At 41.4% G+C, this 72089-nt stretch overlaps 3 protein-coding genes across 5 annotated transcripts; 1 reads left to right on the top strand and 2 right to left on the bottom strand.

The window, feature by feature from the left end:
* Positions 1-1199: 1199 nt before the first annotated feature.
* LOC122670014 (serine/threonine-protein phosphatase PP1-like) lies at positions 1200-4990 on the bottom strand. 3 transcript variants are annotated; one of them, XM_043866948.1, is made up of 5 exons: positions 4793-4990; positions 4379-4610; positions 2138-2697; positions 1589-1837; positions 1200-1475 (listed from the first exon to the last, which is right to left on the bottom strand). In XM_043866948.1, exons 2-5 carry the CDS (start codon positions 4569-4571, stop codon positions 1440-1442), a joined length of 1038 nt encoding a protein of 345 aa, XP_043722883.1. In that variant the 5' UTR covers positions 4572-4610; positions 4793-4990; the 3' UTR covers positions 1200-1439. The 3 variants fall into 3 exon arrangements, with proteins under 3 accessions (XP_043722883.1, XP_043722882.1, XP_043722884.1); XM_043866947.1 differs by having other exon boundaries at positions 4379-4613; XM_043866949.1 differs by lacking the exon at positions 4793-4990 and having other exon boundaries at positions 4379-4642.
* Positions 4991-17017: 12027 nt separating this feature from the next.
* On the top strand, positions 17018-17986 carry LOC122670015 (late embryogenesis abundant protein Lea5-D-like). The gene is made up of 2 exons (XM_043866950.1): positions 17018-17120; positions 17746-17986. Exons 1-2 carry the CDS (start codon positions 17050-17052, stop codon positions 17972-17974), a joined length of 300 nt encoding a protein of 99 aa, XP_043722885.1. The 5' UTR covers positions 17018-17049; the 3' UTR covers positions 17975-17986.
* Positions 17987-53549: 35563 nt separating this feature from the next.
* On the bottom strand, positions 53550-54290 carry LOC122666922. The gene has a single exon (XM_043863036.1). The coding sequence runs from the start codon at positions 54162-54164 to the stop codon at positions 53643-53645; it is 522 nt and encodes a 173-aa protein (XP_043718971.1). The 5' UTR covers positions 54165-54290; the 3' UTR covers positions 53550-53642.
* Between the last annotated feature and the right edge of the window lie 17799 nt (positions 54291-72089).

A 72089-nucleotide genomic window follows, 5' to 3' on the forward strand; every position in this document is an offset into this window, starting at 1 on the left:
ACAAAAGGTTTATTATTTTTTCAAATATAACAAAACATCTATTATATTACTTGGACAGATGTTGTGTCCATTTCAACCGTTGGAAAGAGACGCTATGATCTAGATTAACCAAGTGTCAAATTTTAAAATCTAATTTGATCAAATACCTTCTTTTGTATCCACAAACATCCTATGTATGTCCATGCATGTATACAGATACTATAAACATTACTGTGCACTCTCCCAACTCAAGTGAGAATAGAGGGTTAAGTTAAAAATAAAAATAAAAATGAATGATTCAGACTTGTCTTGTGATTTTTGAAAAAATAAAAATAATTAAAGAAGAGAAGAGAAAAAGACTCAAACACATCTCAATATTTTCATCTTTACTTTTGTTTAATTGTATTTTTTTGGGGTAAATTACATGTCACCCCTGGTTTTCAAACGAAACTCAAATCACCCCCTGATTTTTGAAAATTCTCAAATCACCCCCTGTATTAGACCCCAATATGACAAATTAGTCCTTACCATTAGTTTAATGTTGTTAAGTGATGATGTCAGTCAGTTAAATAAATTTAAATCCCTAAACTACCTTGACATCCAAACATAGATTTTGAAGGGTAATATTGTAAATTTTATTCTAATGTTTTAGTACAAGGGTAAAATAATCATTTCACACCAATAACTAACAGCAAACTAACACCGTTACTGTGGAGGGGGACGGATGAGTATTTTCAAAAACTAGGGGGTGATTTGAGTTTTGATTGGAAACTAGGGGGTGACATGTAATTTACCCATTTTTTAAATTTTTTTTTCTTTCTTCCAAACATAGCATTTTCATAAAATTATTTACACCAATAGTTAAAAACAAAAATTTCATATACCTTGGTTTAAAATTTGCCATAGACTGAGGGACCCATCCGCTATAATATGCAGACCATCTATACCTTAAAATATCAAAGATCAGATCCAAGTCAATTGTCACATACATTTAGGATGAAAATGTGATTTCAATTATCACTTAAATTTTCTGAACCTTGCACGCAAAACGCTTCATGGACTTATGATTTTATGAACAAATTTTAATCATCCTTCTCTCCACACTAGTACAAGCTGCATTCAACTTTTACAATGACAAATCAATTATTCAAGAAAGACCTTGTGAAACAAACTACGACGCCCCTCTCACTTCCTGTACAGAGGATATTTTGCCTTGTTAATTTACATATCGTATACTAATCTCATGTAAGCTTGAATTTGCAACAAGCTTTGATTTCATAGAGCTTTTGATTGATGCTGATTGGATAGCAAGTTTTGTCTAAAGCAATACCATCAAAGAACCAAAAAAAAAATTCCAACTATAGCAAAACCAAGCTCCCGAGAAACTCCTTGGATTGAACCAATCTGTGAAGACCACTAGATGCGTCACATGTCAAAACCTTCCACTTTTGGGGAGCTGCTCAGCGAAAGCCAGGAGAGCCCGTCGATAGGAGAGCCTGTCCAAACATGCAAATCAATATAAGAGAAAACAAATCCCTTTTAGCTTCAGATTTTACAGCATAGGAAATAGTTAATCAATCATATAGGAAAGATGTATCCAAATGTATACCTTCTTAAGAGTCAACCCCGATGTATTAGAACTGCATTCAGCTGATTTGTGTTCAGCTGGTTTGTGTTCAGCTGGTTTGAGTTCGACTGGTTTGTTATCCATTGGTTTCAAGATTTGAAAAGAACACACTAGATCTTCATCAACACTCAATAAAGCACCTACATTATCGAATTCCCCACCATAATTTGGAGCTGAAAATATTGTGACTAATCTTCGTTTCGCAAAGAACTCATACCCATCCTCTACAACCTGCAAATTAATTTTTAAAATGTTAATATAAACCTGAAGAATGGGGAGATGTCCCCATGTTAACAATGATGCCCATAGCCCCATACACATGTCAATGCTCTATATATGCCCATCAAAGGATGATTGTTTCATCGGGAGATTGCCCAACTGGTGTCAATTAAAAGAACAAAAAAGGGTGGGTTAGGAGGGGGGGGGGGGGGGAGAGGGAAGATTATGACACTGATGGACTTTAACCTACTCATTGGGACTAAAGGCTTCTGCTAACAATCCAATTTAAAAGATGAGTTGAAGTGTGCTAACCTGATGGCCTCGACATATTAGATCAAGATCATTTCTCTCCAAAAATGTAGCAACCCTATCAGCTCCAAACATACATGAAACACCTCGATCACTCTCAGCCCACCCCTCAATATGGGGATCAGGATCAGACCATAGCAAATCACAAATTAGACCATTATCTGGAATCTCAATAGGCCTTGAAAGGTCATTTATTTGATTCACATTATCCAATTCTGGAGAGAGACCCCCATGCATGCAAAGTATCTTTTCGTCAATGAGTGCGGCCAAAGGCAAACAATTAAAGCAGTCGGTGAAAATCTTCCATAGTCGGACATTAAACCTTCTTTTACACTCGTCATAGAAACCATATATTCTATTAATTTTTGCATCTTCATGGTTCCCCCTTAAAAGGAAGATATTGTTAGGATACCTCACTTTGTAGGCTAGAAGCAAACATATAGTCTCTAAGCTTTGCTTGCCACGATCAACATAATCCCCAAGAAAAAGGTAGTTTGCAGTGGGAGGAAAGCCACCACTATCAAAGTGTCTCAAAAGGTCTTGGTACTGCCCATGTACATCACCTATTAAAAAGTCTAAAATATTAGAGAGATCAAGAACACCAAAAGAGCAAAAGTGTCATCTTTGTGCATATCTAGCATTCTACAAGCATTAACTATTGTCGCTATTGTTAAGCATATCCTCTACATCTCCATGTTTGCATTTGCCACAAAGCACAATTTAACTATTCCTTTTTTTGGTTGTGGGGTTTGGGGGGGGGGGGGGGGTGGGGGTACACAATTGAGTAGTTCTTGTATATTCCTAGTTGCTATTAATCAGGCATGCCATTCAATTTAGATTTATCATGAGCATTTCAATACAATATTAAAATAAAAAGTATCAAACTATCAAAGGAATAAAACAAGATGGCACGCTTGACAGTTTTGTGTAGTATTTTAGGTCGAAGCGGAACTTTTCAGTTAAGATATTTGGCTTAAGCTTCCGGAGATTATTTTCTATACAATGAATTACACTAATTTTGAACCTTGAAGGAGAAAACGACATTTCTGTTTAAGAGGGGGGGGGGGGATTGAAACAGCATGCCCCATTCCTCTATGCTTTCTTTTCAAGTATGCAATACTTTTCATCCTTGTAATATCCTCTCACATTATGTAAGGCATGATGCACATATTCAGTCTTTATCAATAAACAAGAAAAGTACAAGAAAATGATAGAACCCACCACAATCATTAGTTTGGTCTTCACAAACATCAACAACATGACAAACACAGGCATAGATCTTCAAACAATTAGCTAGCTAGCTAATTAGACAAGGCATAATAAAATAGTGCTATATCAAATGAATAGAATATTGCAAAAGATACCATAATGAAAACTTAATTAGCAGAAAATAATGCTATATCAAATGAAGAGTATCTACTCCAGGCTTCTCCCCACGAAACAATGAAAACAAATTTCTATGAAGAGTTGGCATGGTGAAGCACCCTCTAAGGCATTTGATCAAGTTAAAAGTTAAAACACATCCCATTTGGCCAACATCATTAGTTGGATTGTCACAAAAATACACTAACTCCAGTTCATAATCACTGCCCTGATCATCAAAGTACGTAGATGCAACCCAACCAACCATCATATGTTAAGAGTGACTCATTCTTCTTTGTTTGACAAAAACCATCTTAATTAAGATCTAAATTCAATGCTAGTCATCCAACTGGTATAGTCCTTACATATACAAATGCCAAGTTAGGAGAATGAAACATGTGTTGATAGCGATTCAAGAACAACTAAATGAAGTCAAAGTTCTCTAAAGAACAAAACGACAACAGTGTACTTCAATAATTTGTCAATAGTATCCCCCTCCCCTACCAGGTCATAGTAGCTTCGTCTACAATACATATCCTACCAACAAAAAGGACAGCCGACGGTAAGAATCCAGTTTATTTCTTCATTTAAAGAGAACATACACTGTCAATATATATTCAAGAACACCCAAATTTCAAAAAAAAATCTGAAGGTACAATCTGGAATTTTCTCAAACAGCCCCTAAGCATACTCATGGCTGCCTAAGACAATTTTCAGTATCATAAACTAAGGTAAAATAAAAAAGAGGGGGGAGGGGGTTACTTATCTTCAGTAGATGTTCTTCTACAGAAAACTATCCATGAATCCAAAAAACCAAATAGCAGAATTCAATTACAAGAGATAATAATAATAATAATAAGGGGAAGAAGAAGAGAGACGAACCGCAGATTTTGATGGGAGTGTTGAGATGAAGCAGAGTGGGCTGGGAAAGGAAGACATGTCTGGCGTTGACGCAGATCTGCCGGATCTCACTCTCAGATAATTGAACCTGTTTTCCCCCTTTTCCTTCCAAAAGCCTTCGAATGATATCGTCCAAAATCGTCGCATCCATCGTACCCTCAATCGTCATCATCATTACAAATCAAGAGTGACAACCAAACCACTAAATTTCTTCTTCTTCTTCTTGCTCTTCCTCTGCTTCTTCTATTTGATTTTGCTAAAATTATTGTCAATAGAGAGAAGATTGATCAGGAAGGAAGTACAGAGATGGCTTCAAAAAGGTCAATTAGAAAAAAAAAAATGGAATTACTTCCAGGAAAAAGGATGTTTATTCGGGGTTTACTTCAAGAAAAGGACGTTGTTCAATCAATTGTTACGTACGATTGCAGGTTTCCTGTAGAGGAGAAGAGCTAATCCATCCTTCTCTCTGTCCTTTTCCATGACGCGCTTTGTTTGAATAATATTAGAAAATTATTCTTCCTATCTTCACGTCTCTCCTGCTCTCTCTTCTGGCGGCGGTAGTGGTCAACGGCGGTGGCGGTGGCGGTGGCGGTGGCAGAATCTGTTTAATATTTCCTTACCCCCTCAATATATCAGAGGAGGAACACCTGGCCATGGGCATGCCTCTGCCTTCGCCTGCAAAAAAAAGACTTCAGCCGCTGTTGAAACCTTCAATTCTCACTCTTCTTCCTCTATGGCCTTATAGTAAAGATTTTATGCATGATTCATGCCTACAGACAATTCTAGTTCTTCGGTTCTTCTTGGGGAGGGAGATTGGTGTGGGGAAGAGGAGGAGCACAGGGTCAAGAGTCTGATGACCACCAGGTGTGCAATCTGCAAAACCGCGTTTTTTGAAAAGATTTTACAGATTTTCTCCCCTTTCTTATCCCTTTCTTTAAGCATAAAAGTTTCCCACTTACTCGTTTACGCGAATTACGCCTCTCTCTCTCTCTCTCTCTCACGTGATATTTTATTATTTTAATCTTTCTGTCCTAATCATTGGTGTGAGTCGTGTCTTTATCAAAAAAAAGTCGTGTGACATGGGAGATTCTTCTTCCACTGGTAGCGTGAGGCATGGATTTAAGTATAGAGGATGGCTCTTTATCGTCCCGGGCGTCCGCATTGGACCGCTCCCAGTATTGGGGCCGATAATTTTTCATAGAGGATACAAAACATCTCTATCGCTGCTACCTAATATCAGTACCGATATTGATATCGATAATGACTAGTTTTTACAATCGTATCAACTATTGTATAGGCCGATACTGACATACAATCAATACATATTGAATATTTTTATAAATTTCTGGATTTTTTGTAAATTTTTATTTTTTTATTTTTCAGTTGATTCAATAGTTGATAAAATGGTCGATTCCAAAAAGTAGCCTTTGATAGTCCGTATTGGACTTATACAGTCAATCCGTATTGATATCACTATTGGCGCCTAATATCGATGGTGATTACCATAACTTTGGCGTGAGGATCCCTCTCTCTTTTGTTTATGGGCAAGAGATTGATGTCGTATAAGCACCACTGCGGGAACTAATGAGGGCACACACAAGGACATTAATATAGATGAGATTTTTTATTTTAAAGGGATGACACATTAATTTCGGGCACTTTTCTATCTAAGTGTAGGATCCACACGATCAGGCAGTGTTATATTTTCTTAGTACTATTTATTTATTTTTTTGGTAAAACCCTAGTATTTATTCTAGTGAAAGGAAATGAATGCCTCGACTCTCCAAGAGGATTTTTTCATTAAAAAAAAAAAAAAAAAAAACCTCTCAAAGGATTTGATTGCAAAGTAAACTTTTATAATTAAACTTGGAATGTTTTATAGTTAATTACACAATTATGTAACTCAATGCAAGCCTATTAAATCAAAAACTACATCTTCGTTGATGCCCATATTTGTGCTCTCATTGTCCCAGCCATTGCTGCAGGTGCTACATGACCAGAGAGTGATCTTTTTGCCTTTTATTGTTATGGCACTTCAGTATTGATTAAATTTCACTTTCTATTTTTTTTTTTTTTTGGACAAATTAAATTTCACTTGCAACAAGTTGGTCCTACATGTATTAAAATATAAACAATTAAAAGGGAAATGATTCCCACGAAAGAAAATATGAGCTCACTAGTGAACGAAGCCATTTCCCAACTTCTCATTGGTGTAGTTTTTCACTACTCTGACATTGTGGGAAACCTTTGCCCTAATTATCTATTGGGAGAATGTTCTCAGTGCCGTAGCGCAGCCTACGCCCAGGCACATGGGCATCCTGTGCAGGGGGGGTAGGGTGGTCATAGCACCCACCCCCATGTGCCTGGGCTCAGGCTGCGCTGCGGCACAGAGAACAGCGCCCCTTATATATATTATATCTATGGACCTGACAATGTATATGAATTGAGCTGAGCCAGACTAGAGTGCCTTCTTTTAGGATTGGCTACATGGCTTGGGCTTGTCTCGCACACCATGCTAACCAACGTCTCAAAACACAGAATCGGGATCGGTTATAGCTGATTCCGATTTTAATATTCACTGATTCGATTCCCGATTTTTAAAACAATGATGCTACCTCAGAGATTGATGTTCGGCTCAAGAACACTACTGACTGGTCTTCGCATTTGGGCTTCTTCTTCTTCTTCTTTGGACTTCGTCAACAAAAGATGGTAATGCTTGGAGTATTATGACTGTTTAGACTTCAGGAATTTGGACATAACTGATGACCATTGATGGGGGGCTAGAAACTTTAGAGTTTTGGATAGAGTAAATTTGTAATAGGCCCATAAATTTTCAAGTTGGATTTGAGTTATACATGGTATACTTTTGGTGGGTTTGAACTTTGAATTGAATTAGTAGGATTCCGATTTAGAGTATTCATGGTTATAATAAGACAAATGACAATCAAAAGAAGGTTAAAATATAAATATGAGAAAAAGAACTCTACTTGATGGTGTTTCCTATGTCCTCTCACAGGGCATTGTGAGATGACGCCTCTGTCCCCCTAGGTAGATACCCAGGTGTGCTCACCCATTGGTCTAAATGCTTGTGTAGAGACCATGCAACCAAGTGGAAATCTCTTGCCCAATATAATATATAAAAAAAGAATTGTGTTATATTAAGAGGGTGACAAAAAAAATTAAAGTTATGACTCTTATTTAACACCTTAAGGGGTGTCAATAAGAAAACCCATAAGTAAATAGGGCAAGCAGGTAAGCATTAGCTTAAGATCTATTGGAATTGAGTTCTTGTATTTTGAAGGGTTCGTATAATTATTATTGAGCTTGTATATGTTTAACTTGGTCGCTTTTTTTGATCCATTGCTTGTACAATGTTAAACTGTAATTGTGTGGGAGTCAAGGTTTCTAGGGTGCTTTCATTCATTGTCTCTTTGGAGATAACCCAAGGTAGATCACATAGCGAGATGGAGAGTGGTGTACAAACAGTTTTTGACTAATAAAAAATTATCTTTTTCTCTTGGGTGGATGTAGGCATTGATAACAACTCACGAAAAAAATTTTCATGTTTGTGCGTGATTGCTTGCATGTTTTCTTTCTCGTGTTTCCGCACTCGACCCAAAATAGCTAATCCTGGGCCAGGGACAATATGGGCTTGGACCTATCATTGAGGTGTTTGAATGAGCTACTTATAGCTCACCTTGGCCCATCTCAAGCCCAACACATACACAACACCATGAGATGGTTTTTACACTTTTACTATGTCCAATTGATATTACTGAGTGAGAAACAATAAGAAAGAAGGAAATAAAAGAATATGGCCTTTGGCATAAAAGGTGAGGGGGAATATAGAAGCGTGGTGGACAAGTGGGAAGAGCCATTTGGGGGTTTTGGAAGGCCAAAAGAAACGCAAAAGAAAAAGAGAAAAAGGAGAAAACAACTAATACTAAGAAGATGATATTTATAAGTTAAATTAAGATCATTAAGAACCTGCTTAATGGTACTTTCAAGATAATCCAACTTGGTAGGTTATAAGAAGATTCTTTCGTTTGATAATGGAGGAATCATCTAAGATTAATCTATCATTTGCTAAATACCAAAGTCAAAAATTCAATCTTCAAACAACTCTGCCTGGGCGGATCCTCTGGGGAGTGGGACCATCACACTTCTGTAAGTTCATGCATGGATTAGGATGAGGATTAATCTAATAAGGGTTGGGAAGGCAAGAATTTTGCTTTCCATAAGATGCTTCTTCATATCTCTTGAGAATCTTAATGGGGTCTTAAAGAATCAAAGATTCCAATGTTAATGAGAATCAACACTTATAAAAAGGGTCAAGATATTGATAGAAATTGGAAGCATGTTTATATTATAGTGCTTTAATCTTTTCATTAGTTCATTATAATAATAAATAAAGAAAAAGAATGTCGCAACGTTAGTGTGTAGATTCTTGCACACTCCCATATCCCATCCCATCTATAGATACATCATATTCTCTCTCATCATTAGAACCCCTTATTTGACGATTTGGTTTCTTCACCTCCTTATTGGTGGAAAAGGGTACTCTGACATCGTAGCAATCCCTTCCCCAAATGATTTTTTGGGCAAGAGATCGTTGCTTGGCTTTGTAGTACGTTCTTGCACTAGTGTGGGCCAATAAGAGCACACGTAAGAGCATCAACATGGATAGATTTTTTTTATTTTAACAGGAGTTGGACAGTAATTTAGTACGCTCATGTGTCTGGACGCAAGAACCACACAACAAAGCAATGTTATTTTCCCATTTTTTTCTCCTTTTTCCAATGGAGTTGTATTTTTGACATGTTTTGTTATTCACTCATTATTCCTCACCCAAAAGTATCTACTCTTACCTGGGTTTGATTTTTTAATGATTTTAGGCTTTCAAAACCTTAAACACTTAAATGTAAGTGTTTTTTTGTGATTATGACATAATCTAGCTCCGATTGCTTACGATTATGGGCCCTCAGTCTCAAATACTCAAATGGAAGTGTTCCTTTGAAGTGAAATAAAAAAATCGCACCCAAACCAATGTCTGCAAGGGCTACATGACCGATTAGCATTCTCTTGCTTAGTACTTAGATATAAGTCATAACTGTAAGTATTAATTAACCAAAGTAAGTTAGGGAAAAAAGACGCTGCTTGTTCGCGTGGCCCTATACCCAGACACAGGAGTGTACAATATTAACACCTACCCTAGGAAATAAAAAATTTCATCTATGTTGATGACCTTGCATGCCATCTCATTGCCTCCACGCTGGTGCAAGAGCCATGTGACTAGACAACGTTCTTTTTAACCAATAAGATAATATGCAACTTAAATGGATCTTAGTGGTTTCAGTTTTAGTTAGCGCCTTATTGATCCAAAATCAGCATCCATAACCACTGGATTTAATAGTAAGATGGGGTGTTTCTGGGTTTTAGTTGTTTGATTTGAACGGTTCCTAATTCGGTCCTAAATTGACAACCTTTGTTGACTCGCATTGCAAAAGGTATATGGATAGGGGTGCAAGTATGGCCCTGTTGGCCCGAACCCGCCCTGGCCTGCCTTGAGCCCGAACAGGGTATGGGCTGAGATATTTGGCCCTGAGGGCGGGTCAAGCTTGGAAATTTCTAGCCCTGAGTTAGGATCGGGTCGGGCCAGGGTTGAGGCCTCGCGGGCTAAGCCTGGCCCGGCCTGACCCTGTTTTAAATCGTATTATAAATTATATATTGATATAATATATATTATAAACTTTAAATGCCTCCCACATTTTGTCATATAATATATCATATATGAATATAATAAGTGATATAATACATTTTATTATAGTGTTATTTTATATAAAATTGATAATTTTCTCCCCAATCCATGTATTTCCTTCCCCCTCCCCATGTTCAGGGCCAATCAAGGTCAGTCCGGTCCGACCCTGAAGACGAGTCAGGGTTGGATTTTTCAGGTCTTGAGTCCGGGTCTGGTTGGGCCTAGGCTCAGCTAAGGAGACTTAGGATTGGACTAGGGTTCTATAAACCCGGCCTGACCCGACCCAATTGCAACCCTATATATGGATCAGGTTCGTATGTAGTCAGGTCGGATAGTTCATTGTGGTGTTCCTCCCAACACAGAGTACAGACGCAGGAGCGAGCATGTGAGCCCCCATTGCGCTGCAATTGGATACCTTCGAGGCTTGTGGGCTGTGCACCGCAGTACCTGTTCGAACGAATCCCCACGTGTAAAATATATACATGAAATATTTCTGGGGTATCGAGGTCTGAACCGTCAGATTCAGATCAAACTCAATTGGCTTGACCATCTGTTCCGATCTAACCGATGTAAATGATCTCGAGATCTAGTGAACAACTTGCCAGCTTTTCTTTGTTTTTTCTTTTTCATGGAAGGAAACAGCTGTCATGGTCGTCATGTGACAGACTGCGCCGGTTTTAGGAAAAAACAAAAACTGTGACGTTGCTGGGGGGAAGAAAGAGAAGAGACAGAGCCAGGCAGGACCCAGTTTTACATGAAACGCCGCCCAACCTGACCAGAGAGGTTTCATTCATGTGAACACCATTACCAGCTTCACATTAATGAAAACGACTCATCGTGATTCGTGAGTCCAATTGGACCCGAGTTGTCAGGGTTCAATGAAACTACGCTGCCTCAATCCCCACTATGGATTGGGGATAGATATTTCCCTGTCCATTTGTCCCTTTTATCACCTGTCTTTTTTTTTCCCCCCTAAAAATAGAAATCTTTTTATGAGTTTATTACCAATCATATAATGAAAAAAAAAACACTACCTAGTGGCATACGAGATGAAATGACCACCACGTCTCGCGCCCTCTATGGAAAGGCAAAAGTTCTTGAACACACGTCTATTATTTTGTGTGGCCTTGTATCTAGGCCTAGGGATCCCGTGCAGGTAGCGTGTTATGTGCGAATCCTATGTCCAAACATAAGTTGTATAAAATGACCATTGCATCCATGGAAAGGTGGAAATCGTTGAGGGGCAAAACGATGATTTCATGTGGACTTGTGTTTGGGTGTAGGGGCCACGCACTGCATGCGACCAGATAGCATTCTCTCTCCCTTTTAATTTTCATGGGAAAATGTTCTCTGCATGAGATGCAGGGGTTACATCGTACACGACAACCAATGAGATATTCAGAGAAAGATATCATTCATGTGAGTCCATATCTTTAGAATAAATGAGAGAAATAATTAAAAAATTCATATAGAAGGGAAACTACATAAGGGCGGCGTGGCAATCTTTTTCCTTTTTTTTTATTATCTAAATATGGGGCGCTGTTCTCTGTACCGCAACGCAGCCTGCGCCCAGGCACTTGGGGGTGGGTGCAATGACCACCCTGCCCCCCAGCATAGGCTGTCCACGTGCCTAGCGCCTAGGCTCAGGTTGCGCTACGGCACAAAGAATATTCTCCCTCTAAATATATACAAAATGGTAGATGAATGTGGGACCAAATATTTGACGATTAGATCATAAGGTCAAATAAAATTTTGAAAATTGAAAATCTTATGATGCATTAAAATGATGGGAGAGGATTTCTTACAAGGGCAATTTAAGAAGAAATCTATACATACATCAATGAGGGACTGGAGAATGGTATTATTCATATAGATTCACATGGAACCGTATATTTTATTTTTCGTAGAACATGGAGCCATATGATTCGAAGAGAAAGTGTATTGTGGCCTTAATACCCTATTTATTATGTGAAAAGAGTATAAAGGACTCTACACAAGGGTGAGCCGTTATTTTGAAGTTTAAAAAATAATAAAATTATTAGAAATGACATCTAAGGAGTGGCTCTAGTCATTGATATCATCCATTTGCTTCAGGTACGAGGATCTTTGAGTCAAGTGATCATGGGTGGACAGGCGACTACCTCAGAAGCTAGAGCATTCATCAGTATATTAAATAATTATTATCATTTCTCTGGTCAATATCTAAACATAGCCAAAACTAGAGTCAATTATAGCCCAAGTGTATAGAGATGTAAATGGATATTTGAAAATTCGTATTCGATCTACGTTTGTACCCATTTAGGAGAATTCGAATCCGTCCAAAATTAATCGGATACGAATATGATAATCCCCCTATTCGACAAATTATTATTTGATTCGTTTAGCAATCCGATAGTAATACAATATTTGAAATATATCTCTGTGTCCGTTTATCCTTTTAAGTTATCTTTTAGATTTTGTTATCTTATTTTTATAATTTTCTAAGTTAAGATAATGTGATTTTTTTTCTATATTTTCTATTGGTTAATATATAGTATTTATGCAACTTGATACATGGAATCACATATCTATGTGAGAAATCAAAGACTAAGAAGAGTAGAAGAAATGGTAGTTGTTGAACTCTCAAGTCTCAACCTTAACCCTCATCATAAAAACGGTAAAGATGTCAACGGATAGTCAAAAATTCGTATTCGATCCGCATTCATATCCTTTTAGGAGAATCCCGTTTTTAAAAAATACTATTCGGAAACTATATGAATCCGTCTGAAAACCAATAGGATAATATCCAAATCTGTTCGAAAACCGATAGGATATTATCTGAATCTGTCCGAATATAAACGGTTACGAATATGTTGATGCCACTATCCGACCGAATTTGATCTGTTTACATCTCTACAATGTAACGGTAGCAGTGAAAAGAGCTCTATCCACAAGCTTCCACATTACTCTGACTACTCGGGTAGATATTTACCTTGATATTCCTCAATTTTTAGGAGAGCTAAAGAAAGCACATTGTGCAACATTGATAGAGAGGGTAAACAAGAAGCTACAATCATGGAAAGCTAAACATATGAGTGCGACAGAGAAACATACTCTCAGTCAATCGACCCTATCTACAATCCCTTTCCATTGCATGTCTTGTTTTTGCTTGCTTATTCCAATACTTAGTGAATTGAATTCATTATGTAGGAAGTTCTTTTGGTGCAAAGGAGAATCCTCTCTAATTCCCATGGTCAGTTGGAAAACCATATGTCAACCCAAGCGAAGTGGCAGACTCAATCTGAAGTTGTCCAGCCCAATGAATCAAGTCGTCTTAGCCAAGAAAGCATGGGAACTATTATCTCTCAATGAGTCCTTATGGGGACAAATTATGAAGCAGACTTATTTCGTAAGGTTTGACAATCTCCATGCCTCAACTCCTACAACATAATTTTGGGCTTGGAAATCAATCATGAGCTCTCTCCCTCTTTTCAAGCGTGGTCTGTTCATCCAAGTCGGTGATGACTATTTGATCAATCTATAGCAAGATTACTGGATTCCTAACTGGCCACCTTCGATAGCTCCATTTCCTTTAATATTGGAAGCACCAACAAGAGTGGCTCAGCTCATTGATATAACATCAAGGAAGTAGGACGATGCCATTCTCCAATGGTGGTCACCCTAGGTAGCAATCCAAATAATGGCGATTCGTATTCCTATGTACTCCATAGCTAACTGCTTCATATGGCTTCCAACAACAAATGGAAAGCTTTCGATTTTTTCAGTGAATTTTTCTCCTCTCAGGTTCCCTGCCCGGTCAAGTTCGTAGGTTCCTCTCATAGGGAGGGCAGAAATGATGACCTCACCTTACCCGAACAGTGTGTTCGGGCAGGGGGTGAGGTCGTCATTTTTGGCCCCCTATGAGAGGAACCTACGAACCTGACCTGACAGGGAACCTGAGAGGAGTTAGATTCGTCTTCAGCGTATAGACTTGCACTCGAAGGGGAAACTAATCAACCCAGCTCCGTTTTGGCTAAAATTGTGGCACATACCAACTGCTCCTAAGATTAAAATATTTATATGGAAACTTCTTCTGGGTCAATTACCCACAGCATATCTACTTCAAACTTGGGGGGGGGGGGGGGTACATGTAATGTCAACATGCAAGGTTTGTTCGACAGGGTCTTTAGATCCCAATCACCTATTTATTTGATGCCATCGGGCCCATGCCCTATGGACTAGAATAAATCTTCAAGAAATGACATTGTCAGAAGATATTCGAAGTTGTGTGCCTCGCCATTCAGGACTCATCAATGGAAGAAAATAAGGAGAAAACCTCCAAGATCTCAAGTATGCTGTGGCATATTTGGAACTCATATATGAGGCATATCCATGGGGAAGAACTTCAACCAATCAACCCAACAGCTTACAAATCCAGGCTCTTGCTAAGGAATTCGCCACAACAAGAGACGGAGGGCAAAACAACCAAACACCTAAGCAGATATGCTGGAAGACATCCCTTATGGACTTTGTTAAAATCAATGTTGATGGTGCAAGTCATGGGAATCCTGAACCATCGGACATAGGAAGAGTAGGGAGAGATTACATTGGTCAGTTTCTATTTGGATCCACAATTGGTGCCGGTCATACACTCATACTTACTCTATTGTTGCATAGGCTCTGACAATTCGGCAGACATTGCTAGTGCCAATCCAACTAGGATACAAAAAAATCGATCATCATAGAGAGCGATAACCTGATGGTAATAAACTGCATCAATGGGATCAATGCTTCAACCCCCATGGGGCATCACTCACATTATTGTAGACTGTCTTAAATTGGCAACCCTTCTAGATCAAGTGGTTCTCATCCACTCATTGTGTGAAGGCAATTTTGTAGCGGATGCCAATGGCCTCTTATGGTCTTCTAACTCCAGTTTTCAGCTTTTGGAACCATGCCCCCTCCCTCTCTTTGTTGTTACTTCCCTTTGATATTTCATGTACTTGTCTCCCTAGAAGTTTTCATCAATAAATTTTTCTTTAATGAAAAAAAAGAGTTTTGGCTCCCAAGTCCGAAGAAGCTGCACCAAATCCAATGTTGGAAATTTGAAAAAGGAAAATAAATAAATTAATAAATAAATAAGAAGAACGCCTAGTTGGAATGTAGATTCATTCAATTACGTCAACAAATCATATGGAAGATATCATTTTCCACATTGCCATTGGGTGCGTAAATTTTTTTCTACACTATCGGCTTAAAAAAATTGTATTTTTTATAAAAAAAAAGGCTTCAATTATACTTCATTAAGAGAGAGAGAGAGAGAGAGAGAGAGAGAGAGAGAGAGAGAGAGTAACAAGTAAGATAATATTTGATTATTTTCTTATGGGAAAGGATCCTTTGAGCTAGTAGCAAAGGGAGCACACCAATAAGTACATAGGAGGGCACTTTAATGTGAGGAGGAGATAAATAGACACAAGGTACTAATGTACCCTACCTCAATGGCTCAAGAATCTTTTCCTTTTTTAGGACCTAAAATGAAAGAAGTATGGCGTGCGAATCAATAGATCGATCTTCTTCCATCTCTAATTACTAATCCTTGGTCATGGCATCTCCATCAAGATCTTCTATATATCAGTTCTACAGTCTAGGACTTGGACTTAAAGTTAGTAGGATAGGGGACCCTTTCTGTTATGACATTGCTTCTAATATGGCCATAAAGGCCCTGAACTCTAACTCTCTTGTGTTTTCCTCTTTTTAGGTTATATATTTATTTTTCTCATCAAAACAAAAAAAGAACCTTTTCCTTTTTTCATATTTGGAATAATATATTGCTTGGGGGCTGTATTGATATTAATCTACAAAGTGTTAGGTGTAATTCTTTAAAGAGGAAGAGTTCTCCATGGGGGGGAGGGTGTGGTCTCTGTGGATGCGAGGAGAGAGGGCAATCAGCAATGTGGATGCACACGAAAACATAATCAGAGTAGGCATTTCCGCCTTTTCATGGGGGCACCTTAATTGCCATCGCTTCTCCAATCAAATTTGGGAGCCCATATGATCATGAAAGATGATTCTAATTCCTTCAATGGATTTTCCTTAGGCCCGCACTGCACAGAGGATTTTAATCCACTACCACCCCCTTCCCCCAAAAAAATAAGCGTTTTTAACTTGGCCCACACAAATTTAGCATGTGATTAATTCAAATGATTCTTGTTTTTTTTCAACTTCCAAAATGGCCACAATAATCACTAGGTATGTCAATTGTCAAATCCAATTGCCACCCCAGTGGAAAAAGGAAAAAAGGCATTGACCATAGCACCTTCTAAGAAGAAAAAACAAGGAAGATAGATTGTATTTGATACTGAAATGACCCTTTCAATTATAGTTGGGCTGGAATAAGTGGTTGGTCTACTTTTATTCCAATTCCAAATTGTTCTTCAGAGTTCAGACTCAAATGGAACAAGTCTCCCTTGTGTCGACGACCACGTGGCCGACTCAAGCAAGACTCCCTTAACCACGTGGCGGAGTCAAGCTAGACTCTCAAAAAGAAAGAGCCTAGAACGGACCACTCTCTGACCCATTCATTTCATCTAAAGGCTGTAACCCTCTCTCTCTCTCTCTCTGTTTCGCGGTCCTGGTGCGTCGTTAACACCTTTTTAGGGGAACTTCACGCGAAGGTCACGAGTCACGACTCACGAAGCCTCCTCTCCCTCTATATAAACAGAGCTTGCCCTTGCTCTCAAAGCATAACAGCGTTTCCAGAGAGAAGAAAGAGTGCGGCGAAATTAGTTTTCTCCGCTACTGCAGAAGGGTTTCTAGTTTTCTTTTCTTACTATCAGAAAATAAGTGTTTTTAAGATCTTTCTGCAGTCGGTCGGAGTAAAACAATCGCTTCCATCATTCTCATTCGATCATCGGAAATGGCTCGCTTTCTTTGTAACGCAAATCTTGTTTCTTCTCTCGTCGATTCTATCTCAGTATCAATCAACAGGTAAAAGACTAAATCAAAGAAATAACTCTGGATCTAACTTTCGTTTTCCTTTTAGGTTCATTTCCTTGTTTGTTTTGCCATTTCTGCCGCTTGGTGGAACTTCTCTTGTGTTTTTAATCCTTCCTTCATTTACCCTATTCTAAAACCCTTTTGGCGATCTTAGTTGTCCAAGAAATTGTAAGGGAGATGAGGCATAGAGCGAGCTACTGCTGGAACTCGCGTTCTACAGGTTTCAAGCTCGAATGATAAACGAAAGAATTAGACGGAAAATCGTATCCCTAGAAATTAGAATCTATCTCTGTTTTAATATATATTTTTCACCATTTTCGGGGCGGCTGTGCGGTGCTCACCGCATTTGGTTCCGTAAAATCCGGGGTTTGATTGTTTCTTTTCGACTCCTTTCCTCAATCCTCGCTCTCTTTGAACCACCCACCTAGTTGTTATTTCAATTTCATGTAGGTTAATTGATATGCATTTAGTTAAGTAATTAATTAATTAAAATTTGTGTGTTTTGATTTATGGACGAGCAGGCCAGTTATTTCAATTTCATGTAGGTTAATTGATATGCATTTAGTTAAGTAATTAATTAATTAAAATTTGTATGTTCTGATTTATGGATGAGCAGACGAGGTTATGCTGTAGCATCACAGGCTATTTCGTCGAGCGTGGTGAGAGGAAGGAGCGGTCTGCTGAAAAGTGGAGAAGAGAGAGTAGCCATGAAAGAAGCATCTGAAACTAATTCTTGGGCACCAGATCCAGTGACCGGTTACTACCGACCGCAGAATTGTGGGGCTGAGATGGACGTGGCTGAGCTTCGGGAGATGCTTTTGAACAACAAGACTAAGCAACACTAGATGAGACTAAGAATGAATCTATGAAGAATGTCTCCTCTCTTGAGGGGGAAATGAAAGAAAATCTAGATGCCTTTACTCTTTTTTATCATTTTTGTAATTTGTTCGTTCCCTCTAATTTATGAAATTAAAAGAAGATTTATGGAATTTATTGTTAACAGCTCAGATTTGTTTATAGGTTTCGTGATAAAAGAGGAAAAAGTGCTTGAAATAATTTAATTTGAATTAAGGATACGTTAGGGGATGAAAGAATTATGATACCTAACGTGTGGGGTCTAGAGAGAGATTCCTTTATACAACTCTAATAAGAAAGGGTAAAGCCAACCCAGGTTTGAGTTGGCTTGTTGAGTAGCTTCCAATGTGCCGGACCGGTTTGATCATAATCAACCCTAAAGTGTCATAAGTTTTGATCGTAGATAGGTTTCTAATTTGATCATGTCATCTACATAAAATCTCCATACACTTCAATAATCTCTAAACGATATAGTTTCGATTAAAACATAAGATTCGATTTGATTTACAGTATTAGATAAAGATCAAAGTTGAAATGGCTTTGTGTAAACAAAATCCTTCTTCAATCACCCCACATCAAAAAATATTGAATATTTAAAAGAATATTATTTATTTAATATATAAATCAAAATTTTTAATTGATCAGATTTTTCAATTGAATAATCTTTTTTTTTTTTTAAAAGCTAAAATCAAATAATTTATTATAAATAATTTTCACAAAATAATGTAATCCGTCAAAGTTTCAATAAATAAATTCGATTTGATTTGAACAACCTCCTTATAATTGGACTCTAACGACTAGTCAAGCGGTCGACCATCAAAGATTCAATAGTAAAGAGAATATAATCATAAGATTGTTGCCACCTGCTATGTTCTTAGAAATGTCAATTCTGAATAAAAATGTGGTAGTCCCATATTCCCATATAACCATTGCTAAATTAAAAAATGTTTTGATGTAATAACGTAATCACACGGCAATGAAGGATCACGTTTTTAACTTTCTGAGTCACTTGGCTTTATTTGATTTTGGATTTTTATTAATTACTTAACAATTTTTTCTTATTCAGAATTTTTTTTTTGGGGGGGGGGGGGGGTTTGTTAGGTAACCACCATTATAAAAATCATATTTTTTTTGGATTAAAAAAAAAATCATATTAAATTGGTGTTAGGGTCCATTTCTCCCTTCTACAATGGAGACCCCTTCATATCTTGATTTAGATTGAAACCTCAGGCTACCAAAGTTATAGGAGGTGACAATATCGGTCACCGTTGATATTGATACAGAATCAAAACAATTGTCCAAAGGGTGTGCTACAGATCTTGTGGCGCGGCATCAAAGTTTGTCACATGGACTAGCTCCAGTTTGAACGACGCGGATCAAGCTAAAAATCGAGATTCAAAATTAACAAATCCTCATGTCCATCACATGTGCACCATGTTCAAGATTTTCAGCTTGATCTACGTACATTGTCCAAATAGGAACTCGTCCATATGGTAAGCTCTGGTGCCGTGCCACAAGATCTGCTGTAGAAGATAAACCTAATTCCAGAAATCACATCACCTTTTAGTCGATATTCTTGATCCATAACAGTGATATTGACACATATCACCCAATACAGCCAATATGATATCGGTATCTTGATCCATGCAATCCACAACTATGCAACGTGAAAGTAAATTATTCCATTTACTTGGCTGCTAGCCTTGTAGCAGAAACATTCTTGCTACAACATATGTAATTGCAAACAAAAAAGAATCATTTTGTTTGGTTTTTACACTTTTCCTAATTTGGGAATAGAGAACTTTTTCTGGCTTATGGATTAGTGGTGAAGTTCGGTAATGGAAGAAATGAGTAAGCCACCATCATATTCCTACAAACAAGACACTTGTATTAATTAAAATATCAGTGCTAGACATGTAAACAATGATGGTATAAGATAGGAAAGGATAGCTTAAAATAGTATGGACAAAGGTTATCTTCTACTTTCATGGGGGTTTCTAATGTAGCTTTTGGCTCCAAAAGGCATACGATGACGGAATTCAGGAGAGATACTTTATACTCAAAGTGGGCCCAAACTCTTTATAGACAAAAACCTAACCAGTAACCAATAATGGATGGAAGTTCAAGTCGGTTTTTCATTATCCCTAGCTATCTATAATGTATTATTCTTAGTTGGGTAGATGTCCAACTATCCTTACACATTGGATACCATTCAACAAAGCCATGTCATATTTACCTTTTCCCATTTGGCTGCAGTACTGTTGAATCCAAAAATTGGGTCAACATTGTGGCCACACACATAACCTTGTAATGGAGTTGATAGTTCCAACTAAAAATGATATGACTTGCATTTTTAGAAAAAAAAAAAAAAAACTGCAAATGATGGAATTTGGATCCTCTGCTATTGAGCTGCCCGACAGGATCGTGCTGCCTAGACATGGCGAGGCGTGCAATGATCGCCTTACCTCTGCCCGAGTGCCTTGCCCGAGTGAGGGTAAGGCGATCATTGCACATCTCACTGTGTCTGGGCAGCATGGTCCTGCCGAACAGCTCGATAGTAGAGGATCTGGATCCTAAAATAACTGTCTGTCATCTGGCTTATATTCTTCATTTAGCATTTAGACTGAATGACTCAATGAAATTATTTCGATACTTTCACATATTTGTTGGAGTTTGTGTTTTTTTTTATTTTTATTTATTTATTTATTTTGATAATTTGTGTTTTTTTATTCAGACCATTGAATGTGAGCATAAGGTTTTCAACTAGTCTTCAAAGTGACTATGGTAATAGATAAATAAGGAAGAGATTGTTGGATTTGTGTTTTATTTAGACCGGTTGGATGGATTTAGGTCAATGGACTAATGGAGTTGCCCATTAGAGTTTTGTAATTGGAATTGAAACAAGTTCCAATGGAGTGGAAAATGATTTGGAGTCTTTCAACATGATGGAGTATTGTATTCCAAGAGATAGTCTCGAGCGGAATCTTTCAAGAGAGAGGAGTCTTCCAAGAGGAGAGAGATGTTTATCATAGGCAGTAGTGAGAGTTGAAGGGGTACAATGCGTGTAGAGATGGGTACAACAAGGACTAGTAAGAAGCCAAGGTAGAAAGAATGATAGAGGAGAAAAGGATGCAAGGGTGGTTGTGTTTAGGAATCACATCGCAAAGATTGTATTGAATCACTTCTCTCGTTTTTAATCCAGGATTGGATATCACTCCGTGTACAAAAATAATATTGCCGAACCACGTAGATCTCTCGTCTCTTGTGTATATGTTTGTTTTGTTTCATGTATTTCTAGTTTCTATACATATGTTTCATTCACAATTGTGTGTGTTGCTGTTGTTTATGACCACCTGTTTGCGGCCCAAACCACCTGGTTCTGGCCAAGCTGGGCTTGATAAGGGCCAGGGCTGAGAACCTGTCGATTGGGCCAAAACGCAGGAGGGGTACCATGGACCCCAACGGTTACAGGGGGTGGCCCACGTGTCAGAGGCTCAGGCGGCGTAATGAGCAGGACCGCGTTTCGCGAGGGGCATGAGTAGAGAGGAGCGAAGGTGGGTCCCACCACAGCTGTAGCAGTTGGAGGAAGAGCAGGGCTGGTGGCTTGCGTGGCAACACTTGATTGGAGCCTGGGAGATATGGACCGAAGAGGATGGCCCTAGAGGGGGCAATTGCACGGACTGATAACTGCCCAGGCCTATCTTATATAAGGAAGGGGGCTTATCCGTTGAGGGGACACACAAAAACACACTTGACAACCAGCATTTGTTTTATTCCCTTTACGTTTTGTCTTTACTTGTTTTGTTCTGCTTTCTTTATTACTTTTCTTGTTGTCATTTGAGGCTGAAGGGGATGTACGGTCACATACTAAGGGCAACAGGGGTGTACGCACGAAGCTCACACTTGTATCTGGTATGATTGATTAATGCATTTACTATTTCAGTTTATTGTTGTTTGTGTCTTAAAGTTCTTTCCTTTCAATTTGAACAATAGCAATTCGGGCTGTAGTCCGTAGTTGTTGGCTTGACCCGAAAGACCTTAGAGCTACTCAGGCAGGAGGGAAACCTACTAGCCTGGTAATGAGTCAGATTAGGCTGTTCTCGGCCTCGTTCGAACCTGCGCAAAGGTTCTAGCACGCCCGCACTATTCGTACCACGTGCGTATCCCCGCGTGTGAGTGTTTGGGATTTCTATCACCAACACATTTTGGCACTGCGCCCCCACAGCGCCGTGGGCTCCTTCCCACGGCACCGTGGGGATGTGTACTTGATTTCTACGGCGCCATGAAGGGGTGTGACATCAGCTTGCTGATGTCACCCACGGTGCCGTGGAAAAGTCCCCCACGACGCCGTGGAGGGCTTATCCGGCTAAGGGTGAGGGTCCCCCTCCCTCATTTATGAAGCTTTTCTCGGGTAAGGAGACCCTCCAGGGGTTGTTTTGCCCCCTTTTCACCCTCTTTTCCCCCCGTCTTTCCCTCATGAGTATGTGAGTGAGTGGAGTTCTTCAACGTGGGTAGATCCTTCGGTTACCCATCCAAACATAGAGCGATTTTGCTCTTAGGTATTGTTATCCCGTCAGTGTACGGATAACGAAAAACCCCCTTCACAATCGTTATTCTATCTGTATACAGATAACAAGAATCTCTTATATAGCGGTTACTCTGTCCGAAGTCTGAGTGACAAAACTCATCTCATATAGCCTCATTCTGTTCGACAAGAGAGAGACAAGCCGATCGTCCGTCTCCACCTGAGCAGTGGGACATCACATATTTCACCCTCGGTGCGTTTTCATTCATTTCTTATATTTCTAGACAGGGATCTGTCTCTTTCCCTCTCAGTATTTTTGGCATAATGTAGACAATTAAAGCAACTCGTTTAGTGTACATAATAAATGATTTTTTCTTTCTTTGTCAAGAATAGTGTATCATAACTTAGCCTTACATGTTAGTATAGGATATATTATCAAGGGAGAATATTCGAAAACCAGCATCTAGTAGAAAGACCGGTTTATCCGGGGGAGGTGGGTGCTTAACACTTTCCCACCCTCGTAACCTGACTACTTACCCTGAATCTCTGACCAGACTATATGAAATCACGTAGCCCTTTCCGCTAACCCCGGATGGGGCTACACTTAATGGGCCCTAGGCCCTAACCCTCGGTGGCGACTCCATTTCTTTATAAAGCATGATCCCAATCCCCATGATGATATATCAGAACGATATGCCGTTATTCATCGAAGCCAATCTTTGTCGCCAAGAGGCTGAGAAACCCTCGTCCCGAGGACCACGGTACTTACAGCGCCCAATTTCTAGGGGGAGGGTTAGAAAGTGGACTCTCGCCCTCACTGAGTTTGCCCTCCAGTACGTCCCTCAGAAAGCAGTCAAGGGACAGGCGTTGGCAGACTTCCTTGCAGATCATCCTCCCATGGAGACCGCTAGGGAGGTGATGGAGCTAGCTTGTTGGACTAACGACATGAAAACTTTTCTTCGATCGGTCCAAGACCGAGCAGGTCGTTGGGGCAGGGGTTGTCTTACGGTCACCAGAAGGAACAGAGACGCAAGTAGCTTTTTGGCTCGACTTCCCTTGTTCAAACAACCAGGCCGAATACGAGTCTCTCATACTAGGGCTGGGTTTGCTTCTGGGCCTTAGGACCGTCACTGTGGAGATCATCGAAGACTTATGGCTGGTGATTAAGCAGCTGGTCGGAGAATATCGGTGTGAGAGTGAGCACTTGGTGGACTATCTTGCGCAGGCCAAGAAGCTGGTCGAAGGATTCCAGAACGTAGTGGTTCGTCTTGTCCCACGATCAAGGAATCAGGCCGCAAACGGGTTAGCACAGGCGGCATCTGGAATCGGTCTGTCAGAAGGAAATACAGAAAAAACCATCATCATCAAAAGGCAGGCAAGGTCCACGGTCTGTGGAGGCAGCTGCCTAGAGGTCAACCACGTCGAAGACACTCAGCTTGATTGGAGAACACCGATCGTCTAATACTTGAGTAACCCTGGGCCAGGGTTTGACCGAAGGATCAGAGACAGGGCCACGGAGTACGTATTGATTGGGGAAGACCTTTACAAAAAGGGGAAGGACGATCTGTTGCTCAAATGCATCAGCTTGAATGAAGCAACGCTGGTCATGGCCGAAGTCCACGAAGGCATCTGTGGAGCGCACCAGGCTGGTCCTAAGATGAGATGGTTAATTCGGCGCCATGGGTATTACTGGCCAACTATGACGACAGACTGTGTCAAGTACGCCAAGGGGTGTTGGGCATGTCAGACCCATGGACCAATACAACGGTTACCAACAACGGAGTTTAATCCAGTGGTCAAGCCATGGCCATTCGGGGCATGGGCTATGGACCTCATAGGGAAGATTACCCCACCAGCTACGCGCGGGCATTGCTTCATTATCATGGCCACGGATTATTTTACCAAGTGGGTTGAGGCCGTGCCAATGAAGGGAGTCAGTTAGGCCGAGGTCATCCAGTTCCTCAAGAGTCACATCATTCATAGGTTTGGGCTTCTAGAGACTGTCACGTGCGACAACGGAAGCATTTTCGTTGGGGATGATGTGGTGACATTTGCAGGTGAGTTAGGAATAACATTCACCCATTCCACCCCGTACTATGCACAAGGCAACGGTTAGGCCGAGGCGAGTAACAAGATTCTTAAGGGTTGTTTAGCGAAGGTTGTGGATGACAACCCACGAAGATGGGCAAACATGCTTTCTGAGGTATTGTGGGCATTCAGGATGTCATAGCGGACCAGCACGGCCACTACGCCCTTTGCGTTGACATACAACCACGACACAGTGTTACCCGTGGAAGTTAGCGTGAGATCAGCACGAGTGGCTTTCCGTAGAGACTTACGCCAACAGCCTACAGCGAGGCCATGATGGCTGAACTTGATGACCTGGAAGAGGAGCGCTTGGCCACGCTGGACAAAATGCAGGTTTAGAAGAGGAAAGTTGCAGCCGTCTACAACAAAAGGATATGCCCGAAGCACTTCCAGGAAGGGGACATCGTCCTGAAGGCCATACTCCCGGTTGGAGCGAAGGACTCCAGACTGGGCAAGTGGTCCCCAACGTGGGAGGGACCCTTTACGGTCTGTCAGGTGCTCCGGGGTGGAGCCTATAGGCTGCGTGACTTGGAAGGATGCATCTAGATCATGCCTATCAACGGCAAGTTCCTTAAGGCTTTTTATCCCACGATCTGGGATTTGGGGTGAACGAGACAAGGGAGTCACACCGTGGGAGTGAGGCTGTGAATTAAAGGAAAGCAGGCTTTACTCCTAAAGAAAGTCCAAATACAGCCTAAGAAGGCCGAATACGACAAAGGCAGGAAAATAAACCAAGGATCACTGTTCTTCCAACAAAAGGGGGGGGGGAGGCACGCAGGCCCACTTAAAGAAAGTCTTGGGGGATGGTTTCGCGGAGCTCATTCCATTTCTTTTCCATCACTGTTAGGCGCTCGTTAGCTACGGTCAAGTTGGCCTCACGGCTTGGCCTTAGTGCTTTGAGCTGCTTGACTTGGGCTTTGGCAGAGGTGGCCTTCGCGGACACGGCCTGGGAGCTAAGAAGCTTCTGTTTAACCTCCTGGTCCAAGGTAGCCCTATCAGACTGTAGAGTCGCAATCTGGGCTTCCAAGCCTGCTATGTCTTGGTCCATTTGGGCCAGCCGGTCCAGTCCTCCTTTCACCTCGTCCACAGTCGCCTGGAGGTCGTCCTGTAGTTTCTGTAAGCTCTCGTCCATGGCGTCACTCTCCTTGAGAAGGGCCTCGTATTTCTAGGCGTTTTGGAGAGCAAGGGGGGCTGAGGTGGTCATATCAAACATGAAAGCAACGGCCCCGTCTAACCACTCTTTGACTGGGACGGTGAGATTTGGCAGTAACAACAACGTACGGAGCAGCCTCGGCAATAAATGTCAGGTTGCCGGCGCCCACGGCCTCACGAAAGGGTGACTGCAGGAAAGAGTGCATGAGTGCTTTCGCCTCGGTCACCTGGGTAGAAACGAGTCCAAGACTTGGGGCATCGCCGGTCTCTTTTTCGTCATCGGAGGAACTCAGGTTAGCTTGAAGAGTTTCTAGGCTCATGACCTGAAAAGGAAGATGAGTCAGTACTAGCGAGACGAGGAGACAAGCGTTGAGGCTAGGACACACGTACCATAGGGGTCACTACAGGAACGACATGACTTGGAGGAGATGGAGGAGTTGGATTATGGACTGGGGTCTTGGACCCGCTGGGCTTGACCACATCATAGGTACCAGGCGCCTCAATGCCGATCTCTTCTTCTTCTTCCTCTTCAGAACCACTCTCGGAGACGCCGTTTGAATGAGAAGAGGATCCAGATTCCGAAGAGCTAGTAACAACCTGAGGAGACTTCACGGTGACAACCTGCTTCAGGCGGGCACTGGACCGGGTGTGGTCTTCTACTGAGTGGGAGGTGACCGAGGGAGATGCTGCGGTGGAGGCATGAGGCCTGATGCTTGCGGGCTGACTTCATTGAAACACACTTGGCAGGGAGGCTTGGCGTTGGGTAGACTTTATTGGGCTGATACTTTTTGGCCTCTTACTCACCGGAGAGGGTTCGTCTTCAGACTCTTCATCGTCTTCTGGTGTAGACCCGTAATCACTTCGGGTTGACTGGGCAGAGGACGTGGGCCGAACTGAAGATTTGCCTGAGGTCACAGAAGGAACGGTTAGCAAAGGATAGATAAGGTAGCAGAACGAGAAGGGAAGGTTAATGCTTACCAGCAGCTTGCTTGGAGACTGATGCTTTCTTCCGCTTCAGGGCAGCGATCTGATGACTGGTGGTGCCTGAAGATGAAGGAGGGCGCTTGCTGCTTTTGTGGCAAGACCGAAGTGGGAGAAGGGACTTGAAGTATGTATCCCACTAGGCCGTGAAATCCTCGGTCGTTGTGCGCTCCTTGAAGAAGAATTGCAACTCGAACTATGAGAGGACTAAAGCATTCATGGCCGATGCATGGAGAATGTCGGGCACATTCGAGTAGATCATCCTGTCCAGCCCGCAGTCCGTGATAGAGTAGTAGTTGGGATAGGGAATTGCCGGACGGAGGTCGAATTGGTGCGCGCAGAAATGGGGATTGTACATTTCGAAGCCACAGGTGTTGTTACTTGACGGCTCTAAAGTAACTCCGACATGGAGGTCCTGGTAGACTAGGAACTTACCCCACAGGGCTGGTTTAGAGGTAGGACAATCAATTGCTAACGAGAGCCACTCAAGGATGGCCTCTCCAGTCCGGTAGGGAAGGAAGAAAGTGCCACTTGGGTCGGGCTCAAAAGAAGAGAAGAAGTCGTAGTATTCTCATAGGGTCTTCAGGTCATGATGAGGGGACGATGCAAACAGATAACCAGCCACAGAGCAGACTGGAAGTGGCGAGGGCACGACGTACAATTCAGTAAAATGAGCGCGGAGCCACATCTGGAGGAGCCAGAACGGGCCGCCGCTGTAGTCAAAATCAAACTCGGTGATGTCGTTGCAACCCCGAAAGATGGCAGCCAGGGCAAAAGAGGCCAGATCAACCACGCGGCCTTGCCCCAGGGCATTGGCCAAACGAAGATAGGTCTTTGAAATCATGTTGGACCGAATGCAGGCAACATAACATCAAATCTAGAACAGGAAGAAAGCTGTGAGCTCTTTAGGGGAAACAAAGCTACGGGTTGATCTCCCGATAGGCCCGTAGGTAGAAGCTGTAACTGGCAGACTTGGTAAACTCGAGGTCGTGCTATATCTCAACCTCATTGTCATCGATCAAGCCAGGGGAGGAGCCATTGAACTCTTCACCTTCGGCCTTCAGGCCGATGAGGGCTCCGACATCCAAAAGGGTTGGGGTTGCCAGTCCAAAGCGAAAATGGAAAGTGTTTGTGGACCATGACCAGAATTGGAGCACAGCCTAGAGCAGGGGACGGTCGAGAGGAGCAGAGGTGGTTGAGAGCTGGATGGCGTGAAGGGCGTCGAGTTTGATCAGCAGCTCAGAGTGGTCACAGACCACTCTATCGACCCAGGTTTTCCAGTTCGGAAGGTAGTGGGACCATAGGCATGCAAAGGCCCTATCCTTGAGTTGCATGGGGTCCGGTGTTTGGGCGAGCAGCTGTTCCCGCTCAAATTTTGGGAAGTTGGACAAGCCATGGGGTTATGAAGCAAAGGCCGGGCCTAATCTAAACATAGAGGGTTCAGAGTAAGGGATTTGTACCTCGATTAGGACTGAGAAGGGCAAGAGCGAGCGCTTCCGCTCCAGGAGGTCCCCTGCTTCTTCTACCGCCGCTGGTTCTTTTTTCTTGGCCATGGCATCAGGGAATGGAGCTGAGCAGAGATGAGAGGAAGAGAATGGGGAAGAAGATGGATGAAGGGCCGTGGAAGTAAGAAGGGCCAGGCGAAAGGGATTCCGTTGAGGAACCCTCGGTAATCAGTAGGGGTTCTTAATGAAAGGCTGGAACTTGTGCCATCATTATGGCGGGGGTTTGAAATTCAAAACCCTAACGGCCCGAGAAGATGAAGCGGTGAAAGGGTTTTGCGCGCGATGGATCAGCTAGGAGATGACTGCCGCTTCGGCCACAACCTCCTCTGAGCTTGGGCCACGTGGCATCGCTCAGGAAGGTTTGGAGGGGCATTGTTTGTGGCCCAAACCACCTGGTTCTCGCCAGGCTGGGCTTGATAAGGGCCAGGGTTGAGAACCCGTCGATTGGGCCAAAACGCAGGAGGGGTACCGTGGACCCCAACGGTTACAAGGGGTGGCCCACGTGTCAGAGGCGCAGGCGGCGTAATGAGCAGGACCACGTTTCGTGAGGGGCATGAGTAGAGAGGAGCGAAGGTGGGTCCCACCTCTGCTACAGCAGTTGGAGGAAGAGCAGGGCTGGTGGCTTGTGTGGCAACACTTGATTGGAGCCTGGGAGATATGGACCGAAGAGGATGGCCTTAGAGGGAGCAATTGCACGGACTGATAACTGCCAAGGCCTATCTTATATAAGGAAGAGGGCTTATCCGTTGAGGGGACACACAAAAACACACTTGACAACCAGCATTTGTTTTATTCCCTTTACGTTTTGTCTTTACTTGTTTTGTTCAGCTTTCTTTATTACTTTTCTTGTTGTCATTTGAGGCTGAAGGGGATGTACGGTCACATACTAAGGACAACAGGGGTGTACGCACGAAGCTCACACTTGTATCTGGTATAATTGATTAATGCATTTACTATTTCAATTTATTGTTGTTTGTGTCTCAAAGTTCTTTCCTTTCAATTTGAACAATAGCAGTTCGGGTTGTAGTCCGTAGTTGTTGGCTTAACCCGAAAGACCTTAGAGCTACTCAGGCAGAAGGGAAACCTACTAGCTTGGTAAGGAGTCAGATTAGGCTATTCTCGACCTCGTTCGAACCTGCGCAAAGGTTCTGGCATGCCCGCACTATTCGCACCACGTGCGTATCCCTGCGTGTGAGTGTTTGGGATTTCTATCACCAACACCACCATGCCTAAAATTAGTATTACTTAAACTTTTAATTCAACTCTGACCATCAAATGACATTTGAATAACCTGTCATCTCTTTGAAACTAGGGGCACTTCTAGTTATGTTGTTGCTCTTAGGGGTGTTATTGAAACTATTAAATTCAAAATATGGTAAAGTAGCTCCAGAGTGGTGAAAGACCCTTTCGATGGATATCGCACCAACTCTAATTGCAATATTCCTACGTATTATTTTGGAGATTTATTATAATGCCGTTTTATTGGCTTGAATTTCAATGAGTTATAGTTTTATGGGTCGTTCTAGTTTGCCCATTAATTTCTACCAGAAAAAAAAAAAAAAAACAGTTTACCCATTAATAACTAAAGTTGGAAGTTGGAACTCTCCACTATCTCTTTTCTCTCTCCATCATTTATGGAACTTTCTTCCTTCCTCCACTTCGAAAATTTACAATGTCAACTAAGACTGATAGCGCATTCTATTTTTCCTTTCTCTTCCATTGAAATTCAAGACTAGTTTAAGTGCCACATTTGAAACTTAGGTGAATGAATAGAGAATGTGATGCCTATAATTACAATTAGGCAGGCCAACTCACTTATAATATTATTGGTTTCGATCTGGGCCGGTTTGGTCTTGGGTTCTAGGGTCAATAAGCTTTTATTGGTCTGGTTTTGATCTTGGACCAAATGAGGACCCCATTTGACATTCCTAATTAATAATATTGATTCTGTTTAAGTTTTGTGGGTAACATGTAAGTAATTTTTTTATTCCATTGATTGTGGAGTACTTTGTCTCTTGTTGCTCAAGGAACTTATTTCAAAAGCTATCTTCTAAGGTAGTGATTAACGGAAAATTCCATCAATTAAGCAAGAAGCAATTTCTATATTATTCGTTGTGGAGATACGAATCTCCTACTTTATCTCTGGTTGCTTATGGAATTTGTTTCAGTGGCCATCTTCTAAGGTAGTGATTAACTGAAAGTTCCATCAATTAAGCAAGAAGCACTTTCTATATTATTGGTTGTGGACATACGGATCTCCTACTTTATTTATATATGGTTGGTTGCTCTGGAAATTTCAAAAGCGATATTTTAAGGAAGTGATTAAAGGAAAGCTCCATCAATCTTAGTTTCCTCACCTAAGGATGCCAATCGGTTCGGTTCAAGATATAACATGTAAAAAAGAATAAGAACATATTTTAAAAACTAGAATCGAATTGATTCGGTTTGATTTTGGTTCGATTTAATTCCGGTTTTTATTCAGTTTGGGTCCTATTTTAGGTGTCTCTATTAATTTTTTACAACTTAAAAAAAAAAAAAAAAAAAAAAAAAAAAAAAAACCTTGTTAAGGCCATAATCCACAAAACTTTTTTTTTATTTAAAAAGAATAGAATTTAGCATCCACATTGATTAAAACACAAAAAAAGAATATGATTTATTTGGTTTGAAAATGGGTAATTTGGTTTGGTTCGGTTCGACAACTTCAATCATGAAAATGAAATGAACCAAACCGATAAAAGATTCTAAAATTTGAGACCCATAACCAATTTATTTTGGTTCAGTTCGATTTGTTTTTAAACGTTCGGTTTCAGCTTTGGTTCTAAATTGACACCCTTACGGCTCACCTGACACTTTAGCTAAAATTAAGCACATTCTTTATGGCTATTTACTTGCTGTTTCCAAACATCAATGTTAAATAGGTCATCTATTTACGTCAAGGCAGCAAGGGTCAGGTCAGGTTAAAGGGTGTCAATCGGGATGGTTCCTAGTTGGTTCTAGTGCCATGGGGCCAATCCCAGAATTCTCTCATTTATTAAACGTTTCCAAACTAGGATCCACTCCCATTTAATAATGGAGTGATCCCGACTCCAATTTCTTAAATGTTCTAGCATTCAAACACTCAATCAAATTTCTATGCATACAAATAAGTAAACATCAACCCTTATTTTTTTGGGTAATTTACACATACCACCCCTGAGGTTTGACGAAAGTATGATTTTACCCCCCAATTTTGGAAAATTCTGCGTACCCTCCTGAGGTTCGCAAACGGTAACAAATAACCCCATTCCGTCAGTTCATGACTAATTGCGTTAAAATTTAGATTTGAACTGACGGAATTGTCATTGTACAAAAAGAAAAAAAAAACCTGCAACTCATCTTCCCCAAATCGATTTGGGGAAGATGAGTTGCAGGTTTTATGCTGAAACCAATTCCAATCTCTCCACTTCTCCTCGAAATCGAATTTGCAGAAGAAGAAGACGGATTATTACAGATTGTAGCCATCTGATCAGGCTGATCGGCTTTCCGACAACAAGCAATAAACAGAGACATCAACGAAATTCCATCCCCCAAAGCGTGATGGATTCTCAATACACAACATTTTCGTTCCTTACCACATGAAACTCCCAAAGCGGAAGAAACCATCAACGATGAACATCTAACAAGGTGCATTCCTGCGGATAGATTACTGCATTTGACTTGCAGCTCTAGTGACTTGGACTTTAAGAGTCTATTCTGTGATGAGCTAGGGCTTCTACCAATTCAACGAAGAGGCACAATTGGTTAATCTAATCTCATCTTTAAACTCTTGTTATCTACCCAATGGGTTATGTTGGAGGGAGGGAAGCATCTTTGATGTAGCAGAAGCCAAACCAAGAACAAAGGATAAGAAGAAGCTCAGGAAGGGATTAGAAGAGTTCGCATGGCCAATAAGGACATAGATCCTCCGACTTCCAAACCCATCATCTTCATCCTCATATGGGTTCTTGCGGCGGTTGACCACTCCAAAAAACCCAGATTTGGAATTCTAGCTATCGATCTTCACTGCCCCATAGGCCTGTATCCCTTCTGTCTTCTTGTTGCTTCCGTCGGTTCCTCCAATAAACTATTCAGCTCTATGCAGCCTCTCCGTACTCAACTATGTCAGGGCTTCCAGATCGATTGGATTCTTCATCCCAACCACACAACTGATCACTTGATTCATTTCTGGTTGAAGGAAGAATCTTCCCGCAGGTGTTAGGGGTTCGTCGTCTTCTCTGCGAGCTCCAACCTCTCTCCTCATTGCAAATTTCTCTGCTTCCATGTCAAAATCGTTAGATTTGTCGCCATTAAATTAGAATTGACTGCTTCCATGGACTTCAAATTCATGAAAGTCTCCTCCATCTCCATCCAATTGTACTAATCCACAAGCTTCCTTGTCCCCACTTAATTAATTAGAACCCTTTTACTATAAATTTTTGGGTATCCAATGTGTGATGTTAGATTCTTATTTAAAACTTGTTTGATCGTAAAACCCTAGAAGCATGTGAAGTGGATGTTTAATCTCAATAAAAAAAAAAAGGTTTCTACCTGCAACTCATCTTCCCCAATCGATTTGGGGAAGATGAGTTGCAGGTTTTTTTTTTCTTTTTTTGCAAGGGCAATTCAGTCAGTTCAAATCAAAATTTTAACGCAATTAGTCATGAACTGGCGGAATGGGCTTATTTGTTACCGATTGCAAACCTCAGGGGGGTACGTAGAATTTTTCAAAACTAGGGGGTAAAATTATCCTTTCATCAAACCTTAGGGGTGGTATGTGTAAATTACCCTATTTTTTTTTTGTAAATATGATATAACCCTTATGTTATAACTATTAAATATTACAACAACAACAAACTCAGCCTTATCCCAACTTAATGGGGTCAGCTACATGGATCCAAACAAAACAAAGTAAGACAAAAAATGGTAAAAAAGAGATGGGGAAAAGAGATGAGAAATGGAAAAAAGAAAAAGAAAAAAAAAAAAGGGGAAAACGACAAATGAAATAGAAACTAAAGAGAAAAAAGAAAGACAGTTGAAAGTAAGAGAAAGAGGCATAACCCAACAAATCAAGAGAAACTCAGCTAAATGGGATTTGCTACATGGATCTCGCCCCTAAAAAGCTCTATCCGAGATCATACTTGGTACAAGACGTAGATTATGCATGTTCTTTTAACTATGATTAAATATGTATCTTAAACCTTTTTTTTGGGTGAAAATATGTATCTTAAATGGGTCATGACGGTAATGGATCCAGCTGGTTAAGAGTGTCAAACAGGACGGTTCCTTACAGGTTCCAATCCCAAGAGCGGGCCAATCCTAGAGTTCCATTTCTAAGATTCGGCCCCAATTAATAATAGGACGGTCAGGTCTGGTTCCTTAATTGGATACTTAAAGTCTCTAATATAGAAGTCCAAAGTTCCTAAGTATACAAATAACTTCCCAAACATACAATTAATTTAGTATATATTCCTAAGCAAACAAATAATCAACATCAATTCTTGAGCACAAAAACACTTTATTTAAGTCCAGAATTTCACACTTCCAAATCACCAACACCAAATCAAATTCAAACCCAAAGTTATTCAAATAAACAATATGAAACTAACCTTAACTCTTGAGTTGTGAACCTGAATTCCAATCCTCAATCCTCATAAGTAACAACATAACCTTTAGTTTTTATTTGTAATTATGACATAACACTTATATAAGTCATAACTATTAAGTATTAATTAACCCTAAATAAGTAAATGTGTCTTAAATGGTTACTAGTGGTACCGGTTCCAGTCGGTTCCTTATTAGTTTTTCAATCTTGGACCCATTGGGAAACCCATCTCAGAACTGTACCATCCCATTTAATAATCGGTCCCAAAATCAGCTCCCAGAACTGTCCTATTCAATAACCAGATGGATCGGTTCCAAGATGGTTCCCAGTTCTGCACTTAAATTGACACCCTTACAGCTAGTTCCAAGTTGATATTTTAGTTCTGAAACCGTTGGGAAACCATCTCAGAATCATCCAGTCCTGTCCTGTCCTGAGTCGGTTCCAAAATTAGATCTGAGAACTTTCCTGCTAATTACTGGAACAGTCTCGTTTTGGATTTCAGGACGACTCCCGGTTCCATTGCGGTTCCAGTTCCGATCCATATTGATACCCTTACTCATTTATGTTCTAAAGGATAAGAAGATGTGGGAGGTAGACTTGGACGTCCTGATCTCAATGAACGGAGACAGCTGGCTGTGTTACTTGAAAACACTTTCAGATTCTCGTAGGATGATCTTGATGAGGATAATGGATTTCAGGATCAGTGTACATCCAACATGTTTCTAGTGAGATCATTTTTGTTTGAATATAGTTTGCTCTGGTCTCTCTGCATCAAATGTGAAGAACAATCTGGGGAAAAGAACAACTTTGAGAAGAAGCCTTTGCATCAACATCTCATTTTATATCTTGGGACCCAAGTCACCCAACCTATTTTTAGTCCAACCAGAGGGTCAGATGGGGTGGATGAGGAGATTGAACAATAGGGGGTGAGAGTTATTGATGAACCTTGAGTCCAATCATTGTATCACATCACACCATTGGTGAAGAGATTCTCTCTTCACACTGGTTGAAAAGAAAACTTAATCTTATATCTTGGGTCAAAATCCAAGAGGAATCTTGATGTCTTTATTGATGCTTTCGGAGATCTTCATCACTTGATTTTCTTCCACTTCGGCTCTTTGAGAAGGCCAATTTATGTTTTATCATTGTTGAGATGTTGGGAGTTATAGAAGTATAGTTCCAAACTTCCACATAGGTTATCAAAGACCATGATATGTGTCTTCATATAAACTCACCCCCCTATAGGATGAAGTGTACGACACATCCTCACAGAGATTTCCTGACCGTCCTATAGGTTTGAAGGGATTGAAGTGTGGGCTTCTGTTGGTCTAAATTCTAGAGAGAATTATGTTGTGTTATATATATAAATGAGTTTCAAAATATCTTTTTAAAAATTTTGGTTTTCTCTCCCACAAACTTGCTCTTTTGTCTTCATGTGTTTTGTTTTTGGGCAATGTATTTTTTGTGTGGAATGTTTAATCCCACACTAGAAGTGGGTGAAAAAGAAGAGATGTACATACATAGTTATGAGAATTATAAGGGATACCAGGTTTTGATGGAAAGTATCCAATTCTCCATGTGCCAGGGTGGGTTCGGGGTGCTTTTTTACACGTGCCAGGCCGGGGAGTTGCATGGCAAGGTGATTTGGTTCACTATTGGGCCGGTTTTTGGGCTTGGTCACATTAATTTTTTGGACCTCTGTGGGCTTGGACTCGAGCCCATGTGGCAAGGAGCAAACAAGCCCATATGTACATGGACATGTCTCTTTATAGAGACATATCCATTTGTTAGGGTGCAATCCTGATGCTTGGATTGGAATCAAAAGTTACACCCACACCATGGGGTACCTTCAAGGAACATTGACATCCTAGCACTTAAATTAGAATCTTTTAATCCAATTCGTCCGAATCAATAGACACATCCATTCCGTTGGATCCCTTGAAGAGACGCATCCACCTCTATAAATAGAGCAAGAAAGGGTCTTCAAAACGTATTGAACACTTACTATTCTCTTTCTCTCTCTCTCTCTCTCTCTCTCTCTCTCTCTCTCTCTCTCTCTCTCTTATGGTATACTGTTAAGCTGCCCATATTTTTACACAAATCAGAACTGTGCTTTACTGATTGCATTACATCTAGTGTGGTCTGAGCACAACCCCGACGTACTCGAAGGGACACATCAAAGGAGCGTACGTTTGCTATTGGAAACCAGAAGCTGTTTTATCTTGGAGCCAATTTTGCATTCAAACCCGGTTACACCAAAGGGGGCAAATGCTAACTTTAGGAGAGTGTCAAGTGGCACGTCTCAGCTTTCATCAACATACATCTTGGAACAGCTCAAGGTCTACCACACCCTCCTGCCGCAACATCTCTACAGATAAGTCATCTCACAAAAAGTCTTACTACATTTTACAACAATTGTTGAGAGGGCGCCATCTAAAACAAAAGATGAAGTTTTCTTCCTTTGTATCCTAGTGTTTGGGTTATTGGTCTTGGGGTTTCCCTCATGGAATTACTTTCTTGTAACACTTCCCTTTGGTTAGTGAAGCTCCTCTACAGATTGCCTTCAGCCAAGGATGAAGCCCTTGGTTAGTTGGTATGTGAACCTAATAAATCTGTGTCGATCACTTGTCCTCACAATTGGTTATTTCTTTGTCTACTTCTATTGCAATCAACTAGTGATAATGCTTGCACACATGTATCATTTGCATGGACCTAGGAAAAGGGCTATACCTGGGCGAGCTATTACACATTCTGAACAGACGTAATGTTGCTGCAAAAATAAATATAAAAAAGAACTCTTAGTTTTTTCCTTACTAAAAATAGATGCACGCTGCTAAACAAATCCAAATTAAACCTTGATGAATGATTTAGCCAATTTAGCAACATTAGACAAGCTAGCTCTTGTAAGGTTATGGTGGCTCAAATATTTCCATCCCTCTATAACCAAAATAAAATATATTCATCCCTCTAATGACTAATTCTAGCAAAATTTCTTATGCATCTGCTGTTCACCCTCATGCCATCAACCTTGAGATCCCTTTCTCAGGCTCAACCAATATAGATAAGCATGTCCAAGCGCCAACCTCCCACACCTGGGTTAAGGAATCATTGATTCAGGCAACAACAAACAATCTACTTCATTGTTACTTCTTGAATCTATATTCCTTCTGCCAAGAGCTCAGGTTTTGGTAGAGGCTTCAACTTATAGCAGTAACCATTCTTACAATCTAGATTAATATTGCTTTTAGATTTATTAATTCGGAGCAAAGATGCTCCACGTTTGAGGAGGCAGAGATTCTATCACACTTTACATCTTACAATAGGCTTTGACTACCGCATGACAGCTTCCCTTACAACCAAAGCAAGTTGCAGTCACCAGACTATCATGTTTCACATCTTACATGAGGCTTCACTGACTATCACATGACAGGCTCGCCTTACAATCACAGCAAGTTGCAGACACCAGATAGATCCCTACTTTCACGTCTTCAGCCTCCTCTACTAGCAGTCTCCACTCTGTGTGACCATGCCCTGTTATAGTCAACCCAGATCCTCTTAGACCTTATTACAATTAAAACCTACTTCTGAGATTGTTTCCCTCTTATGCTAGCTGCTGCTTATTCTCCTCTTTACTGGGTTAGGTATTCTTGATTATTCACTCACTCATCCAAATTTCATTGACAATTGCTTATATCACACTTCCTCCTTGTGTCAATGTGTACCTAGACATATAATATAGAGCATGTCATCCCAGAAGATATCTATCCATTCAGAACAACTAACATTAAAGAGAATATATGGGTTGAATCAATATCGCCAATGCCCTAGAAGAACCCAGAGAGTGGTATTTAGCTAGCTCTAAAAAAACAGGAGTAGCTTATGTTGGTTTATATGTTGATTAATTCAGGATAATATGGCGATTCTAGTTTGAACCAATGATGACAAAGTTGCAAAATTCCATCTCATTGTTGTGACAAAGTAGGCCTAAACTGCAAGCAGCAAACCTAGAGCCTTATGCTGCTAACTCATGTATGAAACACCATCAATTTTCTGAAGCAAACTTGTAGAAATATAAGAGTAAGACTTCATATGAGAATCACTTATCTGTTGTAGTAATTCAGTAGGAGAGAGTGTCGTACTTGAGTCATTGTTCAAGACGAAGATGGAAAGATTGAGGCGTTCCACTTGACACTCTTCTAAGTCAGTATTTCCCCCTTGAGTTGCAACTGGGTTTGTTTGCAAAGCTGGCTCTAAGATATAACTGCCTCTGGATTCCAACTAAACATGCACTCGTGGTTTCCAACTAAACGTGCACTCATCTGATGTGCCCTTTCGAGTACGTCGGAGTAGTGCTTAGGCCACAAGATGCAATGCAACGAAAATACCAATCAACAAAACAGTATCTAGTTTTGTAAAAAACGGTGGGTACACTATCGGTATGTAATGAGAGAGAGAAGAAAACAAATTCTGTTTTCATTGAATTTTGAAGGCTCCCTCTAATTCTATTTATAGAGGTGGATGCATCCCTTCAAGGCACCCCATGGAATGGTTGTGTCCATTGTTCCATCTCATTGTTGTGACAAAGTAGGCCTAAACTGCAAGCAGCAAACCTAGAGCCTTATGCTGCTAACTCATGTATGAAACACCATCAATTTTCTGAAGCAAACTTGTAGAAATATAAGAGTAAGACTTCATATGAGAATCACTTATCTGTTGTAGTAATTCAGTAGGAGAGAGTGTCGTACTTGAGTCATTGTTCAAGACGAAGATGGAAAGATTGAGGCGTTCCACTTGACACTCTTCTAAAGTCAGTATTTCTCCCTTGAGTTGCAACTAGGTTTGTTTGCAAAGCTGGCTCTAAGATATAACTGCCTCTGGCTTCCAACTAAACATGCACTCGTGGTTTCCAACTAAACGTGCACTCATCTGATGTGCCCTTTCGAGTACGTCGGAGTAGTGCTTAAGCCACAAGATGCAATGCAACGATAATACCAATCAACAAAACAGTATCTAGTTTTGTAAAAAACGGTGGGCACACTATCGGTATGTAATGAGAGAGAGAAGAAAACAAATTCTGTTTTCAGTGAATTTTGAAGGCTCCCTCTAATTCTATTTATAGAGGTGGATGCATCCCTTCAAGGCACCCCATGGAATGGTTGTGTCCATTGTTCCATCTCATTGTTGTGACAAAGTAGGCCTAAACTGCAAGCAGCAAACCTAGAGCCTTATGCTGCTAACTCATGTATGAAACACCATCAATTTTCTGAAGCAAACTTGTAGAAATATAAGAATAAGACTTCATATGAGAATCACTTATCTGTTGTAGTAATTCAGTAGGAGAGAGTGTCGTACTTGAGTTATTGTTCAAGGTGAAGATGGAAAGATTGAAGCGTTCCACTTGACACTCTCCTAAAGTCAGTATTTCCCCCTTGTGTTGCAACTGGGTTTGTTTGCAAAACTGGCTCCAAGATATGACTGCCTCTGGCTTCCAACTAAACGTGCACTCGTCTGATGTGCCCCTTCGAGTACGTCGGAGTACTGCTCAGGCCACAAGATGCAATGCAACGATAATACCAATCAACAAAACAGTTTCTAGTTTTGTAAAAAACGGTGGGTACACTATCCATATGTAATGAGAGAGAGAAGAAAATGAATTCTGTTTTCAGTGAATTTTGAAGGCTCCCTCTACTTCTATTTATAAAGGTGGATGCATCCCTTCAAGGCACCCCATGGAATGGGTGTGTCCATTGTTCCAATGGATTGGATTAAAAGATTCCAATTCAAGTGCTAGGAATGCACTTATACAAATGGATGACTTTATAGAAGCATGTCCATTATGTAAGGACACCTTGCCTATACGAATGGATGTTCTATACACATATGGATATGTCCCTTTGGAGAGACATGTCTATATAAGTAATGACTCCTTGCCACATTGGCCTTAGTCCAAGCCCAAACGTAGTCACTTAAGTCCAACAGAATTTAACATGTGACCAAGCCCAAAAACTGGCTCAACAGAGAACCAAAAAGAATATATATAGGCTGGGTCATGTTCACCACATACCACACCACGCCACTAACCGGCCCAGCCTGGCGCACAAGTGCGAAAAGAACCCCGAACCCACCCCAACACATGCAAGGAGGGATACTTGTTTTTAAGAGCCTTTATCCCTTATAGTTCCCATATCTATGTATATACCTCTCTATTTTCTCATCCACTTCCAATGTGGGACTAAAACTCCCACACAAAAGGTGCAATGCCCAAAAGCAAATCCCATGAAATCAAACATACAAAGTCTTGTGGGAGGGAAAACCAAATTTTCAAAAGGAAGGTAAAGTATTTTGAAACTTATTTATTAAAAACCATTTAATACAACAATTCCCTGACAAGTTTCAAAATATCGATAAAACACATGATAGTCTGAGCAATTACAATGACATAACACATCATCACAAATGTCTTTCGGACTTGAATCCGGACTAGGTCTGATATGCCATGCTACAGAGTACGGGTGGAGTCAAGACTTCTTGAACCCTTTTTCATTGGTGTAGCTGACTGACCTACCAACCATCTACCAGTCATATCCGAATCCGGATCATCTCCTTGTTCTAGGAGAATAGTTACTCTCCTGCAACATTAAAGAAGCGGCACATGGAAGAAGTAAGACCGGCAACCTGTTCTCCCCAAATCCTCCTTTTTTTTAACTTTCCTTTTACACCCACAACTTAAATGGGACCCACTAACCTTTTCCTTTTTGATTTTTTCAATTTTTTATTATGTTCTTCATCTTCTTCTGTGAACTCCCAACAAACCATATAACTTTGAAAAACTTACCCACCGAACCTCAAACCCTCTTCCCAAACTATGTATTTCAACCTTAAACCATTAACTCTTCCCAAACTTATTTCCCCTTTTTTTTTTTTAAATGATGAATTCCCTCTTCTTGAACCTTTTTTTTTGTTTTAAATTCCCTGCAACTCACACTTTAACGTTTCTTCTTTGTCTTTCACAGAGGTATTGTACGGAGGGAGGGGGTAAGGAAAGGTAGAGTAAGAGCAGGACAAGGAGATTGTGAGTGGTCTAGGGCGGGGTATGGCCGGAAAGGGTGGGACTTGAAAAGAAAACACAAAAACTAATCTCTCTCACGGCTGCAACCCCCTTCTTTTTAAATAAAATTAAAAAGGAAGAAGAAGAGGGGAGGATGGGTGCAGTTGTATTCAAAGAAGAAGAAGAAGGCGGGGTTACAGGGCTGAGGGAGTTGGATTTTAGGGAAGGGAAGAGGTGGGTACAGGGGAGGAAGGAAAGGGCGGTGGGGCGAGGATGCTATAGAGTGTAGACTGTAGTGTTTGAAGAAGGAGAAGAAGAAGAGGGGAAAAAATTGAAAACAAAAAACAAAAATAAATGTAAAATATTCATCAGTGGGTCCCACTTAGGTTGTGGGTTAAAAAAAAATAGAAAAACATGAGGGTTTAGTGGAAGAGGTTTCCAGTCTCATCTCTACCACGTGTTGACTCTTTAATGTTGCAGGAGAATAAGTAGTCACCTGGAACAAGGAGATGATCTGGACTCGTCATATCTTGCCATTGGACCCTTCAGTATACAATTTTTATTGAGTGGGTGCTTTGGCCTTGTCTCCATCTTGGACTCATGAATGTTTAGAAAATTTTCCCATAAAATTCTCATAAGAGGCGGCCTCACCCCATACAATCCTACATCCATTTAGGTCAACCCATAGTATGCATCACAATTAACATACTCCCACATTCATGGGCTTTGTTGATTAAGAGTTCTAAACTCATCCTCCAGTCATCGTAGTGAGTACTATCTTCCCATCTAATCGGAAGAGCTACCAAATGATAGTATTGATCAAGTCCTCCAGTGGCTTCGTTTTTACCCTTTGAACCTAATTCCAAAGATCTCTTATCACATAGGTTGGGTGTCCATCACCTTGACTCGTGAATCACGAGCCTTAAGCCTATTCCTTTAGATGTTTCATAAATAATCTTGGTAGATTGCGGCTTTGTTAGTATACCAGGTACATTCTCCTCCGATTTAACGAAGTCAATTGCAATGGTACCATTATCCACATTTTGCCTCACCAGGTTATGTCTCAGGCGTATATGCCTTCTCTTACCATTATATACTATGTTCTTGGTCTTTGCAATTGCCTCCTAACTATCACATTGTAGATAGATAGGAGGCGCTGGCTTCATCCATAATGGTATGTCCGCCACTAGATTTCTAAGCAATTTGGCTTCTGATCCGGCTTTTTTAACAGCCACAAATTCATCCTCAATGTGGAGCCAGCCCCGTAGGACTGTTTGACTGATTTCCATGAAATTGCACCACCACCCAAGGTGAATACAAAGCCGCTAGTGGCAAGAGTTTCCTTTGAATCAGAAATCCAATTAGCGTCACAAAAACCTTCAAGCACTCCTAGGGTTACCACTATAGTGCAAACCATATCTCATGGTACCCTTTAAATACCTTAACAACCTAACCAAGGCATCTTAGTGTTCCAATCCAGGATTTTAGTGAACTAGCTTAACTAGACCAAACCATTTCTGCGAGAATAAGTCTTGTGAGAGATTGGTTCTCCCACATACCTTTATAAATGACCTCCAACAATTAAAGGTGTATTTAGTAACTGGCATAGTTATCAAGGCATCGCCATGGCATCCAGGCTCCTTGATTGCCTTGGATGCCTTGGGTGCCATGGCGGGCGCCTTGCCGCCATGGCGGTGTCGCCTTGCTTTTTTACCCTCTAAAACGCCATGGTCGCCTTCCTGCCTTGATAACTATGGTGACTTGTCATTATAATAATCATATTTTTAAGTAGATTTTCCATATAATGGGCTTGAGACAGATTAATTTCACTGTCTCCTAATAACCATGATTCCTAATATAACATCAACTTCTCCCATGTCTTTAGTGTCAAACTTAGACTTGAGAAATGCCTTAGTTGATTTAACAATATCAAGGTTAGTTCTCATTATAAGCATGTCATCTACATACAATACAGTAAACACACCTTTGTTGTCATGAAATTTGCTATACAAACACCTCTCAGAATCATTTACATGAAAATAATTTGAAACTAAGACATTATCAAATTTTTAATGCCATTGTTTTGGTGCTTGTTTTAAGTCATATAAAGAATGAATAAGCTTACAAACTTTATTCTCTTGACCAAGAACAACACACCCTTGTGGTTGTCAGATAAAATTACCTCCTTAGTTCTCCATTTAGGAAAGCAGTATTTACATCCATTTGATGGATAAGAAGTTTGTACACTGATGCAATAGTAATCAGTAACCTAGTAGTTGCAAACTTGCAATTGTAGCAACAGGAGAAAACGCATATCATTTTTCTGCTTGAATCCTTTGACTACTAGTCTAGCCTTAAATTTGTCAAGTGAACCATCAGGTTCTAGTTTCTTCCTAGAAAATTCACTTCTAGTCAAGAACCTTGGTCCCTGGAACTCCCATGTATGAGTAGCATTTGATAGAGTCTAATTCACTCTTTATTGCTTCTTTCTAAAAAACAGAATTTGGAGAAGTAATGGCATGTTGGTGACATAGGATCATTGTCAACTAAATATGTGAACATACGATCACCCATATTGGGTTCTTTTCTTTGTCTCTTACTCCTCAGTTCATTTTCACCAGTAGGTTCTCCATGACTTAACCTAGTGTTATCATCATTCAACTTTTCAAGTGAAGCATGTTCATTAGATAAAGATGTATTATCACCATTTATATATTTTCTCATTGGAAACAAGTTAAAGAAAGCATCTCTAGATTCAATAACAGTATTAGCATAAAAAAATACCATCCAATGAGTTAATAACCAAAAACCTATAAGTTGCGCTATAATGTGCGCACAACATCTCTAGATTTAATAATAGTATTAGCATAACAAATACCATCCAATGACTTACTAACAAAAAACCTACAAGGCTATGACGTGCATAACCAATGGAGACACAATCACAAGTCTTTGGTCCAAATTTCCTTTCCTTAGGTTCTAGAATTCCAACTTTAGCCAAACAACCCCAAACCTTAAAATATTTAAGGTTAGGCTTCCTTCCATGCCAAAGTTCAAAAGGTATAGAACTAGTCTTCCTATGGAGTATCCTGTTTAGGACAAAGCATACAATTGCTCCCCCCCCCCCCCACCCCAAATTCAAAGGTAAACCTGAACTAATGAGCATGGAGTTCATTGTTTCTTTTAAAGAGCGATTTTTACTTTTGGGGGGCAACTTCATTCGATTGAGGTTGCTATAAGGGCAATAGTTTCATTTATTTTTTTTTATGGGAAATAGTTTCATTTATTATTAATTTGAAGAAGGTATACCTTAGTGTATCTAGAAAAGTCATTAAAAGAGGTAACAAAATATCTTCTTGTTAGCAGATCTAAATTAGAGAATAATTGCTTGAGTGATCAATATGATCAACCAAACCTTGTATTTATAATAAAAGGGATTACATACTAATGATCAAAATACCCCTAGTACAGCCGACTTAACTAGGAGGTACAGATAAAGTAAAAATAAAACTCTAAAATGACCAGAATACCCCCACGGCATTCTGGTATACATAATTCAACACTCTCCCTCAACTTGGTGCAAATATGTCAATCATGCCCAACTTGACTAAATTAGGATGGAACAATTTCCCAGACAATCCCTTGGTGAAAATATCAGCAATCTGATCAGTAGACTTCACAAAGGGAACATAAATCAACCCTTCTTCCAATTTCTCTTTAATGAAATGCCTATCCACTTCAACATGCTTAGTGCGATCATGCTGTACCGGGTTGTGTGCAATGCTGATTGAAGCACAGTACAACATTATAGGAAGATGAACAGGAACACTAAGGTCTTGAAGCAAGCCTTTTAGCCAAAGTAACTCACAAATGTCTTGTGCCATAGCATGAAACTCTGCTTCAACACTAGAACGAGCCACCATATTCTGCTTCTTGCTATGCCAAGTGACAAGATTGCCACCTACAAAAGAACAATACCCAGAGATAGACTTCCAATCTATAGAACCAGCCCAATCAGCATCGGTTATGCTTCTATCTGTAGGTGACCATGAGGAGACCGAAGAATGCCTTTTCCAGTGGCTGACTTTAAGTAATGAAGAATCAGAAGAAAACCTCCATATGAGAAGAATATGGGTCATGCATAAACTGACTCACAATATTCACAACAACAGCAATGTCAGAACGTGTGTGTGAGAGATAAATCAACTTCCCCACTAGTCTTTGGTACTGGCCTTGATCAACAGGTTCACCCTCCCTTTCTTTGAGACGGACAATAGCCTCTATAGGAGTATCTGAAAGGTGACATCTTAACAAACCAGTTTCAACCAACAAATCTAGAACATACTTCCTTTGGGAGAGAAAGATGCCTTTAGAAGATCTGGCAACCTCAATCCCAAGAAAATACTGTAGCTTTCCTAAATCTTTAATCTCAAACTCCTGCCCAAAAAATTTCTTCAACCGGTTGATCTCATCACCATTGTTGCCAGTAACCACAATGTCATCAACATAGACTATAAGAACAGTGAGTTTTCCACCAACCTTCTTTATAGAGAGAGTGTGATCAGCATTACTCTGCTTATAGCCTACAAAAATCATGGTCTTGTGAAACCGGCCAAACCATGCTCGAGGTGACTGCTTCAGTCCATAAAGTGCTCGCTTCAATTTACACACTTTACCTTGACTACTGTCACAAGAAAACTCTGGTGGAATATCCATGTACACCTCCTCACCAAGTTCTCCACTTAGGAAGGCATTCTTCACATCTAGTTGTTGTAGATCCCATCCAAGATTGACTACACAAGATAGCAAAACCCGGACAGTATTCAACTTTGCAATAGGAGCAAAGGTCTATTGGTAGTTAATCCCATATGTCTGAGTGAAGCCCTTTGCAACCAGACGTGTGCCTTATATCGATCCACAGACCCATCAACCTTTTGTTTGACTACAAACACCCATTTACATCCCACTAGTTTGTTCCCTAGAGGAAGGGCTACAAATCCCAAGTATTATTTTTTTTTCAATGCTCTCATTTCTTCCAGCATTGCTGCCTTCCACTTTCCATCTGTATAAGCTTCCTGCCAATTTTTAGGAATGGAAACAGAAGAAAGAGAGGACACAAATGCACGAAAAGATGGAGAAAGAGAACTATAAGAAACAAAGTGAGAAATGGGATGCTAGGTGCAAGTCCTAGTACCTTTACGATGAGCAATAGGTAGGTCGGAAGAAGAGGTCTTACCAGGAGGAGAAGGATCTGGATCCTGAGTCGGCAACTGGATAGGTATTGGTGCTACAATGGATTGAAGCCGCCCTCTTTTGGAACATCCCTTTTATAGGTGATGATGTTGGAGTTGTCAATTCTCTTCTGAAATTCACTGATGGTTCTCTGAACTAGAGTTAACTTCCCCTGACTAGGAACATTACCACCGTTATTTTCTACAAGCTCCCCCAGTAAAGGAATCCCTTCGGATGAAGGGGCAGTAGCCAAAGGAGGCTGGACAGCTATAGGAGATGGGCAACAACAATAGGACATGGGGCAACAACAATAAGAGATGGGGTAGCATCCAAAGGAGATGGGGCAGCAGCTATAGGAGATAAGAGAGGAGGAACTTTAAGGGAAAGAAACACAAACACATCTTCACTAGAACTAGAACTCTCCCCCTGCAGATGTGGGGATGAATAATAGGAAAGACTTTCATGAAAGACGACATCTATACTGACCAGAGTACGACGGGAAGGGGAATGGTAATACTTATAACCTTTATGGGTTGGAGAGTAACCCAAAAAAATACACCGCAACCCGCGAGGTTCAAGTTTGCCAGGAGATCTCGTATCTCTGGCATAACACACAGAACCAAACACTTTGGGAGGAACCATAAAGGAGGAACTCCCATGTAAAATCTTAGCCGGACTGCGGGAGTCAAGAACACGGGAAGGCAACCGATTGATGAAATAGGTTGCAGTGAGAACAGCATCCCCTTAATATTGGGAGGGAACATGGCGTGAAAACATTAACGCCCTGGCTACTTCCAACAAGTGGCAATTCTTCCTTTCAGCCACACCATTTTGGGCTGGGGTATCGACACAACTAGTCTGGTGAATAATCCCATAATCAGCAAAATATTTTTGAAATTAAGTTTCCCTATACTCAGTGCCATTATCACTTCGCAATACTTTAAGAGTAGCCTGGAACTAAGTTTGAACCATTTTATGAAAATGCTAAAAATAGGAAAAAACTTGCCTTTTGGTGTGCATAAGATAAACCCATGTGTGTCTAGAATGACAATCGATAAAGGAAACAAACCATCGGTGACCAGAAAGTGAAGTCTTACGACTAGGGCCTCAAACATCAGAATGCACGAAATTAAAAAGTGAAGAACTCCTTTTATTTGAAACTGAACAAGTTGAACGTGTCTGTTTGGCCAGAACACAAGCCTCACAAAAAAATTCAATCTTATCACATTTTTTAACCAAAGTAGGAATTAAGTGACCTAATCTAGAGTACAATTGATAAATTTCAGAAGAGACTAAGGAGTTCTGGTAGAGAGAAGGTCATGGTGGTGGACTGAGACGACCATCATCAAGCAGGTATAAGCCACCATGCACTTTACCCAATCCAATCGTCCTCCCAAGGGTCAGATCCTGAAAAACACAATGGGAAGGAAAAAAAGTTACTTTGCAGTTAAGATCATGAGTAATACTACTAATGGAAAGAAGGTTAGTAGTAAAATTAGGAATATGCAAAACAGAAGACAAAGGAAGAGAAGAAGTGCAGTTGATGATTCCTTTTCCAGAGATGGAAGAAAGGGAACCATCAGCTACCCTGACTTTGTCTTTCCCAGAAGTGGGAGAATAGCGATGGAAAAGGCTAGAGGACCCGGTCATGTGATCTGTAGCTTCAGAATCAATGATCCAAGGATGGGAAGCTACAAAAGCACAATGACCACCAAATGAAATACCTGACCGAGCAAAGTTTGAACCTCAAGGAGTAGGGGAATTGGTAGTAGCTGATGTAGTAGAGGCAGCAGCAGCTGAAGACTTTAGCACATATAGGAATGCATGTAGATCCTCCTGGGATAGACCAGTGTCGATAGGGGGGTTGGTAGCAACAGACTCAGAGTGATGGGCCTTCTTGTTTGGTTTCTTGTTGGCAGCCCGTTTGGCTTCAAAGTCAATTGGCTTCCCATGAAGTTTCCAACACTTTTCTTTGGTGTGGTAGGGCTTATTACAGTGCTCACAAGTGACAATGCCCTTGGTAGAATCAACAGAAGAGGAGTTTCCAGCAGTGACACTGTGACAGGGATGGTAGTGGAAGCAGTCTAGAGTGCGGATCTCTCAGTAGGTGGAGGATGGAATATAGCAGCCCTATGGTTTTCTTCAGAGGAGACCAAGGCATAAGATTGTTGTTCAAGTGTGGGAAAAGGAGAGTGTCCCAACACTTGAACCCGAATCTGATCATAATCCACATTTAATCCTGCCAAGAAGTCATAGACCCGTATCTTGTCAACATGCTTCTTGTAAGAAGCAATATCACAGGGAGTGGAGGGATGGTAATCAGAAAAATGATTCAACTGTTGCCAGAGGCTGCGAAGAGTAGCATAGTACTTGGAGACAGATAACTCCCCCTGAGTGGTATGAAAGACTTTCTTCCGGAGTTCATAAACCTAGGCATCATTACCAAGCTGTCCATATGTTTCCTTGCAGGCAGACTAGATCTAGGCAGCTGTATTAAGAAGTAGAAATCCACTAACAAGGTCTGATTGCATCGAGCAAATCAAATAAGACATTAGAATACCATTATTGGAGATCCACCTGTTCAGAAGAGGACCAGGTTCAGTTGACCTAACAACAGTCTCAGCAATATGGCCAGTAAGCCCACGGCCAGCAATGGCAAAGTAGGCAGAGCGAGACCATATCAGGTAATTTATCCCATCCAATTTGATAGGATTAGGTAGAGGGTCACGGGTGTCATGCCTACCATACCCATCAACAACAGAAGTGCCAGTAGAGACCTCAGAGTCAACCATTATGCAGCAGAAAAACCCAAATCCCAGAGAGGAGCTGTGGTGATGAGAAACCCACTAAGAACTCCAAGACAAGGGTGAAAATGGAGGGGAGACCTCTTTAAATAGAAGAAGAGTTGTCTCCAAAAAACAGCAGCAACTGACAGTGAAATCCTCTAGATCAACTTTTTCAGGGTTTTGAAAAAAAACCTAATTTTGGTGAAATCGATGGAGGGCAGATTGCAATAAAAAAACCACCAGAAGGAGCTTAAACTTGGATCGAGTATGCTTCTAATAGTACTGAAGTACCCTTTCAAAAATCAGTAGCACCAGAGAAGTATAAACCCAAGATCGATATTTGCAGGGTAGGTTTTTAAAAAAACCAAAGATGAGAGCAAAATCGATCAGGGAGAGAAGTCGCAGTATGGCTGGAGATAGAACCTTATCCAATATAAATCAGCTGCAGTTCTTGAGCTTCAATAATGTGGAGAGATCCTTTGGCAGATTAGATGAATCAGTCCAAAAACTTGAAGTCTTCAAATATCCCAGGCAGTGTACAAGCTCCTATCGATCTAAAATTTTTTTTTTATAACATGAATGAGGTGATAGAGGGCAGCAACTGGATCTGTAGATCACCTCATCAGTGCTGCCTTAGTGGGAGGATGAAGAACAAAGGGAAAGAGAGGGAAAGAAGAGCTTGAGAATGAAAGGAAGCGAGGGGAAATCAAGAATGGAAGGAGAGGGGACTGCCCTAATTCAAAACCTTCTCTGATACCATGTTAGCAGATCTGAATTAGAGAATAATTGCTTGAGTGATCAATATGATCAACCAAGCCTTACATTTATAATAAAAGGGATTACATACTAATAACCAAAATACCCCTAGTACAGCCGACTTAACTAGGAGGTATAGATAAAGTAAAAATACAACTCTAAAATGACAAGAATACCCCCACGGTATTCTGATATACATAATTCAACACTTCCCCTCTTGATTCATGTGACTTAAGTCACCTAAGGCACTATGGACTAATTCCAAGAGTTCACTTTTATATTCTACGGATATACGAGGCTTTTTAGTAAATTTACCTCCACACAAGTAGGATATTTAACCAAAGAAGGTTATATGTTACCTTCAATCAAACCAAACTTGCATAAAATTTTAAAATAGGGAGCATTGCAATGTCCTAATCTACCATGCCATATATCATAAGACTCAACCAAATACGACGAACTACTAGGATTTGCATTAATAACAAAATCAACATTCAATACAAAAAGACCATTTGAATTATATCCCTTCCCAACAAATACAATATTCTTTGTGATGATCGCCTTGTTTTCTTCAAATGACACATTAAATCCTGCCCAGTTGAGGAGAGTGCCAAAAATGAGTTCTCGCCTTATGTCAGGCACGTGCAGCACATCTTTGAGAACTAGGATCTTTCTTGAAGTTAACTTCAGTTGGATTTGTCCCTTTCCTCGGACTTGAGAGGTTTGGGCATTACCCATAAAAAGCTGTTCTCCTGAATCAACAGTTGAATAGTTGATAAACACATTTTGATCACCACCGATGTGCTTGGAAGCACCAGTATCAGTCACCACGGTTGCAAAGAAGTTTGCTTCGATCAAATTGAGATTAGCTTTGCTGAAATCCTTCTTCTTCCTATTTCGGCTCTCTCTCTTAAAGTGCCCCGGCTTGCCTCATGAAAAACAATTGTCTTTCTTTTTCTTAAAGACTGTTCCCTTCTTGGCTTTCAAGTTTTTCTTGCATGGCTCAGTTTTATCAGACTTGACTAAATTAGCCTTAGATTTAAACTCTTTGGCTTTTTCAATTTTGTCTTTCTCCTAGTTCTTCTCCTCAATATTTATCCGAACGGCAACTTGGTTAAGAGACCATTCCTTTCTCTTGTGTTTCATATTGATTTTGAAGCCAACCCATGATGATGGTAACTTCTCTATCAATGAGCCAAAGACAAAATATCAGGTAAAAGCATTCCTTCCTTGGCTAGTTCTACCAGCAGGATTTGATATTCACCTATTTGGGCAGATATACTCTTGTTATCCCTTATTCCAAATTTTAGAAAATTTTCCATAATGTATTTCTTGCTCCTCACATCCTCTAATGCATATTTTTTTGGCTAATGAATTCCAAATAGTTGATGAATAATCATAGGAAGCATAGACTCCATAAAGTTCATTAGAGAGGGAGTTGAGTATATGGGACCATCAGGGTGGGATCATCACTCTCATCAAGTATGGGAGTGGTGGGTGCAAAGGAAACATCTAATTGACTCAACACGAAGAGTACCTTTTGTTTCCACCTCTCATATAGTTTGAACCATTGAATGACTCAACCTTATCAGAATTTGACAAGAGCTTGAGGTTTTGCATTCCAGGCACATTGGTACTTGTCATTCTAGGGTCTAAAATAAAGTCTATAGATACTTTAGAATTGTACCAATATAAGAGTAAGACTTTATATGAGAATCACTTATCTGTTGTGGTAACCCAGTAGGAGGGTGTGTCGAACTTGAGTCCTTGTTCAAGATGAAGATGGAAGGCTGAGACATGCCACTTGACACTCTCCTGAAGTCAGTATTTGCCCCCCTTGTGGTGCAACTGGGTTTGTTTGCAAAACTGGTTCCAAGATAATAGCCTCTGGCTTCCGGCAACAAACATGCACTCATCTAATGCGCCCCTTCGAGTACATCGGAGTTGTGCTCAAGTCACAAGATGCAATACAATGATAATACCAATCAACAAAAGAGTTTCTAGTTTTGTAAAAAATGGTGTACACACTATCAATATGTAATGGGGTAGAGAGAAGAGAAGTTTCAGTGAATTTTGAAGGCTCCCTCTACCTCTATTTATAGAGGTGGATTCATCCCTTCAAGGCATTCTTGGGTCTCAAATAAAGTCTATAGATACTTTAGAATTATAGTAATATAAAAGTAAGCCTTTATATGAGAATCACTTATTTTTTGTAGTAATCTAGTGGGAGAGTGTGTTGAACTTGAGTCCTTGTTGAAGATGAAGATGGAACGCTGAGACGTGTCACTTGGCACTCTCCTAATGTCAGTATTTTCCCCCTTGTGGTACAACCTGGTTTGTTTGCAAAACTGACTCCAAGATATAATAGCCTTGGGCTTCCGGCAACAAACGTGCACTCGTCTAACGCTCCCCTTCAAATACATCGGAGTTGTGCTCAGACCACAAGATGCAATGCAACAATAATACTAATCAACAAAACACTTTCTAGTTTTGTAAAAAACGATGGACACATAATGGGAGAGAGAGAGAGAATGTTACAAGACTTCTGGAGAGCCCAGCCCAAAAGCTAGCTTGAGAGGAAGGAGAGCCCAAAGTCATATAAGCACACATCAAGTCACCAAGGCAACCGATGTGGGATTAGAGAGTAACATTCCCCCATGTGTATACGACGCCGCCCTCATCGGCCCACTCTAGGTAGAGAGACGGCTCCACTCTAACCTACTTGTTAGGTAGCCCTTTTACTCCCCCCCTAGGTTGCCCCTCCCGAGTAGTCAACCATAGAAGATGGGATAAATGAAAGCACCAATGATAAGATTGTGACTTGCAGGAACAGAGGACTGAACTCGAGTTTCAAGGGACTCCAAAGGTTGAAGAAAAGAGATGAGATATTATTGCTTTTACATGAATTGTACCGTACATTCTGTAGCTATTTATAGGGTCTACTAACTAACCCAAACCATACAAGTGAAGTGGTTATTTCTACAATCAAGTTGCTTTCCCAGCTGTCAAACCCCTAACCAATTCCCAACTAATTCTTTAATTCTTACTAAGCCATATAATAGTCCTTTGTCCACGTTGGATTCTTTCTAACCCTTGCTGTCCTCCTCTCTTGTATAGTTGATGTGGATGGCATTGTTGGGTCTGTTGAAGCCCTCTATTACAACATCAACATCTTCAATCTCTTCTTTTGCTGCTATGTCATTCCTTGACTTGCTTATGATCTTCTTCTGATCCAACATCACAAGAGCTGTATAATTCGTATCAGAGAGAGAGAGAGAGAGGAGAAGTTTCAATGAATTTTGAAGGCTCCCTCTACCACTAAATGATTGAGCTTCCAGAAAGCTTCTCTCAACTAATCAAGACTTACATACTGAATTCTGTCGGGTGTAAACAACAGTGAAGTCCCTATCAATCACCAAAATATCTTAAGTTTTCAATGGATGCTAACAAAACCCTAAATACTCAAAAAAGAAAGAGATTGGCAATGACATGCAAGTAAGGTACAAGTAGTCTCTCTAATCTTGCTCTGTTTCTAGCTGACCCTAATTACGTGAAGCAGCATGATAAGCGGTGAGCATAAAAAAACACAATGTGCTCAGTTGCATTTTAAGAATTAAATTCCATGATAAATCAATAAGCATCCATCGTCTCATGACACAATTGAAGGAATTAGGTGGGCGGCAGAGCATGATTAGGGCAGATTTTGGAATAGTAGAACTCAACAATATTCAGAAAATGAATTATAATGCTACGATCTAGCCTGAGAATCTTATTTTTATATAACAACCCATCTAGTTGCATTCCCTCCCCAAGCAAAATTAGACAAGAGAAACTAGAAAAGAAGCAAACAGGTTTAACTAAAACAAACGGAATTGAAGAGGATAAGCAAGTGTCGTTCGATTAAGGTCCAAACGAAAGAAACAAGATAAATTTCAGCATCAGTACCTCAATTTCAAGTAAACGTCTTAAGAAGAAGAGACAAAGAGGCCCGTTCTGATTCTCCGAGGTTGTGCAGTATCGCAATCAAAGCCACATCCACACTCTGGAGACTCGTCGAAGTTTTTAACAGGGAAATCAGCAGAAGCGATACCCACAGATAAGTCTAATTCGTTGTCGCTTCGAGTAACCTCGATGATGTTGAGCCAGAACCAGTACACCTTCACACTGATACCCGACAGACTGGAGAGCTTGTCTGTGGAGATGTAGCCTTTAATGGTGGATTTGTATTTCAGCTCGTAAGAATTTTCAAGTTTGAAGGTACAAGTTTCATTCAAGTAGACAGAGAATTTGCCGGTACTAGTGTCCAAATCGTAACCTATAACCCCCTTGGGGAGGAGACCCACCGGGAAATCGTAGGATTCCAGAACCTCATACACAGTCTCGGCGGTCGTGAAAGAGGAAAAACAGAGGAGACTAAAATATAGAAACACGGTTGGAGACAGGAGTACCCATCTGAGACTGAAGAGGAATCCGATCGACAAACCCATCTCTAACTTTCCCTCTTCTTGCCTCTCTTTCAAGTTGCTTTCTACAGAGGAAGCTAAACCAAAGGGTTTCTTTCAGGTGATATGAAGAACACCTTGTGTTCATGTGGAGACAAGTTGAGCAGCTGCCAAGTCTGAGTCTTGACATGAATTAAATAGGGGAACGATATGGAATACGTGGTAGCTGCTTGGGGATATCCATATATTTGTCGCTGCATCTGTCTTTTCATGAGGATCTCCACACATATCCTGCGAACAAACATTTACATTTTTCAACTAACACCGTAACACGCTACCTGCTTCCCAAGAACAGGAAGGGAAGAAAACCCACGTGGTCGGTCCTGTGTTGAACTGCTTTTTGATTATTTTTTTTGGGTCAAGAGCACAGCTACCTTTCCCTCCTTACGGTCAAACAGACTTCCAGACAACGGACAATCAATTGACCAGCTAACTCTCTCTCTCTCTCTCTCTCTCTCTCTCTCTGTCTCTCTCTCTCTCTCCTTAGGATCTCATGTTTCAGTAATTTGCTATGAATTAACTCGAAGAAGCTCGCCGTGCCGAGCGAGGAGGATTGAAGCCATTGCGGAACCAGAATCAAAGTCACTACTGCTACCATTTACCAGGCGCATCGAGAAGGAGGATCGTCGTTCGCCCAGCAACGGATGCTTCTGCACCCTACTTCTGGAGGACAGGAAATCACATTCTTGAATCTTAACCAATGATACGAACTCTCCTAGTCCTCTCATACAAGTCTAAAGGAATGAAGAGTAGCGTGGTCTAAACTTTAAACACGTTTTGCAGTACATTTGGAGGAAAAACTGGCAAATGGCGAACATTCCCATTTTAAACGCCCTTAAAACATGTTTCCGTTTTTGACTGTTTTTAAGACTTTGGATTTGTTCAACAATGATTTATTTAAGTGGTCATATCTTTCTCTTAAACTTTGATCCACCTGATTCTTTCACCTAGCTAAAGATGACTTAGAATTACATTCTCATTATATCACCTTCAATTCAAGGTCAATGATAGACCTTGAAATTGAGTTACAAATTGGTGCATCTATATGATTTCTAAAGAGATGACTCCCAACCCCAATTAAACGTGCATCACTCCATGAGTGTGTTGGCTTTATTAACAACAATGAGCAACACCATCATCAAACCACATTGCTCAACTTTGGACGTTATGGTGTATGAACTAGGAATTGATATTGGATGATATTAGATGACATGTCTTAGAACTTATATTGTGTTGTGGAATATATATGGATTAATTTTGAATGTTATAGTTGTTTTGAATATTAGAAACATGTATTTTAAATAAAAATTCCTCAATTTATATGACAATAATGTTATTTTTTTAAATATAAACGTTTAAAATCCATACCGTCTGTTTTCTATTTTTTACCATTCACTATTTTTTGTTTTACCATTTCATTTGTCCATTTGTTTACAATTTTTAACCGTTTCCTTTTTTTGTTGTTCTCAGAGTTTGGTCAAACTTTCACTAAAAACAAGAGAAGAAATATAATACAATCCTTGGTATTTGAATTCCAAATCCAAGTCCCTTGTACATCCCTCTCTCTTCCGTTTTCTTACTTTGTTACTCACTCACTTTCTCTCTCTCTCTCAACCTTTGTGTCTTTCCACTCTTGGTTTTTCAAGTACTTCTCTATATTTTTGGAAGGCCTCATTTTCTTGGAGATTCCATTCTTTTGAAGATTCCACCTCCTTAGAAGTAGGCTTTTAATAATCGTGAATCGAATTGGGATCGGTCTCAAACGATACCGATCCGATAATTTGGACGGATTTATCCATGCTTTTTAATAAAAATTGGTTTTTATTAAATTTTTACCCTTGGGTTGTACCAATGGATCAGCCAAGAATCAGGATTGCCCTTGTCCAATACTGATCCAATCAGGTTGATTCTGCAGGTTTGAGACCAATTACTCCAACCATGTTTGAAAGACTCCAACCACTTGGAAGACCCTATCTCTTCCACTCTTTTGGAAGATACAACTCTTAAAGACTCCACCTCACTTTGAAGACTTCAACCACCTTGAAAAATTCTACCTCTACCCCTCTCTCTATTTTGGCCTCTTTCCAATCATTTCCACCTTGGTTTTAATCTTAGCCATCTTTAAGACACCTTAGTGCTAATCGTAATGACAAAATAAACGTTTTTTTTTGAGGACTCACCGTTAGAAATTGAAAGCTCTATATCTCAGTGTTATGCGATATTTGGACTTTCTGCACCAACATCATTCTTCTAATTATATCGGCCTCATGGAGAACATCTAAAAAAGGAAGGGAGATCCGCCTGGAATTTTTACGTCCTCTCATAAATAATTTTTTATTTATTTATTTCTTTTCTTAAAAATTGATCTAATTATTCTCTATGCGTGGGTTAAGGGTGTTAAATGGTTTGGTTTTGGTGTAATCGGTACAATTTGGTGCAAACATTTTTAGGTGAAACCAAAATCATTTAGTAAATGGTTTCGGTTTCTTGGTTTTTAAACAATTTTGGTTTATCGACCCTAAATGGTTTTGATCACGATTTTAGATACTTGGTTCTTAAACGGTTTGCCTATTTTACACCAAATTTAATGCTTATTGGTTGTACTCAACATGCCACATTGAGAAGCCAAAATGTTCATAGAAACATTGAATACTATTATACTGATGTATTTGAATGAATCCAACTCAATTTTTTTTTACAAATTCCACATATACACTTCTACCAATACATGTTTGGCTCCAATTGTTTTAAAATTTAGCAACAACCTATTGTATGAAGACACTAATGGTTAATTATTGGCAATACATATTACTAATATTTGTTTCGGTTTAGACAATTTTCTAAACGCTTTAAATAGTTCGATTCGATTTAAATCGTTTAGCTCAACGGTCCTGATTTAAAATCAAAATCGAACCATTTATTAAATGGTTTTACAGTTTAGGTGTAAATGGCTTGGTTCAATTTTGGTCAACGGTTTCGGTTTAGCGTGAGGTGTACTCAAGCTTAAAATTACCATTACCAAAATGGAATTTAATTGAATCCAATAATAAATAAGGTGAAAGTTTTCCTTCAACACCGAGGGAGGAAGAATCCCCTCACTGCCACTATTGTGACCATGTGATGGGACTCTTGTCCCATCAACTTCCACCCATTATTGGGTTGAAAATATCTCTCCCATTGGCCATTCGACGATACCCATGCCCATGGTGAAGGAATTCCACTTTCATCATGGGTGAAACAGGGTTTAAGGTATTGGTCTCTGATCAGCCAACACCGATACTAATATCTGACCGATATTGGATCGATGAATAGTACAAGCATTGTACAGACAATATAATTATCTAAATACGATATGGTAACGATATTTTTTAGGGTAAATCCATGCAATCTGGCTGATTTGGAATGGTACCAATGTGATTTCAATACGAATACCGATATCGATATTGATTCCTAAAACCATGGGGAAAAAGAAAATTCAGTCCAATATTTAAAGTCATAAACAAACTTTCGTCCTTTGACTTGTTTGGACTCCGAATAACCTAATATTCATGTCCTCTTCTTTTTATTTTTGCATCTAAATCATCGTTGGAAAACCAGGTCTTTTGAATCGACTCGCCCTTCAGAAAACCTGGTGATTTGGCTTGGTCAAACACTCAAACCTAGTTAGGTTGAGTTAGGTTTTTTATTTTCTACCAAAAAAAAAAAAAAGAGTTAGGTTTTTTTATTTTTTAAATATAAGAAATATGTATAAATTAACAAAAAATTAGAAAAATACATAAAAATATTGAAAAATCAGAAAAATGTTGGAATCAAATGCCATAACTACCAATCAAGCAATTTGAGAGAAAGCACTTCTCTCTCCTGTAGTTTACCATAATACTTGGGCCCCATGTTTGCTCCAGTGGAGTAAGTGATGATTCTTACACCACACCCTACCACAGACCTATATTGCACCCCTCTACAACCATTGCATGCACATATGAATTGATTTCATAAATGATGTTCCCCTCGGCCTGATTTGGTATGCTTTCTATTTCAATTTCAGGGGTGATTTCTATTTTGGAAATTGTTTGGTTTGATTTTTACATCTTATTTTAGTGAAATAGAAATCAAGTGGATTAGAAATTCTGAAATAACTGAGGAGTTGTTTTAGAATTTATATTTCATTTGATTTCATTCTTGCTCTTTAATGAGCACATGGTTAATTTGATGGGCAAAGTAGTAATTTCATATTAAAAATAAAACACAACCATCCCACTACTGCCACCACTACTGCCGCCACCGCCACCACCACCCTTCCCAAAGAAATATAGAGTATCTATTCTCAGGAATTGAACTACCAAATGGATTTTTTTATTCTTGAACTATTTCATATTGATACAATCAAAACAATTTCAATTTTTTGACCAAAAATCTATTTGTTGACTATTTCATAAAATCAATCTGAAATTGAAATAGAATCAGGGCTTCATGCTTATTGCAATATTTCTCAATTCTCTAGAGTATTAGCAATGGACCTTATGGTAATTAGTGGTATGTAACAGTTCAACTTAATGGACCTGATGTAATTAATGGTATGTAACAATTCAACTTAATTACATTGAGAGAGAGAGAGAGAGAGAGAGAGAGAGAGAGAGAGAGAGATGAATGTCAAGATAGTCAAATGAGAATTTATTTTCCAATTATGTTTTTACTAGTTACTTCATTTATTAATTTATGGGCGCACGTCCTCTGTCCGGGAGCGCATCTGGGCGCAAGCTGCACCTAGACACATGGGGAGGGACATGGGCGGGGTTTGGGTCATCCAAGGGGGTGGGCCGGTCATTTTGCCTACCCTCCATGTGTCTAGGCGCACCATGCATCCCCACTGCAGAGAACTTTATCCCTTGATTTATTTATTTAACATTAAAGTAGTCAACTATATGTATATTTTAGAAAAGGGAAAGAGAATGCTACCTGGGCACGTGCGGTGCACTGCACCTGTGCCCAGACACATGGGTGTGTGAAATGACCGCCGCACCCCCCCCCCCCCCAAAAAAAATTCCGCTTGTCTATGGGGCATAACGATCATTTTGCGAGCTTGTGTGTCTGGGCGCAGGGGCAGCGCACCGCATGTGCCCATGTAGCATTCTTTCTCCCTTTAGAAAAATGACTAGACTTGCTGAGTTTATGATGACTCAGGTAAAAATACCAAGTTTTATTTGACTTGAACGATTCATGATCGAGTATTATCATTTTTCACCTTGACCGAGTTCTACATGATTCTTAATCAGGTTTTCCAACATTTTGATTTGAATTAGATGACTCGACAGAGTTTGATTATTTGATTACACTGGCCTGGAAAATAATCCTCTCCAATTCCCTAAAGTGTGTAGTGCGGCAGTTCAGGGTTGAAATGTCGACACTTGGTAGCTCGGACATCCAATGGTGCAGAGCTCGAGAAGAAAGAAAAAAAAATGGAAGTCAATGAGCTAGGAATGTTGGATGTTCGAGCTGCCAGGTGTCGACATCTCCACCTCGAACTGCTGCACTACACACTTTTAGGGATTTAGAGAGGATTAAAATCCCTTTTGGCCTAGCCTAGTATATTATAGAAAAAAACGAGAATCATCCATTATATACCTTCCATAACCAAGAAAACTCGGATCCAGATCCTCTACTGCTGAGCTGCCTGGCAGGACCGTGCTGCCCAGACACGGTGAGGCGCGCAATGACCGCCTTACCTCCACTCGGGAAAGGCGCTCAGGCAGGGGTAAGGCGGTCATTGCATGCCTTGCTGTGTCTAGGCAGCACGGTCATGCGGGTAGCTCAACAGTAGAGGATCCAAATTGAGAAAACTCCTACTAGACTTCCAAAAACTAATTCAATTTCAAGCTAAATAACTGAAATTAAAGACAGGTGCTTCTATTTTTTTTTGGGTTAAATACGTATACCCCCCTATAATGCATCCAATATTCCTCATGCGCCCCTAAGATTCTGACAAGTCCACACTCACCCCCTGAAAAATCCATGTACCACCCCTACTTTACCCCCCCTAAAGCCATTTACGTCCACACCAAGCGTTAAATACTAAAAAATGACCTAACTACCCTTTCTTCTATCTTTTCCAAAATTTGAAAAGACCTAATTGCCCTAACCTATTTGCTAAAATTTGAAAAGACCAAAATGCCCTCATCTTTCCAAATCATCTTCTTTTACAATGTAGATACCCAATACTACCACCACCACCACCACCACCGCCACCCACCATTAACACCATCACCACTATGAAGCCCCACCTCTAGGACCACCTTCAACTCCTCCACCTTTACCAATTCCACCATTGAGTCCCCCTCTCTTGTCTATTCCTCCACCAACACCGCCGCCCTTACCAAATAAGCAAAAGACTATAGAAGAAACCAAGGAACAACTTTATTGAGCTCTTCTTTGTTTGGTAGACTCACAATTCTGATTTTGACTATTTAATTGATCGATGAACAGAGATATATAGCTACCACTATAGAGAAGAGAAAGAGAAAAGGTAGGTATAGAGAGAGAGAGTGAGAGAGAGAGAAGAAAGAGATAGTATCCAAAGCAGGAACATCGATAAGCTAAGCTGCGAAGGGAAATATTATTAGAAAAGCGGTTTTAGGGAACGAAATGGATGTTTTAGTAATGGCCACCGCAGGCACAAGGTGTGGGAGTAGCATCTATCCATGAAAGGACTCAAAAGATTAGTGGTAAGCAGTTTTAAAAGTTGGAGAAGCGGTTTTCCAGGGCAACTTTTGGATAGGTTAGGGTTTCTGGGCAAGGTGTGGAGGGAGAGAGAGAGGGTTTTTGGCAGTATCCCAAATGGTCATGAGGAGGACGGCGATGTTGGTGGAGGAATAGGCAAGGGAGGTGGACTCATGGTGGAATTGGTAAAGGTGGAGGAGTTGGAGTTGGGGCTTCACGGTGGTGATGGTGTTAATGGTGGGTGGTGGTGGTGGTGGTAGTATTGGGTATCTACATTGTAAAAGAAGATGATTTGGGGAAGATGAGGGCATTTTGGTCTTTTCAAATTTTAGCGAATAGGTCAAGGCAATTAGGTCTTTTTAAATTTTAGAAAAGATAGAAGAAAGGGTAGTTTGGTTATCTTTTAGCATTTAACGCCTGGTGTGGACTTAAATGGCTTTAGGGGGGTAAAGGAGGTGTGGCACGTGGAATTTTCAGGGGGTGCATGTGGACTTGTCAGAACCTTAGGGGGGCATGAGAAATATTGGGTACATTTTAGGGGAGTATGCGTATTTAACCCCCCCCCTCTTTTTATTTTTTAGTAGAAGACAGGTGCTTCTACTTTTTTTTTTTTTTGGTAATGGAAAATTTTATTGCATAGGGGGGTAAGAGGAGCACAAGGCATCTTGATTACAAAGATCAAGAAGCCAAGGATTGGAATTGGGCCATACTATTTTACTTGCCAAAGATAGGGCCTTCCTGGATAGAGAGTCAGCGACCAAGTTTGCTTCCCTAAGAATCCATTCAATGGAGGAAACATGAAAACGGTTAACCAAAACCCGAATATCATTAATAACATTAGAGGAAACGATCGGGTAGGGTAGGATGACATTGTACAGAAGAGACACCAAGCTGAAATTGTCCGATTCAATCACAATGGACGAAACCCCAACTTCCAGAGCAGCTTCAAGCCCGACACGCATCGCAAGGGCTTCTCCTAAGAAGGCATCACTGAAGTAATCTGGAACGGAGCAGGCAAAGGCAGGGAAGGCCTTCGAGTCACGCAAGATCACATTGAGGCCACCTGAAGAGGAGGGGGGAGTGAGCGCCGCATCGCAGTTTAACTTTATGTGCCCAGCTGGGGGGAGTCCACTGCTGCGAAGGAGAAGAAGGCGAATTAAGAAGGATAGAGCTTCCTTGGGGCACTGATAGGAACTCTTCATAGGCTTTATGTACTTTGCAGATAATTTTGATAGGAGACCACTCCTTTTCGTTGAATACCAAATCATTTCTGGCCAACCAGATAGGCCAAATTACGAAGGAGAGCAAACTCAAGGCTTTGGCCCCTCTCTTCTTATTTGGGAATCGAAGCTGATCCCAAACCTGCAGTAATCGGGCAAGACTAGGATCTTCATTAGTTGGCACCACGAAAGACAGATTGCAACCAAACCAGATGGCCCTTGCGAAGGGGAAATCAAGTAGAATATGATTAGTTTTCTCAACTTCACGGCCACACCTCTTGCAGCAAGGATCAATGTGCATCTGTCTTTTAAGGAGATTCTCGTCTAAAGCAACACCTTGAGCACAGGCTTTCCATATGAAGGATTTGATTTTTGGGAGGGTTTTACAGCTCCAGATGTGTCTCCATGTAGAAGGGGGAATCTGCTCCCAACTATGCCCACTAGAAGGAGAAGGTCTTCTGAGTTGTTGAAGATCCCTTTGGTTTGAGAGAAAGTGATAGGCAGATTTAACTAAAAAGTACCCATTTTATCTCCTCCCCACACATTTCTTCAGCTTGGTAGATGGGAAGTTTAGTGCCCGCTTGATAACCTTACTGTTATTTCTGTGCTGAAACTGTGCTAAGAAACAGCTAAACAATTTTTTCCATTTCTATGCTGAGCAACCGCTTTTGACCAGCTTAGTAAACCTGTTCTAGAAACGTTTCCAGAAGACAATTGGAACACCAATCCCAAATAAAATCATCTGCAGTAGCAGTCCTAGTCTGTGAGTCCCAACCAAATCCAGTCGTCTCTAGTAGTTTTTTAAAGCTATCATAATGACCCTGTAATTTGTACATCTTATTGCGGAGTTGTTCCTTAGTAAAAGAACGTTGAAAAGCAGTTTCTAGTCCAGTTTTGATGTTAGTCCAACCAACTTTAGTAAAGGTTGTGTTAGTCTTTTGACCATTTCTCACATTATCAACCATTAGGTTAATGAATTTATCGGTCTCAATTACACTCCAGTTGATAATCATTGGAGTAGGGTTTGAACTAGATACCATTTGAAAACCTAATTGAAAGCAATTGGAATAGATGGTTATCATCATATGCAAGTTGCATCATTTATAAATAACACACAAGTACAGCCACAGTCTCATTAAATCTTTAAATGAAAAGAAAATGACAATGAAAGAAATTCAAATGAGAAGAAACCATGCCTAGAAGCAATTCCTTGTGTTTTGATGTTCTGATGCCTTACTAAATGTGTTCAAGGAGGTAGAGGGACCCTTGAGAAAAACCACCAAACCACATCTGATGCTCTTATTGCCTATATCACAACCTTCTAAACCAAAAGATGATATTCAAGGGTATCAACTCTGGGTTATAAGGGTCTGCATTGGAACTCAAGCCCAAGTAGACACTTGAGCAGGTTTTTTGATTTTCAAGTCCAAGCCAAGCCTTGCATCAATCTTGTATAGGTTCAACCTAGCGTAAGTATATCTACTAGACAAATGGACCCCTTTCATGAACTTCAATAAGATTCAAAAACTTCCAAAAGTAATGACTATGGATTACACTAGGAATCTATTTACATTAATAATAATATTTATTGACATTTATAAGGAGGGCACACTATAAATTAATCCAACAATTTGCAAAGAGGATTACAACTATCATCCTTAAATCAGTTTTTGTTTGTTATAAGACTATTATTATAAATCAAAGATAATTTACATGACATGTGATAAACCCAAAATAACCCTGACCAATCAGGGACTGCCACGTGTCCTAGCCCAAGAAGGAGGGCCAGCTCAGGTCCAGAACCAAATAGGCAAACCAAGGAAAGAGTCGACCCAAACCGGACACGGGCGTGGACCGCATGACCCCGGGCGTGGATCGATCATCGAGCACAGACTACCTTGGGCGCGGACCGAACCCTGGGCGTGGATTGCCTGGGCGCGGACCGAATTACCTGGGTGCGGATTGAAGACCCCGGGCCACGGATCTCCTCGGGCACAGTCATCCCTGGGCGCGGTCTCCCTTGGACACGACGACAACCACCACCATCAACAGGACAGGTCACATCGCAAAGGACTCTAGGCCACCGCCTATCAATCACGTAATCTAAACAGACTCATACACTGGGAACCTCATCTCCTACGTAGATAGGTTTATCCACCAAGGAAACCTAGTTTATCATAACACTACACGGGAAGAGAACTATCAAGTCTATCGAGACACTACATCTCACAAGAAGACAACTATCAAGTCTATCAGGACACTACGTCTCACAGGAAGACAACCAATCAAGGATGAACTCTACTACTCAGGGACTCTATCAACTACGAAGACTACTCACCATCAACCAGGACTCTCCACACCGCCATGCTCTACTATAATAGGAAAGGTACTCAACCCCATCGGGGGACATCTTAACTCATCTTGAATACTATTATTTGTCTGTTTGCTAAGGAGATCTGACTTTGGCATCGGAGAGTCCTAAGCTGGAACCACACCGGTTCTCTTCTTTGTCACCCCCTGGTCCTTTTGCAGGGTACAACACCCGAAGGACCGCCTGACGATTTCTTGACGCAATAGATTGGCGCCGTCTATGGGAACGACGCTAGCCATCATACCTACTAGCTTGTTCACGTCATCATTCCATGGCACCACAAGGCAAGAAGATAGCTACCTCCACCAACAATACTGCGAGGGAGGGGAACGGATCACCTCTTCCAGAGAGTTCACATCGCAGAGCCACTGACCATGTCTCTCAGGAGAGGGAGGTCCTCAAGAACTAACAAGTTGGGGGGAATTGACCTCAACCCGGATGTAGCCATTGAAGCCACCGTGGAGCCAGCACCTGATCCCAATGCACCAGCGACTGTGGGTCAGGTCAATAACTTGTAGCGATAGATCCTCCATGACCAATAACTCTTCCGCAACTACTTGAGGCAGCGTACAACATCCCATCGTCGTAGGACGGATCCTCGATAGGAGCGGAGCCCTAGGAGATCACCTCCCAGGGGTGATAGGTCAGAGAGGCACACTAGGCAGCGGGGGGAGCCATCCCAACCTCCCAGAAGAATAGTAGTCCTTCCAGTATGATCAGATCGTGGGAGAACACCATCACACCGGTCCATGGTACCCAACCCAGAAGGGTCCATCAGGAGGTCGGTGTTCCAAGGTCAACTAGGTGGAAGTCACACGTCAAGGCGGAGCCAGATCGACCGTGAAGAAAGCCCCTCACGATCACGCCAGGATTCATTGCGACGTGACCATTCACCATCCTGCCATTACTCAAGGTAGGAGGGGACTTCAAGGAGAGGACATAAACGAGGTCATAGTGAACATCCTGCCAGGCTTGAGGGACAGGCACGGGATGAAGAGCTCGACAAGAGACTCCGAGATATGGACGAGAAGCTGGAAGGGTTGAAGAAATAAACCAAGGGCGAGACGCACTCAATACTCGGGCAACACCTATTCTCGACAGAGATCATGTCAGCCACACTCCCATCCAGGTTCAGGTTACCCACCTTCGAACTCTACAATGGTACCACAGACCCTAATGACCACATCAACTATTTCAATGTGGTGGATCAGACGTGGTCTCCTGCAGAGCATTCCCTGCATCCCTCAAGGGTGCAGCGACTTCCTGGTTCTCCAGACTATGACCAAAGTCGATAGGGTCGTTTATAGAACTGTGCGAGCAATTTGTTACCCTCTTCCAGAGCAGCGTTAAGCAGAAAAAGACCATGGTCAATCTATTGAACATGGTACAGAACCCTGGGGAGTCTCTCAGGGAGTATGTCAGCAGGTTCACCAAGGAATCCTTAGAGGTTCGAGACTTGGACTACCAGACCCAACATGCAGCTTTGGTAGGAGGCATCAGAGACCTGGACTTGAATAAGGACCTGGCACGTCATGAGACCAGGACTATAAAGGAGCTCCTGGAGCGATGCAATGAGTTCGCTAATATGGCCGAAGTACTGCAGGCTAGGAAGAAGGTGATCGAGGCCAAGCCACAAGATAATAAGAGGTCAGCACCAGATGACCGTAAAGAGAGTAAGAGTTTGAGGACTGAAGGTCTACAGGAGAAGGGTGACAGCCTATCAGGAAGAACTAACCACTATCCAGAGAGAAGTGATAGGGCAAGCAGTCTTGAGTTCACACCGCTGAACACCACCAGGTCTCAGATCCTCATGCAAATTTAAGACCGTGACCTACTCCGTTGGCCACGACCCATGCTAGTAGGACCTGAGAAGCGTAACCCCAATAAGTACTATCTCTTCCACAAGGAGAATGGACATGATACAGAAGACTGCTATCAACTGAAGAGGGAGATAGAATAACTTGTAAGAGCAGGAAGCTTGAACAAATACGTGAAGGGGAGACGTGATGGCCATTCGGGTCAGAGGTTGCGATCGAGAAAGAGAACACAGAAGGGAAGAAAGAAGGACAGATCGAGAGAGAGACCGCCCAGAGGAGCGAAGGGATGCAGCAGAGCCTAGTGGCACAAAGGGAGCCCCCATCCTCACCATACTTGGAGGATCGGGGAAAGAGTCCACTAGGAAGGCCAAAGCCTATACCAGGTTCATGGGAGTAGCGGAGAGGCCAAGCAAGGTAGCCAAGTCCGAGACAGTGATCTCCTTCTCAGATGAAGACTTGGAAGGACTAAGCTTCCCACATGAGGATGCCCTGGTGATGCAGGTGGAGGTAGCCAACTGACCTATATACAGGGTGCTGATAGACACAGGAGCATTAGTAGATGTACTCTCCCTGGAAGTTTACCGACAGTTCTGGTTCGGAGACGATCAACTCAAGCTAGAGCCAACCTACCTCCATGGATTCTCGGGTGCCACCGACTCCATCAGAGGTACCATAGAGCTACCCATCACCTTCAGAGTACATCCTCACCAAGTGACTATCATGGTGAACTTTATGGTCGTCAAGTCCGTGGTGTTATTCAACGGCCTCCTAAGGCGACCATCCCTGATAGCCCTTAGGGGAGTCGTGTCTCCACTCTACCTAAAGAAGAAGTTCCCCACTGACAATGGGGTAGGTGAAGTCCGAGGAGATTAGAAGAAAGCAAGGGAGTGCTATTCATCAAGAAAAATAATGGTAACACCCGTGGGATGGCACTCTGCATAGAGAACTTGGTCAACAACTAGAGAGATGAACTGACAGAAAGAAGAGGAAGGCCAGTAGAGGATCTCGTCCCATGGCCACTTAGCAAGGATGACCCCTCCAAGGTCGTACAGGTTGGCTCACTATTGAGCAACGAGCAGAAGGATGAGTTTGGACGTCTACTCCAAGCAAACAAGGATGCCTTTGCTTGGTCGACCTCTGACATGCTAGGCATACCACAGTCCATAGCAGAGCACCGGCTACATGTCGATCCAACCAGGAAACCCATCCAACAAAAGCGGCGTAACTTTGCCCTTGCCTGACAAGCAGCTATCAAAGAAGAGGTCGAGAAGTTAAGCCTATCGGGGTTCATCAGAGAAGAAAAGTTCCCTACCTGGCTTGCCAATGTAGTCATAGTACCCAAGCCCAATGGAAAGTGGAGAATGTGCGTCCACTACACCGACTTGAATAAGGCATGCCCAAAGGATGAGTACCCGTTGCCCAGGATAGACCTATTGATCGATGCTACTGCAGGCTATGAGATGCTAAGTCACCTACCAAAGGATGGTCATTAAGATGTTCGAGGAATAGATCGGGTGTAACATGGAGGTGTACGTGGATGACATGCTCGTGAAAAGCGTCCATGCCCACCAACACCTATCCGACCTGGAGGAAGCATTTGCAGTACTGAGAAGGAACCAGATGAGGCTAAACCCCGTGAAGTGTGCTTTCGACGTAACGTCAGGAAAATTCTTAGGGTTCATGGTCTCAGTACGCGGAATAGAAGCCAACCCATCCAAGATCAAGGCCATCCAAGAGATGGCGCCCCCTCAGACGGTCAGAGAAGTGCAAAGGCTGAATGGAAGGGTTGCAGCCCTTTCACGATTCGTGTCATGATCAGGAGACAAGTGCTTACCATTCTTCAAGACGTTGAAGAATCTCTGAAGTCCAAAAGACTTTGCATGGACAGAGGAGTGCTAGAAGGCCTTTGAAGAACTAAAGAAGTACCTGGAGAGCCCACCGCTTTTTGGGCTACCAGAGCCCAATAAAGAGCTACAGGTCTACCTAGCTACCACCCCAGTCGCCGTAAGCGCTATTGTAGACACTAATTTTTGTCACTCCCTGATTGGCAATGATGACAACTAGACATGGACGAAGAGCGACGCTCCTCACTGAGATCTAAGAACCCATTAGAGCCCATTTCAGGCCCAAAAACAAAGGGAAAAAGGCACTGCGCTCCCACGGCGCAGTGGGGCTCCTTCCCACCGCACCGCGGAGACATGTACTTGATTTCCACGGTGCCATGAGGGGGTGTGACATCAGCTTGCTGACGTCACCCACGGTGCCGTGGAAAAGTTCCCCACGACGCCGTGGACGTGGAGGATTTATTTGGCCAGGAGAGAGAAGGGGCCCCTCCCTATAAATAGGAGGGTCCCCCTCCCTCATTTCCTAAGGATTTTTGGGTAGAGAGACCCTCCCCAAGAGATTTCAACCCCTCTTTTCTCCATTTTCACCCTCCTTTCTCCCCTTTTTCTTATGAGAGTGTGAGTGAGTGAAGCCCTCTTTGGTGCGGATAGATCCTTTGATTATCCCTCCAAGCATAGAGCATTTCCACTCCTAGGCTTTGTTATCCCATCAGTGTACGGTTAACAGTCAAAACCCCTTTATTATAGACATTATTCTATCTGTTTGCTCCCCACCAAATCACTTGAAAGAGCAGTTGCTCTGCCTAGAAGGAATCGGCATCAGCCCATTCGTCCATCTCCCCTGAGCCGAGGGAATATAACTGTACAAGTATAATTACTGCATTCTCATCGTTTTAATGTAGTCCTTTCGTATTTCATCGTTTAGTATACATTTTTCATATATGTAATGTAGTTTATTATGTTCTAATTTATTTTACAACGTATGAATGTAGTTCATAATATCCCCCATCCCCATAATAAAAGAGAGAACATTCGTTCTTATGTAGCATCTAATACAGAGAGACCGGCTTCAGCCGGGTGAGGTGGGTGCCTAACACCTTCCCACACTTGTAACTTGACCCCTTACCCGAACCTCTGGTCAGACCATATGGAGTCACGTAGCCCAATTCCATTCACAACGGATAGGGCTACACTTAATGGGTCCTAGGCCCTAACCCTAGGTGGTGACTTCACATTATGTTAGCATATTTTAATGCATGATCCCAATCCCCATTTATCAATATTATACATTGACAATATTATCCATACCAATACAATACGGTCACCAAGAAAGCTGCGGAAACCTCATCAGAGCCCAAGGACCATGGTACTTACAGCCGTGCTGTTGAAAGAAGAGGGTAAGGTCCAGAGACCCATCTACTATGTCAGCCATGTTTTGATCGATGCAGAGACTAGGTACACAAGAATTGAGAAGGTGGCTTATGCACTAGTGATCGCAGCTAGGAAGCTAAGACCATATTTTTAGGCCCACACTATCACAGTACTCACCAACCTACCACTAAAGAAGGTACTCCATAAGCCAGATGTCTTCGGATGACTGATAGCCTGGGCGGTAGAGTTGAGTGAGCATGACATCAGATTCCAACCACGGGTGGCCATCAAAGGCCAAGCTTTGGAGGACTTCGTCACTGAATGCACCCTATTCGAGGTCGAACCAGAAGCAGAACCAGAGGAGCATGATCGAGGATCATGGGAGATGTTCGTAGATGGCTCGAGCAATGTAGCAGGAAGTTGGGCTGGCTTCATACTCACCAGCCCTGAGGGATTTTGAATCTAGTATACTCTCTGATTCACCTTCCAAGCATCCAATAATGAAGCAGAGTACGAAGCACTACTAGCTGGACTCCGGGTAGCCAAGGCCACCTAAGTAACACACCTATCAGTTCAGAGTGACTCCCAGCTTGTAGTGAACCAGGTGAATGGAGAGTATGAGGCAAAGGACGAGCGAATGGCATCATACCTAACACGCGCCCAAGCATTGATCGAGGGGCTCATGAAGTTCGAGATGGTTTGAGTCCTCAGGATCGAGAATGCCACCGTCGATGCCCTATCAAAGCTAGCCAATGACGAGCTCCGAAACTTGGCTAGTGCAGTCTACATTGAGATCTTGTATGAGCCAACGTATAAGGAGAAACAGGTCAATGAGATCGAGGAAGGGCCTAGCTGGATGGACCCTATACTCAACTGCCTATAAAATGACGTTTTACCAGAAGACAAGGTTGAGGCAAGGAAGATAAGGATGAGAGCTACAAAGTACACCATCTTTGATGGAGTACTATACAAGAGGGGGTCATAGCACCACTACTCCAGTGTCTAGGACCCAGGGAGCCGAGTATGCCCTGGCAGAGGTCCATGAGGGGATTTGCAGAAGCCACATAGGGGGACGAGCCCTAGCCTACAAAGTCCTCCGCCAGGGGCTCTACTAGCAACGAATGTAAGAAGAAGCCATACAGTATGCCAAGAAGTGCGAGCAATGTTAGTTGTTTGTCCCAGTACCCTATCTACCCGCCACCAAACTGACATCAATCCTCAACCCCATCCCCTTTGCCATTTGGGGGGGTGGACATCCTAGGCGATTTCACTACAGCATCAGGGAATAGGAAGTACCTAGTCGTCGCTATAGACTACTTCACCAAATGGGTCGAGGCTAAGCTACTGGCCAAAATAACAGAGAATGAAATGGAGAAGTTTGTCTACAACGATGTCATCTACAGGTTCAGGGTGCCAAAGATCCTAGTCTCAGACAACGGCAAGCAATTCAACAACCCCAAATTCAGAGCATTCTGTCAGAGCTACAACATTGACTATCGGCCTATCTCGGTAGCATACCCATAGGCCAATGGTCAGGTGGAGGTGACCAACAGAATATTGCTAGAAGGGGTAAAGAAAAGGCTAGAAGGAGCCAAGGGAAAGTAGGTCGAGGAGCTACCAAGCGTCCTGTGGGCGTACCGAACCATAGTAAGGACACCCACAGGAGAAAGCCCATTTCACCTAGCATACGGTACGGAGGCACTAGCACCAGTAGAGGTCCTCGCCATGTCCCACAGAGTACTACATTGCACCTATGTCGATGGACTATGGGTGAACCTAGACTTCATAGACGAGGTCCGAGAGAAGGCACTCCTAAGGAACGTAGCATACCTGCAACGCACTGCCAAGTACTACAATGCCAGAGTGAGAGAGAGGCTATTCCACTAGGGAGACCTAGTCCTAAGGAGGGCAAGTGTATCGCAACCACAAAAGGAAGGAAAGTTGTCAGCCAACTGGGAAGGGCCATACATAGTTTCCAAGCAAATACGTTCAGGGACCTACCACTTGAAAACTTTGGGGGTAAGAAGGTAGACCGTACTGGAACTCAGAACACTTGAAGAAGTACTACCAGTAAAAGTAGCGAGTAGTAGTAGAAGCAGACGCACCACCAAGAAGAGTAGTAGTAGCGATGCTTGATGCAGTCGGTCTGTCGCCATGGTACATAGTAGGTTGTTTCAAGGATAATTTAAAACTTTTATTTGAAGTAAATAGTTGATTTCAGGTATACTCGTCTACTTCTACTACTCAATCAAATCACTTCCACAGCACCAAGGTCTGTCGACCACCAAGGTCTGTTGACCACCAAGGTCTATAGACCACCAAGTCTCAATGCCACCTAGGTCCGTTGACCACCAAGGTCCGTAGACCACTAAGGCTCAATGCCACCAAGGTCCGTAGACCACCAAGGTCTGTCGACCACCAAGGCTCAATGCCACCAAGGTCCGTAGACCACCAAGGTCCATTGACCACCAAGGTTCGCAAACCACCAAGGCTCAATGCCACCAAGGTCCGTAGACCACAAAGGTTCATAGACCACCAAGGTCCGTTCACCACCAAGGTACGTAGACTACCAA

This window comes from Telopea speciosissima, chromosome 7 (genome assembly GCF_018873765.1).
Source record: "Telopea speciosissima isolate NSW1024214 ecotype Mountain lineage chromosome 7, Tspe_v1, whole genome shotgun sequence".
NCBI classification, from domain to species: domain Eukaryota; kingdom Viridiplantae; phylum Streptophyta; class Magnoliopsida; order Proteales; family Proteaceae; genus Telopea; species Telopea speciosissima.

Excerpts from the sequence above, each read along its gene's own strand:
- LOC122666922 (XM_043863036.1), bottom strand. The coding sequence starts at position 54,164 with ATGGGTTTGTCGATCGGATTCCTCTTCAGTCTCAGATGGGTACTCCTG.
- LOC122670014 (XM_043866948.1), bottom strand. The coding sequence starts at position 4,571 with ATGATGATGACGATTGAGGGTACGATGGATGCGACGATTTTGGACGAT. Across the intron at positions 1,838-2,137 it reads TAATATGTCGAGGCCATCAG|GTTGTAGAGGATGGGTATGA; the intron begins GTTAGCACACTT and ends ATTAATTTGCAG. Across the intron at positions 1,476-1,588 it reads CGGGGTTGACTCTTAAGAAG|GCTCTCCTATCGACGGGCTC; the intron begins GTATACATTTGG and ends ATGTTTGGACAG.
- LOC122670015 (XM_043866950.1), top strand. The coding sequence starts at position 17,050 with ATGGCTCGCTTTCTTTGTAACGCAAATCTTGTTTCTTCTCTCGTCGAT. Across the intron at positions 17,121-17,745 it reads ATCTCAGTATCAATCAACAG|ACGAGGTTATGCTGTAGCAT; the intron begins GTAAAAGACTAA and ends ATGGATGAGCAG.